Source organism: Carlito syrichta, unplaced genomic scaffold (assembly GCF_000164805.1).
Source record: "Carlito syrichta isolate Samal-C Ts95f unplaced genomic scaffold, Tarsius_syrichta-2.0.1 Scaffold309198, whole genome shotgun sequence".
NCBI classification, from domain to species: domain Eukaryota; kingdom Metazoa; phylum Chordata; class Mammalia; order Primates; family Tarsiidae; genus Carlito; species Carlito syrichta.
In genome coordinates, this window is record NW_007253294.1 from 80,479 (window position 1) to 141,926 (window position 61,448).

The window sequence follows — 61,448 nt, forward strand, 5'->3', positions numbered from 1 at the left end:
TACTTGAGGCCAGGAGTTCAAGGTTGCAGTGAGCTGTGATTGCACCACTGCACTCCAGCCTGGGTGACAGAGTGAGACCATGTCTCTAAAAAACAAAATAAAAATAAAATTATTAAAATGGACTAAGTCTAGTGTCTGTGTGAGCCAGGAGAGAGGTAAGTGCCTGGTGATTTCACACCTCTTCTTTCTCTAAATTCAATCACATCATTTCTCTGCTAAAATAAAGACATCCCCTCTCACTCAGAATCAAGCCCAACTCCTTCACACACCCTGCAGACCCTGCAAACTACTTCCCTGGCCTCTGCTCCTTTTCATCCCTCCCTCCCAGTTCTCCAGGACTTGGGTCTCCTTGCTATGCCTGGGATACGCCAGGGACACATCAGTCTTGGAGTCTTCACCCCTGCTCATCCCTGAGCCCAGAACACCGTCAATTTCACAGCCCTCTCCTCTTGTCACTGTGTTTCTGCTCCATTGTCTCCTCCTTAGAGAGGTTGTCCCTCTCACTGTCTCTTGTCCTGCCTTCCTCTTCTTCATAGTATGTGTCAATACTTGATGTCATATTCTTTATTTCCATTCAGTTCAACAAATATCTGTATAATCACACACTGTCTTTGTCCACACTAGATTAGAGACTCCAGGTGAGCAGACTTTCTGTGTCTTGTTCACTGCTGGATTTCCAGCCCTTAGAAAAGTGCCCGACATTTAAAAGTTGCTCAAGGTCTATTTGTTGAACGTTGAATGCGTGGATGAATGAATGAATGCATGAATGAAAGCTCAGGGCCATCCAGCAAATAAGTGGCTGACTCAGACCTAAAGTTCAGACCTTCCTGGTCCCTTTGACTGATGGTTGCATTGCGTTCTGGGATTTCCCATCTTTCAGATTCCTAGAAATTTTATATTCACAGGTGCCATGGCCTCTCAGCCAAGGTCTTCCATTTCCTTTCTTCATAGCATTCTGGCATCAATTTTCCCACTTCCCAGAAATACTTTGTTCCACAAATTCCTTGTAGAATCTTGCTCTTCATTCTAGAAAGCATGATGCCTACACATCAGAATGACTTTTGCTTCAAAGTGAATCACTTTATGAATGTCAAAGTATCCTGAAAGAGTCTAAACTTCACAATTTTTTATAGAAACTGCACTATATTTTCAATATATGTGGATATATTATCTATCTGAGAATAATGAGATTGTTTTTAAAATTAAATAAGTTAGTATTTCATTACTAGGTAAAAGAATTGCTAACATGGACAGTTGCTGGTGACGACATCAATATAAGTAGAAAATTCTAAATATTTTACCATCTTTAATAAGAAATTTTGAGAGTCCACTACATACAATACAATCACATTAAAAATCATATACATCATATTGTATTAGAAGATCCCTTGAAAAGAACAGACTGTAAGAAATACAATCATCTAAGTTAGGGGTGAGAAGAACATCAAAAGTCTTTGAAGCAACAGTTCTCAAAGTGTGTTCCTTGCACTAGTAGTATCAGCGTCATATGGAAACTCAGAACTGCAAACTCTCCAGCCCCATCCCAGACCTTCTGATTCAGCAACTCTGCGGGTGAGGTCTGTATTTTAAACTGTATTAAAATACAGATTAGGCAAGGCACTGTGGCTCACATCTGTAATCCCAGCACTCTGGAAGGCCAAGGCGGGAGGTTTGCTTGAACTCAGGAGTTCACGTCTAAACTGGACAACATAGTTAGACCTTGTCCCTACAAAAAATTTAAAAATTAGCTAGCTGTGGTGGTACGTGCCTGTAGTCCCAGTTACTCACGAAGCTGAGGGGAAAGGATGGCCTGAGCCCAGGAGGTGAAGGCTGTGGTGAGCCGTGATTGTGCCACTGCACTCCCGCCTGGGTGACAGAGTGAGACCCCAACTCAAATAGGATAAAATACAGATTAAATCTTAATCTATATAACAGTTCCTTAAGTCAGTCTGAGGCACACTAAAGTTGGAGAATCATGGCTTTTAAGGTGCATAAGTTGTTAACTAAATATAAAATTTGCAAGTTTCTGTCTTATTGTGACTTTTTATTTTTTCAGGAACGAAAAAGTACCTTTTTGCGGTAAAAATAAACAGATCTGAAACCCCAACATCAGCTGAGGAGTTTCTTTATGACAGCTGGAAACTGCCTTCCAATTACTCTTGCAGGTTTGTGGTCTAACAGTCTTAGAGGCAAATCGGCCACATTCTGGGTGTCTAAATTCTGCCCACATTCTGGACAGGATCAAAACACACATTACAGAAAGCACAGGAGTGAAAATGTGTCTCCCTCACCAGACTCTGTTAATGACCTTTTGAGAAAATAGAGTGGAGGTTTGGATGCGGGGAGGAGGTAAGGAGGCAGTGTCATTTTTAGCTCAAATTACCATCTATCTTAATTGGACTCCCCCAGAAGGAGATCCTGAGATGAAGACTGAGAGTATGTCATTTTTCTAGGAGGTGCAGGGACAGCACCAGAGTAGAGGGGAAAGGACACATGGAAGGGGCGCTGTCCAATAAAACAACTCTCAAAGTGGGCAAGTAAATCTTAATCCTATGGAAAAACTCAAGAAGATGGTGAAGAGTACGTGCCTCAGAATTATCCTGGCCAAGTGAGGACGGAGCTGGGGTATTTACACGCCTACTTCCTCAGACATTGCTCAAGGGCTACCCAGGGGAACATTAGTTCCCAAGAACTTCTGGCTTACATTCAACAAAAGTTCATTTGCTCCCATTAGCAGACACAGGCTGATGTACTTAGACATGTAAAGAAGACCCAGGGGGTCATGACAGATCACCAAGAGCATTGGTACGTGCAAGGTCAGATGACAATGTCTGGTCTAGGATTTGCAAAAGAGGACTCAGAACCTGCTTAGAATGGTGTTTTATGGCCTTTTCCTGAGGCAGCAAAGAAGCTTCCCAAATGATTAAAATGAGATAAGAAACAAGCGTGTACACTGCCTCCCTCTGACTCACAATTCTATGGTCTTAGCAGTTGCACTCAGAAGTTAGGAGAGCATACTATTCTGGGTTCATACCCTTTTATTACCGCCAACTCAGAAACAATGTGTACTATTACATTAGACAACAACTATGATGCTCAAGAATTATTTTAAGTGCTTTTTGAACTAAAGAAAAGTTTAAAAAAACTTTTGATCTGCACATAATGTAAATAGTTTATCTTTTTTAAATCACAAGCCACAGATTACCCCCTTGGCTTTACTCTTTCCTAAATACTGCTTTTTCTTTTTGCTTATGCATGCTTCTATGCTCTACAAAAAATATGTAAAATAACAGTTTAGTTGAATTCCTCCAGATGAGTTGCACCTCTAACACATGTTTCATTCTCTTGCATGTTTAATGGCTTGTTAATATCTATGTTTCCTACTGGACTTCATGAAGGCAGGTAATTCTACCAAATGAACTGTGTCCTCCCCAAATTCATATGTTGAAACCCTAATACCTATTTAGAGATAGGGACTATAAGAGTTAATTAAGGTTAAATGAGGTCATAAGGATGGAACCCAGATTAGACAGATTAGTATCCTTATAAGAAAAGATACCAGAGAGCTTGTTCTCTCCACCATGTGAAAACACAGCAAGAAGGTAGAAGAAAATATTAATATATTAAGGAAAGACATGAAATGTATATTTTAAGAAGACCAAATCAAACTTCTAGAGATGAAAAGTACAATGTCTGATATAACTGACATTAGATATACTGAATTAGAATTGATAGCTGATTAGACACCACATAGAAAAGAGCAGTGAACTTGAAGACATAGCAAGAGAAACTATTTAAAATAAAAGACAGGGTAAAAAGACTGAAGAAAAAAAACTGAAAAGAATAGCAGTGAGCACAACTTCAAGCAGTCTAATGTATGTGTATTTGGAAGGAGAGTAAAGAGAGGATAAGAAAAAAATATTGAAAGAAGAATAGCCAAGTTTGTTCAAGCTTGATAAAAACTACAGACCCATGAATCCAAGAAGCTCAGTGAACCCCAAGCACAAATATAATATTAAAAAATTATCTTCAGCTGAAGAGAGAGACACAAGTTTTCAAATAGAAAGAACCCACTGAATGGTATCAAGCAATCAAGTCTTCATTCACTTACTTTAAGCAAGAAGCAAAAAGAGGCACCAGCTCTCCAGTGTTCCCTTTTTCCCCACAGAATGGCTCGGTCGAAGGTCTAGGATCAGATGTGGTGCAGATAGGGAGAATTGTCCCACTGCCAAGGTGTGCAGAACAAAAAGCTCCTGCCTCTTTATGGACTGAGGGAAGGGGGGCGGGGAGTGAAAAGATACTGAACCAAAGTGCCTTAGCCAAGATCCCCAGTAAGGAGGCCTCTGAATGCCGATGCTGGTGCTAGGAATGCAGAAATGCTTATGAGGGGTATATGGTTTGGGAGTGATGGGGGCTGAGTAATTGACTACAAATCTCCCTGGGAAACTGGAATGCACTGCTGGGCACTAAGTCTGGAAGAAGGAGGGTGGTTTTTTCTATAAGGGCTGGCAGATAAAGCTTTGTAATTTCTGTAGTCAGGATTGAAAGGTCACACACAAGGTCATAGCCTGTGTCCTCCCCAAATTCATATGTTGAAACCCTAATCCCTATTTAGAGATAGGGACTATAAGAGTTAATTAAGGTTAAATGAGGTCATAAGGATGGAACCCAGATTAGACAGATAGCCTGGAGTCAGACTCCTCAAATGGAGAGAATAGTTGGGGAATAAAAGCCCCTCCTCGCCTTCCAACATGCTAGTGGACACAAAATCTAAATATCAGGCGAGAAATCTGGGCTGAAGACAAGTTTGGGAGCCATCAGCATAAATGACAATCAATGAACTCACAGTAAGGGAGAGACCACTAGAGGAGATGACTTTAAATGAGAAGAGAAGGGGAGCTAGGACAAAGTAGTGAGGGACACCAGTATTTAAGTCACAAGCAGCAGAGTGAGTTGCTGTGGAGAGGGAGAATGGTCAGATAGATAGACACAACAGAAAATGAGTAAGGAATCATGAGACCCAGGGAATGATGGATGCCAGATGCTATGGAGAAGCCAAGTACGGTAAAGGCTATAGGTTTGAATACTAGAAATAAGCTGATGATCATGAGAACACAGTGAGCACAATGATAGGGACAGAAAGCCAGATTTAGTGAGCTGAGGAATAAATGAGAAGTGAGAAAACAAAGACAGATGTGGAGAAATATAGTTAAGTCTGACTGTGAATAGTAGGAGAAAGGACAGCTTCCATTCAGTGAATGGAGAGTATGTCTTTTTTTTTTTTTTTGAGTTGGAGTCTCACTCTGTCGCCCAGACTGGAGTGCAGTGGCCGCTCCCGGCCACCGCAGCCTCGACCTACTGGGCTCCAGCGATCCTTCCTCCTCAGCCTTCCAAGAAGCTGGAACTACAGGCACGCGCTACTACATACCGCTAGTTTTTTGATTTATTGTAGAGATGAGGGCTCGCCAAGTTGCCCAGGCGGGTCTCGAACCCGCAGGCTCAGGCAATCCACTCACCTCAGCCTCTCAAACCGCGGGATTACAGTCTGAGCCACCGAGCCCTGCTGAGAGTATATCTTTTTAAACTGAGAAAAACTTGGGGAAAACCGCCCTCTTTATTCCAGACTTAGTGCCCAGCAGTGCATTGTTGAGAAGGAGTCAAAGGGAGAAGATGAAGTCATGGGAGAAGGTGAAAATAATCAGTGGAAAAACATCCTTACGAAGGGGTTGCTTACAGAACCGTACAGAAAGATAATCATTCAACTGAAAGAAAGATGTCTTCCCAATAACAGAAGTCAAGGAAGAATGGATGCAGGTGCAGGTGAGTTTGAGGTTTTGGTAGTGAGAAGCTGAGACCTGATCTGTTGATTGCTTGCATTTTCCAAGGAAGTAGGAATTGGGTTGGAAGACCATCTGTTGAAAATGAGAAGCGGTCGGGTAGAAGCTTGAAGTGAATGCAGAAGGGCTTTTAATTTAAGCTCACCTGAAGTGGGAGGCAATGAATTTTGATCACTGGGGCTATTTGATCCTTCAGGTTTTCTCTAGAAAAACTAGATCTTACCCCAAGCCCTTCTGAAGTAGGAAAAACAATAACCACAATGGTCAGGGGGAAATAGCTAGAATTTAGCACTATGTGCCAAATACTAGACTAAGCTCTTGTTTTTGTTTTGTTTTGTTTTGTTTTTGACCAAGCTCTTTACATGCATTAATTTAAGCCTAGTCATACCACTACGACATACATCCTGTTATGGTCCCCAAAAAGAAACAAAATTAAATAGCTTGCTCCACGTCCCAGAGTGATGGAGCTGGGAAACCAACCCAGGTCAACCCAGTTCAAGTCGTCTATTTAGAATAAGTAGCTAGGAGTTGGGAAGGAGTGTGGCTGTCCTCCATGTTATCGCTTGAAAACAGACATCTTTCTTTAGCTGTATGCAGTAAGTATACGGCCAGACTCAATCCTTTCTCAAGCTACTTTGAACACAGACCAGACCTTCAAATATGCTATTTCCTTTGCTTGGAACACTGTACCCTTCTTTTCCTATCTTTTACTTATACTCTGTTCGTCTTTAAACACCTCTTCCTCAAGGTCACCTGCACAATCTATTATCCCTCGCCACCAATCTAATGGAGCATTCCTATTGATTGCTTCATTTCTACTTAATTGATGCCTGCTGTGCTGAGGAAAGGTGTAGGATGAGCACCAAGGAGAAAAGCAGTTCTGGAGATTCCAGAGTCAAATTGCTCAGACTCCTCCTGAGCATCCTGGTGCCAGCGTTTGCAGACCCTACAAGTCCGTGCCACTGCACTGCTGCTCAACTAGTGACTCTGCACTTTGCTCTGCCAACATCTCTGCCCAGAAATAAGTGAATTTATTCTTCTGGAAGTTTCTAGAGCAGTGGTTTCTAACCTGCGGTGCACCCACCTTAAGGATTTGTGTGAGAATAAAGGATCCACTGAAATGCAATGAAATTCTTTTTGCCTTCTTTAGTAAGACATAAACTAAGCTTTACTAATATTTGCTATATAGCCTAGCACTAGCACCTTTACCCGGTCCAAATGTTAGAGTATCACATGTGATGTGACACACCTGAGAGCAGAGTGAAAACGGGAAGTGGAAACATGAAGTGATGCTTCCACTTGTATACTTTTGGAGTTGGTGACTATGCCTAAGCCATTTACTTGGCTTGATGTGTGTTTACAGATTATATTAGCTAGTTTTAGCTAAACTAATGCTAAAAAAAAATGTTGTAACAAGATTCTTGCAATTAAATTGGAAATTAAAGATAATACTATTAATACACAAGTAAATAAGTACAGCAGAACTGACCCATGCCCTATGGCTAGTATAAACACATGACAGAGGAAAACAAATCACTGTGTGAAAAAGTTATCTGCACACACATGTTTATTGCAGCATTGCTCACAATAGCAAAAACATGGAACCAACCAGCCTGTCCATCGAAAGAGGACTGGATTTTAAAATGTGGTACATATACACGATGGAATATTATGCAGCCATAAAGAAGGACAAAATTATGAACTTCACGGTAACTTGGATGGACTTAGAGTCTATAATATTGAATGATCTATCACAGAAACAAAGAACTGAGTATCACATGTTCTCACTCATAAGTGGACCTTAAACAATTATTGTAATACTATAAGAAAAGAATTATCAGCCAGGCTTGGTGGCTCAGCCTGTAATCCCAGCACTTTGGGAGGCCGAGGCGAGTGGATTGCCTGACCGCACGGGTTCGAGACCAGCTCAGACAACTTGGCAAGACCTTGTCTCTACAATAAATTTTAAAATATTAGCCGGGCATGGTAGTGGGTGCCTGTAGTTCCAGCTACTTGAAAGGCTAAGGCGGAAGAATCGCCAGAGCCCAGCAGATCAATGTTGGTGTTGAGTGTGCCACTGCATGAGTGTGCCATTGCACTCCAGCCTGGGTGACAGAGTGAGACACCAACTCAAAAAAAAAAAAGGATGGTCAGTAGTAGGAAATTGCTGGGGGCGGGGCAAGATTGGCAATAGTAGGATTCTTGGGGAGGGGCACACCTCATCAACAAGGGTACCTGCATAATGAACATTTGTGTACTTAACCCTGAAATGTACCCAACATCTTTAAAAATAAAAAATTTTAAAAATCAACAATCTGCTCAGACCCTTCAAGAAGTCTGCTTTTTTAATCACAAAGATTATTTGTGAAATGTATTCACATCCATTGTCATTAGTCATTCAGCCTTGAAGTACACACTTCACAGTAAGAAGTCATCACATTAAAAAGACATTTTCCAAAAGAGCAAGACTCTACAATTTCATTCTAAGAATGTTCAGAGTCATGTGATATTCATTCTGGTTCTTTACAAAATTTCACAATTGGTGACAATGCTTGGAAACTGCTTTTGAGGTACTGTACTTAATAGCAAAAGACCAAAAGTCACATGCCACTTGTTCTTCTTGCCACAATGAGATGACAAATGAAAACACATTCCTTAGCAATACTAGCATAAGATCTATTGGAAATATGGCTGAAGATTTGAAGAAGCAAGAGTTAAATTTCACAGTGTGGGAAGTTTGCCATAGTTATGGCAACATATCAAATGAGCTAAATCAGTTAATAAAATCAAATTGCTAGCAAAATAATATTAACCAGCTTACTCCATTTTGTTTAAAACGTTCATCTTAGTTACCTGCCTGACCTAAGAATCAATGCCTACATGTGATTACAGTAACATTCCCGTGACCACAGACCCCCAGCTTTGTCTCCTTTGGGCAGGTTATGCTGATCGTTGCCTGCTGACCGTTACAGAACTCCTTCGTCATAAGTTCCATGTGATTGTATGCTTTGTTAACTAAAATCAAATGTTATGCTTTGACATTTTCATAGTTTGTTCTTATATTCTGTTAATGACTTAACCAAGGTAAGTCCATTATATAATGATTCTTCTTCCCTGTCTCTATGTAACTACCTTAAACTATATCTTAATGGCAGAACTCCAGGGACTTTCTGAGCACTGGCTATACCTAGGACATGAAATTAATCAAAGCTCCCTAACAATCAAAGTTCCCATTTTGGTTGCCAAGTTGTTAGTTAATAGTTGCTATGGTCACTCAGTTGCTATGTAGCCAATACTGCAAATTTTACCTATAAAAGCTTGTCACAAACTGCATCAATTTGCCAAGAGTTTTTCTGGTATTTGCCTTACTCTTGACCCGCGCATTTAATAAATTCATAAATAATCGTAGCTTCTTCTTGCTTATTCGGATATAACACATGTCCCAAAGCACAAATGTTTCTAACACATCCTTTTCAAAAGTGAAATACACAAGGAACTGCTTTTTCAATGCCATCCACAAAGGGAAAGACAAAATACACACTCAATAGTAATTTACTTTCTTAAGTTAAAACAAAATGTTTTAGTGCCTAGATCTTGATTTCTAAATACCATTCCCCACTAAAGGAAACCAGAGCTCCTTGGAGAAATGGCTGATTTTAGGGTTGGACAAGAAAAGCATAAGATGAGCCAGGAACATCTTGTGCTAGAAAGTGAAGAGGTGCCCCAAAAGTGATGGGGAGTATATATTAAAAGGAACAGCAGCCAGGCTCGGTGGCTCAGCCTGTAATCCCGTGCTTTGGGAGACTGAGGTGAGTGGATTGCCTAAGTCCGCCGGTTCAAGACTCGCCTGGGCAACTTGGTGAGACCTCATCTCTAAAATAAATAAAAAATTAGCCAGGTGTAATAGCACGCGCCTGTAGTTCCAGCTACTTGAAAGGCTGAGGTGGAAGAATCTCCAGAGCCCAGCAGGCTGAGGCTGCGGTGGCCGGGAGCGGCCACTGCACTCCAGTCTGGGCGACAGAGTGAGACTCCAACTCAAAAAAAAAAAAAAAGGGACAGCAATTAGCTTGAAGTGGTTACCACTGGCTGAATTGGTAGAGCCAGGAGACATTTAGGGCAGTAAAACTCTCCTGTTTAATGCCATAAATGGTAGATACATGACCTTATATGTCTGTCAAAACCCAGAGAACATACAACACCAAGCGTGACCCCTAATGTAAACAATGGGTTTTAGTTAATAATAAAGGTTTATAGCCAGGTATGGTGGTGTGTGTCTGTAGTTCCAGCTACTTGGAAGGCTGAGGCGGAAGGATCGCCTAAGCCCAGCAGGTCGAGGCTGCAGTGGCCGTGAGCATGCCACTGCACTCCAGCCTGGGCAACAAGAGTGAGACTCCAACTCAAAAAAAAAAACAACAGGTTCAACAATTGTAAGAAATGTACTGCCAATTTAAAGACAAATTATGTATTTTTTGCAGAAGATATTCACTGACCTTTTCTTTAACATGTGATTCTGACATGTTTATGTAGCAGATATTAAAAAAACAAAAACCATTGAATCCCTTAAAACTGTTTTTATAGTGAAAAAGCAAAATCAATAAAAACTATTACATGTTTAAGTATATTTGGAAATATTTCCATTTGGATGCAATTTTTGTGGCCCAAAAAATGTTAGTGCATCTATAAAAACTCTTAACTGCTCACTAGTGAAAGTGGAGAAAGAATATCAATGTGTTTAAAAATCTTTCAAATGAAATGTTTAAGTCTTTTTAAGCTCATTGTCATATATATAAACATGCATCCCATTCCAAATAGTTTGCAAGTACAATAGGAAATGGGACAGAAGGAAATGGAAATTTTAATTAAAACATGCAAAGGGTAGTTGGAAAGCCTTTTAAAACGAGTATGATTTATTAAGTACAGCTAGAAATTTTCCTCTTTTATTTGGACCCACTTATCTTTGTGAGGTATTTTTCCATCTACCACATCGTTAAAACACAATACTGACACACTGAGAATCAAACACCCAAATCACAGAATCATAAAGCAATAACTCCAAGTTTTAAAATCGAGATCTAAAAACTGGACAGATTTACTAAAAATCATTGTTCACTCAAAACAGGTGAATTTCATGCTATGTAAATATACATACCCCATTGCGTTGTTCTTTACAAATATTCATTTTACCTACAATTGCTAAATAGTTTAGCTGTTATAATTAACAACTAAGTATTTGATTGCTTATTTCATCTCTCATCCTGTACATTTTCTTTTGCGTGTTTTCATAATGTGCATAATTTATTATTATAGCCATAAAAAAAAGAATGAAATCATGATCTTTGCAGCAACATGGATGGAGCTGGAGAACATCGTCCTAAATGAACTGACTCAGAAATAGAAAAGCAAACGCCGCATGTTCTCACTCATATGTGGGGACTAAAGGGTCACAAGGATGGAAATAACAGACACTGGGGACACCAATAAGGGGGGAGGGGAGTCAGGTTTCAAAAACTAGGTACAGGGCACAATGTTTACTCTGGGGAGTGTGTCACCTGAGATCCAACCCCCAGCACTACACAATATGTCCATATAAAGAACACGCATGTGGACCCCTTGAATCTAAAATTGATATATATATTTTTTTTTAATCGATTATTAAGGTGTTTAATTACATAACCATTTGAACGGTGGACTCAACGTGTTTACTGATAAAGATCGGTGATCAAACAAGCGTAGAGATCAATGTTCTGCCGCCCACGTCACGCCCAGAGACCTGTCACCGTTCCTTCCAAGGGGCCCGCGGGCCCTTCTGCCCCGAAAACCAGCGCGGGGCGCGTCCCTGCTCTGCACACCCCCGCCCTTCGCTCGCTGCGCTTTACACATGGGAAGCAGTTCCTGCTCGCTCAGGGTCTTCTCATTTCGGCGTCCTTTGGTCTACAAGATGCAAGATACCGGAGACTGCCAACACCACTCTCCAAGGCTGCAGGGTGGGCGAGAGACCAGGGCGGGGTAGGGAGAGGACGGCGAGCCCACCGCCGTGATCGCGGCTGCACCGGCGCCCTCCAGCGGCCCACGGCGAGAAAAGGCGGGGGCGAAAAGGTCTGCGCAGGCGCACTGGCAACACGCAGAGCGCCCGCGCGGGTCAAGGCCTCCGGGCGAGAGGCGGGCTTCCGGGAATGGGGGGCGGAGGCGCGCTCGAGCAGTCACTGGCCGGAAAGAGGGGGTGCGAGGCGGAGGAGGGGCGGCCTGTCGATTTCCTAGGCTCGTGCCTCGGAGGCGCGGCCTGTGCGCGGAGGTGGCCTGTGCTGCGGAGGTCACCGAGGATGTGACCGGCGGGACCCGCGGCGGCTCGCGGACGATGCCGGACCTCCTGGGCGCGACGATCCTGGTGCTGGTCGCTGGGGCGCCGTGGGTGTGGCCCTCAGCTGCAGGTGAGAGACAGGGAATGGGGCGGGGCGCGACGCTGGGCGGCGGCGGCGGAAATCCCCGCGACTGCGAGGGGCGGGAGGAGTTGGGGTGCCGGGAGGACAGACATTCCCCCCGGGAAGCCTCCGGACCCCAGTGCCGCTGTGGTTTGGAAGCCGTCGCCGCCGCCCTCAGATGAAAACCGCCTTAGGCTCGAAAACCGCAGGGGAGAGAGTGGGGTTCAGAGCTTTCCACGCCGCCTGTCTGGGACCCGGTGTACCAGTCCCCGGGCTGGGGGCGCGCCCCAGCCTCGAGATCTCGGGCCGCGCCCCGGCTCCCATCCCCTGGAAGCTGGCCGGACCGGAGCCTGGTGTCAGGTTTGCCTCTTTCCCGAAAAATCCCTCAGCTCCGCCGGCCTGTTTGATAATAAACAAAGCAGCGCCTGGAATTCATTTCCTTAATCGAGTACACAGATGCCCCGTCCCGCGTGGGGGTGAGATAATTGTTGCCAGAATTTCTCTGTTTGACTCAGGATTCGTGCAGTTTTATAAAAAGTGACAACCGAAATGAGTGACAGGCATGTGTCCAATCATCGAAGTTTATCAAGCCAGATTTACGGTTTTCGGGAAAAACACGAGCCGCAGACACGTCCGCGACTTTTTCTGAAGGGGTTTTCAGGAGGTTTAGTACTTAACACATTTCCTTAAAGTGCGGGGAAGACATGTAGGACGACGGGCAGGTAGACGGTAAGGTGAAGAGAGACTTTAGGTAGTGCCCAGTAAATCTACATAAGAGGAAAGGGAGTGAAAGAAGAGTCAGTCATGCAGATATTTCTGGGTAGGTATGGAGGAATGATTCTTGACTTTATTCTGCACTTGAAAAGATAGACATTGCCTGTGTTGGAATCCATTGTCAGTGTGGAATCTTAGGAGCTAGACTTAGGTTATAGACCCAAAGTTAAATTGACATGTCCTTGTATATGGGAGACCAGCAAGGAATTTGCTTATGAATGAACTGTGGGACAATTCTTCCCAAGCCTTTTCCCTTTCCATGGAGATCTGGCTGATGTATAATGTTAGTAACAACTTTTGGTTTGGAAGAGGGTATTGCAGTGACTCAGCCTCCAGGCTTAACCTTACCTTTCGCATGAGAAGTTTAAGGGATTCTGAGATTTTTTTTTTTTTCCTTTCCAAAAATAAGAGAAAAATACAAAGCCAAAATACGAAGGCAGGAGGACACCAAGCCAGTTTACTGTGATTCTTAATACTTAGCCAGAAATGAGTGGATTATTTGACCCACTACAGAAAAGCATTTCATAGGGGCTGGTATAGTTTCAAAACAGAATTTATTAGAGCATGAGACCGACAGACGTATATACACATGCCTGACTGGCACGGGCATTTTTGAAAGAAAGACCATGCTTTTGCTTTTTACAAGAGGCTTGATATAAGTACACAATCATTATGCTAAAAAGAGTGGGCTACAAGTATCTGATTTCAATTATGGTCTTCCCACCTTTGATAAGTGTTAGAGGACATACACCCATCAGGGCCTCCAGAATGTTAGGTCAGGCCTGTTGGGGGTGTGAGTGTCTGGTGTGTGATCCGATGCCGCATGAAAGATACAAAGAATTACGCAGAAGTTGGATTAGAAAATATAATTTATTTAGAAAATAAATTGGAGAGAGAGAGAGGAGATTCACCTCCCCAAGGTAGCGGAGGGGGCCAAAGCTTAAGAAAACATGGCCTGGCCATAGCTTAGCAAGGCAATGGCCGTGTCAGTGGTGACTGGTTGCTGATGGATGAGGCCTTTTAACCCTTTCCTTTGATGAGGGTGATCATTAAGGTGGTTTGCTCCTTGTCATTGTAAGCCCAGATACTGGCATCAGGTGATGGACAGCTGGCAGATAGGGGGGTTAATCAAATGATTGCTGCCATGGTGGTAGGGTCTGTCTGTGTAATGAAGGTCACTAAGGCTGATTCGGTTAACTTGCGTCTTATGGGTGGAGGCAAATACTTGAAATAGAAAAGCTAATTGGTACAAAACAAGCTGGGATAGGGAGTTGTAAACAATTGTCAATAGCTATCTCTGAGAAACCCATTCAGTTCTTGGCTAGTAATTAGAGGGCAAGTTAAGTAAACCACTAGAAAAACATGAGATTTAGGCAGTGTTAAAATGGCCGGGCGCAGTGGCTCAGCCCGTAATCTCAGCACTTTTGGAGGCCAAGGTGAGAGGATTACCTGCGCCGAGGGATTCGAGATCAGCCTGGACAACTTGGTGAGACCTCGTCTCTACAATAAATCAAAAAATAAGCCAGGTGGTAGCACATGCCTGTCGTTCCAGCTACTTGGAAGGCTGAGGCAGAAGGATTGCCTGAGCCCAACAGGTCAACGCTGGGGTGGCCATGAGCATACCACTGCACTCGAGCCTGGGTGATGGAGTGGGACTCCAACTCAAAAAAAAAAAAAAATGGCTGCTCACTGGGTATATTAAATCCATGTTATGTCCTTTCACTGACCAAAGACCAGTCTGACTTCTTCCTGCTGCCAGGGGACATAGTTAAAGTTGGAGCTAGGCCCAGGGTAAGAGGAAAGAAACTGCTTTGTAATTGTCTGCATATATTCGCCAATCCTGAGCTGGAGTCCCAAGGTTTGCATGACTAAGACATTAGTACCTGACTTAACAATGTCCTAGGATACCCATGAGAAGAGCTCAGAAAACCAGAGCTCTTCTCATGGGTATCCTAGGACATTGTTAAGCATAGCATCTGTGGTAGAGACTTGATGTAGCCTTACAACTTATTGGGAGATTTTTGTCTATTCAAGATTCAACTGCTGAAGTATCTGTATAGGTGCAGCAAATGACATTTAAGTTGCACAGACCCTCTTCCCTTGTTAGCATAAACTCCATAGTCAGGGACCAATATCCCTAGAAGATTCTGAACAGGTGTCCTGGCATCCTCCTGGTAGCTCTCTCCTTAATCTATGGGGAAAGGACCAAAGCATTTCATGATTTGAACGGGTAGAGAAAGGAGTCACAGAGTGTCCTAATAAACAAGGGCCTTCTGTGTTAGCTGCTCAGACAGTGATGGGCCCATCTTTGTAAAGGAGGGTTTGACCCCATGCCATAAACAAAGTAAACTCAGGGGGCACATAGGTAGTGCTCCCAAGGGTGCATTCATCAATAGGCTCATTTGTAGGAAGTGTGGACTATATGAACTTAAGCCAGGAAAGAATTTAGTATTCAGTCCAAATTATAGAAAATAACAAATACTCAAAAATGGTGAACAAGAAAATCTAATAACAAGGGTACTGTAGTTTCTTTTGAAGCATAATTTTCTCTCTCAACAAATCATAGTAAGACCAATTTATTCACAAAATTAGTTTTAGTGTTTTTTTGTTGTTTTTTTTTTTTAATTGGAGTCTCACTCTGTCACCCAGACTGGAGTGCAGTGGCCGGGAGCAGCCACTGCAGCCTCGAACTGCTGGGCTCTGGCAATCCTTCCGCCTCAAGTAGCTGGAACTACAGGGATGCGCTACCATGCCCGGCTAATTTTTTTATTTATTGTAGAGATGAGGTCTCGCCAAGTTGTCCAGGCAGGTCTCAAGCCCGCGGGATGAGGCAATCCACTCACCTCGGCCTCCCAAAGCGCTGGGATTACAGGCTAAGCCACCAAGCCTGGCCGTTTTAGTCTTATATATAGCTTGATTATTTGCATAAAGTATAGCAAGAATAATTACTTGCCATATAGGCACTTTTTAAACTGACTTTGTTGGAACTGTTTCTGTATGGAATCTCAGATTCGATTTTTTTTTTTTGAGTTGGAGTCTCACTCTGTCACCTAAGGTGGAGTGTAGTGGCACGCTCATGGCCACTGCATCCTCAACCTGCTAGGCTCAGGTGATCTTCCACCTCAGCCTTCCAAGTAGCTGGAACTACAGGCGCACACCACCATGCCCAGCTAATTTTTTTTTCTTATTGTAGAGATGAGGTCTCAGCAAGTTGCCCAGGCTGGGCTCAGGCAATCCTCTCACCTCAGCCTCCCAAAGTGCTGGGATTATCAGGCATGAGTCACCATACCTGGCCTCGATTAGATCTTCTAAGGCCTCTTGAACCCAGCCAACGATTTGAGCCTGCAGATGCTTGTATGAATTGGATGAATTTCTCTCTTTGAGGTCCCAAAATAACTTGGGGTCCTGGACCTGTCAGAGAGCAAACTTTTACCACAGGTTAGGAGCCCTGTAAAGAAACTGACAAGGTACAAGGCCAACCTTTCCAAGGGGCTTTTATTGGCTCTTTATACTTCTGACTCTCAGTTCTTCAAAGCAGTCTGCTCATACCTGAAGATGTCATTCCAGCCAAAGTCTTGGTAAAATAACCAATGTCTCCAATCATATCTTATTTACAAAAGAAAAGCAATTCTTATTGAAGTTATCCAAATAACAATATTGTCATAAATCAATACTCACAGTTTCAAAATTCTGGAAAATCAAGGGAGAGAAAAAGAAACATGCTTCAAATTTTGTTCACAAAAGCATGCTGTATTCAGTTGTTCAAAAACTGCAAATAGCTCAAAAGAAAAAGTTATCTTGACTCTGAAAAACAAAAGAATCATCAATACTTCAAATAAAAGTATATCCATCTTCTATTAGTTCAATCCATGCAATTAATCACTGTTCTGCTCTATATTGGGTCAATAATCCTTGTCAACACATCAGCTCTCTAGTAAGAGTCCTGGAAGCGCCTCTTTTTTTCTCTCTCTAGTCCAATCATACAGTCTCTAAAGTTAGCAGAGACCTGTTTTGAAGAGCACCTGTCAGAGCCCAATAGCTGAGTATAAATCACCTTTGAAAAGGATCAAAGTAAAACAATATTGGTGGATGACAAAAGTCTTAGGACAGCCTTGGTCAAAGACAATTAACAGGAAAATTTGGTTATTTCTGTGGATATAACAGTTTAACATAATAATCATTACTGGTAATGTACTAAGATATATCAGAATTATAGGAATGTTATACAATTTTGGAACACATACTAATGACACACACACACACATATATATATTACCCCATGAAAATTAAACATTCTTTCATATTTGACAGTGCTTCCTGTGTAATTTCAACATACCAAATGAGCCAAATATGTCTCTCTTGGACTTCAGGAAAACCTAATATTGAAAAAATTTTAAAAGCCAGAAAGACTGAATTTAGAACCTAGTATCTAAAAGTGAATGAGGTAAAAAAGACTGAGCTCAGAGCTGAAATTTTTTATTTTGGAAGTTTGTCAAATATCAAAGGTTGCAAAACATTTGATATTACAACACAGGATCACAGGATACTATAAAGTCATTCATTTCGCTAAAATGATAATTCAAAGATTTTAGAAGCAAAAGCTTTTACTTTTTGATAGAGGACACTTATTTTCTTAATAAAAACAAGAATTCCTGGGATGCAGGGCTGGTTCAACATTCTCAAGACCATAAATGTAATTCAGCACATTAACAGATATAAAACTAAGAACCACAAAATCCAACATACCTTCTTGACAAAAACCCTTGAGCACTTAGGCATAGAAGGAACATGTCTCAAAACAGTAAGAGTCATCTACGATAAACCTACAGCCAACATTTTGCTCAATGGGCAAAAGTTGGGAGCATTCCCCCTAAGAACAGGAACAAGACAAGGATGCCCACTCTCACCAATCCTGTTCAACATAGTGCTGGAAGTCCTAACCAGAGCCTAATAAGGAAGAAAATCGGAGGTATTCACATAGGAAGAGAGGCGGTTAAGCTTTTCCTCTTTGTGGACTATATGATTTATACCTTGAGAATCCTAGGGAGTCTGTCTAAAACCTTGTCACACTGATAAATGACTCTGGTAAAGACTTAGAATACAAAATCAATGTACAAAAGATAGTTGCATTTCTATATATCAGCAACAAGCTGGCAGAGAACTAAATAAAAAGCACAATCCTGCCTGAACGGTGCATATTTGTTTACCTAACCCTTAACTGTACCCCACATAATTTAAAAATAAAAAATATGAAGCCGGGCTCGGTGGCTCAGCCTGTAATCCTGCGCCTTTGGGAGGCTGAGGTGAGTGGATTGCCTGAGCCCGCAGGTTCGAGACCCGCCTGGGCAGCGAGACCTCATCTCTACAATAAATCAAAAAATCAGCCGGGCGTGGTAGCACATGCCTGTAATTCCGGCTACTCGGAAGGCTGAGGCGGAAGGATCGCCGGAGCCCAGCAGGCGAGGCTGCGGTGGTCGGGAGCGGCCACTGCACTCCAGTCTCGGCGACAGAGTGAGACTCCAACTCAAAAAAATATATATATATGTTTATTCGTGACCCGCCTGGGCAACTTGGCAAGACCTCATCTCTACAATAAATCAAAAAATTAGCCGGGCGTGGTACCGCACGCCTGTAGTTCCGGCTACTTGGAAGGCTGAGGCGGCAGGATCGCCGGAGCCCAGCAGGTCGAGACTCCAGTCTGGGCGACAGAGTGAGACTCCAACTCAAAAAAAAAAAAAAATGTTTGGGGGAAAAAAAAAAAAGCACAATCCAATTCACAATAGCCACAAAAAAAAAATGGTGGCTACTCAGCCAGAGAAGTGAAAGACTTTTACAACAAGAACTGTAAAACTCTGCTCAAACAAGTCAAGAATGACACAAACAAATGAAAAAACATTCCATGCTCATGGATTGGAAGAATCAAAATTGTCAAGATTTCCATCTTATCCTACTCAAGGCAATCTACAGATTCAATGCAGTACCCATCAATTTACCAACATCATTTTTCTCAGGCCTAGAAAGAACAATACAGAAGTTCATATGGCAACAAAAAAGAGCACAAATAGAACAATCCTCAGCAAAAGGAACAAAATGGGAGATATCACACTGCCAGACTTCAAACTTTATTACAAGACTACAGTAACCAAAACGACCTGGTATTGGTTCAAGAATAGGCACATAGACCAATGGAACAGGGCAGAGATTCTGGACATAAAAACATAGTCTCTCAACTAACTCACCTCTGACAAAGCCACCAATAACATTCACTGGAGAAAGGAGACCGTATTTAGCAAATGGTGCTGGGAAATCAGGCTGACCACATGCAGAGGAATGAAACTGTACCCCATCCTATCACCATATACAAAAATCAACTCAAAATGGACCAAAGACCTAAACATAAAACCTCCAACTATAAGAATCCTAGAAGAAAACATAGAAAGCACCTTTATGCACATCGGAGTAGGCAGCTAATTCTTGTCCAAGTCCCCAAAAGCGAATGCTATAAAAGCTAAGACAAGTGGAACCTCACCAAACTGAAAAGCTTTTGTATGGCAAAAAAGAGTAAAGAGACAACCTACACAATGGTAAAAAAAAAAAAAAATTGCACATTGTGTATCCAACAAAGGCCTAACATCCAGGATCTACAGGGAAATCAAACAAAATGAAAGGGAAAAAATAGCCCCATTTACAAGTGAGCAAAGAACATGAACAGACACTTCTCAAAAGTCTACATACAAACATCCAACAGATACATGAAAAAATGCTCAGCCTCACTAATCATCAGAGAAATGCAAATCAAAACTATGAGATACCATATAACTTTGATAAGGATGGCTAATCATTAATAAGTCAAAACAACAGATGCTAGAGCGAGTGTGGAAAAAAGGGAGTGCTTCTACACTGCTGGTGGGAGTATAGATGGTTCAACTTCTATGGAAAGCTGTATAGTGATTCCTGAAAGAGCTAAAAATTTATCTTTTATATGTTCCAGCAGTCCCTATCCTGGTAATACACCTGGAGGAACATAAATCATTCTACCAAAAAGACATTTGCACATGCTTGTTTATTGCCACGCTATTCACAATAGCAAAAACATGGAACCAACCCTACCACCCATCGAAAGTGAAATGGATAAAGAAAATGTGGTACATAAACAGGGTTATGTACCTGGTTACTCCTGCCTGGTTGGTTGCTCTTGACATGACAGCAAATTGGTTGGAGTTGGAAACCATCATACTAAGTGATGTATCACAGAAACAAATAACTGAACACCCCATGTTCTCACTCATAAGTAGGCCCTGAGTATTAGTCACATTGGCACAAGGGAGGGATTAGCAGTTGCTGGGCACTTCTAGGGGGAGGGAAGATGGCAGGGGCACACATGACAACACAAAGGGTACCTGGTCTAATACCAGGGGGAGTGAGGACCAGTTAGAAGCCCAAACTTCACCTGCATGTAGTCTACTTTGTAGTTAATCCTCACTTGTGTTCCACATCTCTACAATAAAATTTAATTTAATTCTAAAAAGAGTGAAGTTTTAGATTCAGTAGGTTAAACTACAAACTTTTTTTTTTTTTAGTTGAAGTCTCTCTCTGTTGCCCAGGCTGGAGTGCAGTGGCATGCTCACGGCCACCGCAGCCTCGACCTGCTGGGCTTAGATGATCCTTCTACCTCAGTCTTCCAAGTAGCTGTAATTACAGGCACATGCCACCATGCCTGGCTACTTTTTTTTTTTTTTTTTTAAATTTATTGTAAAGATGCGGTCTCTTCAAGTTGCCCAAGCTGGTCTCAAGCCTGTGGGCTCAGGCAATCCTCTCACCTCAGCCTCCCAAAGTGCTGGGATTATAGGCATGAGCTACTGCAGCCAACTTAGACTTTTAATTACCTGTTTCATTACTTTAGGCAACCTTAAGTTTGTATTTTTAAAGAGACAATTTTTAGGTGAAACAAGATGGAGAATTTTTATTTAAAACACAAAATTAAGATGTCAGGTCTGAATGCTATACCATAATTTGCTTAAACTGGAAAAATAGTATAAGTTAATGTCCAGTTAAAACAGCCAGGAAAAGCACTTTAGACAATGTATGACTTAAATATTTAAAGCCATGCAAGATAGAGCAGAAACTTTAGACCTGAGAGTAATCTATATGCTTCCCATTCTTTGGGTGCCATAGGAAAAACAGAGGTTCCTCCTGGAAAGGAGTCTGTTTTCCTTAAGGGATCTCAGAATGTCAGAAATTATCTTAGTTTCTCTCATTAAGGATAGCAAAGGAGAGACAAACAGAAGCAAAGCAAATGGAAAAATAGACAAAATTTAATCGACTGAATTCCCAGAAATTGGATTCAAAAGAAAAAAGACACAAAGGCCTTTTAAAATATACATTAGTTATTAGCTTCTGATTAAGCCAACTTTTAACCATAGAGCTAAAAAAACTTTCAAATGTCATTAACTGGGACAAACAACTGACATTTTCTGACTTGGAGAAATTTTCTTTTTTCCTTCTAGAAGTATCCTCCTACGTGCTTTAACCCAAAGTTATGACTTTACCATGATGTGCCTCCAAAGAAGTGGCAAGCAACTTTATAAGATCAGATTCACCCCTGAAAAATAGCTCAGAGAAAGGGAAATTGTGTTATCCATAAATGAAGTACAACCCACACTTTTATCTGACCATATTCCCTAGTCTCAGCTTCTCAACTGGTCACCTACAAACAATGACTGGAAGAACGTCTGTCCCCACAGATGGGACACAGGAAATCACAAGCTATCCAAGAAAGGGAAAATGGTTAATGACCAAGCTAATGTAAATACTATACCAGAAAGGATTCATTTCATGGCCAGGAACTGAACCCAGGCCCTTGCAGGGAAAGTATAGAACATTATCCACCATACAGAAAAATTGTCTCCAGGTCTTGTTCCAGAGCAATCTAGAACTGGCATTTCTGAGCTGGTAAAGAATTTGGTACATCTACTTACCAAAGTCCACCTCTCTGTGGAGAAACAGGGAGTTTGACTGGTAAGAAACTCTTACCCTTTTGCTGGCCTCCCAGATTCCTGTGTTTCCCTTCCTGTGGTCTTCAGAAGAGAAGCATGGCTTTGTTGACCCACTCACTTTGCGGCACCTGAAGGAGGCACAAAAAGCCTCCTAATTTTGCAAGATGTAGCCCAATATGGCTTCACAGGGAACCAAATTAGCATTTCCCATTCCAGTTGAAGAGACATAACACAACCATTAGCCACCCTACTCTAGGCCTGAACTTGCCTTCAGTTTGACTTCTACCATCTTTGATCCACTCAAGGTGAGGAGGGATGACCCCCCAGCTGGGAGTTCAGTGGATAGTTTCCAAGCAAGATGGAAGAGCAGATAATCACTCTGAGTTAGAACCACTGAGCTTCTATCACCAGCTCCTCAGAACTCACCAAATGTGACTGACCAGATAGACAATATAAATGTATACACCTTCAAACCAGAGGCAGATCAGAATCAGACCAGAAATGTTCTCAACAAGTTCCTATTCTCCATCCATATGGAGAGATCACCTCACCTGAGAGCCTCCCTTATACAATCTAGGAGACCCGACCAGAGCCCACTAAAGGGTCATAGTACCGCCAAAGCGGGCACCGGACACCTTCCTTGTTACCTAAGGAGAGCCTACCAGATAAGGAGAAGGAAGGGAGCTGTTAGTAGTGCTTTGAACACTTACCCAATAAGCTGTTTTCTGTTTCTGGAAACTGTTTCTCCACTGTAATAAAATGTGGCATTGTAGGTTGACAATGCCTTGCTGAGGAGGAGGCATCAGAGACAACCCTCAGTTCAAAAATCTGTACGGGGCCAGGTGAGGTAGTTCACACCTGTAATCCCAGCACTTTGGGAGGTGAGGCAAGTGGATTGCCTGAGCCCAGAGGTTCGAGAACAGCCTGAGCAACGTAACAAGACCTTGGCTCTATAATAAATCAAACAATCAGCTGGGCATGGTGGCACGCACCTGTGGTTCCAGCTACTTGGAAGGCTGAGGCAAAAGGATCCCCTGAGCCCAGCAGGTCAAGGCTGCAGTGGCGGGGATCATGCCACTGCACTCCAGCCTGTAGGAGAGTGAGACTTTGACTCAAAAACCCCCCCCCCCAAAATCTAGATGACCTAGGCATGTTCTGAATCTGCCCTACTGGCAAGGGGTCTGCAAACCACAGGCAAATGCCCTAATATATAGGGCCAATCCAAGATGAGCCCTAAGTTTGTTACAACCTGACCAGGTTCCTATTCCTGTTGCTCTGAAGAACTAAAACTGGCACAGCTATTACAATGTATAAAGAGTTTAACACAGTAAGTCCCCTACATGCAAAACTTCAAGTTATAAACTTTCAAAGATGCGAACATGCATTCACATGTTTAGTCACCTAAGTTAGCTCATGTGTCTGGCATACATTGTCATATGCAACGCATCCTCTACAAGTGATTGTGCTTTTGTGTACCTTACAGTATAATACTGTATAGAGTACAGTAGTGCAGTATCTTTACTTCAAGTCCAGGATGTCTGGAAGCAAGTGTAAAAGTAATGGTAATGGCCAGGCGCAGTGGCTCACGCCTGTAATCCCAGCACTTTGGGAGGCAGACGCGAGAGGATTGCCTGAACCCATGGGTTTGAGAGCAACCTGGGCAACATGGCGAGACCTCGTCTCTACAATAAATCAAAAAATTTGCCAGGCATGGTGGTGGCACATGCCTGTAGTTCCAGTCATTTGGAAGGCTGAGATGGAAGGATCACCCGAGCCCAGCAGGTTGAGTCTGCAGTGGCTATGAGCATGCCACTGCACTTCAGCAGGAGCGACAGAACTCAAAAAAAAGAAAAAGAAAAAAGAAAAAAATAGTGGCTATGTAGTTGTACTGTATAACCAACTAAATTAGTTGGGTACCTGGGCTAACTTTATCAGACTTACAAACAAATTGGACTTAAGAACGTACTCTTGAAACTTGTTAGTATATAGAGAACTTACTGTATTGCAGCTCAACTAAGCAAGGAGGATGAGAAAAATTACTCAAATCTGCCTTCTTGAAAACTCAGAGAATAGGGTTTTTAAAGGGAACTTGGCAAGCAGAGGGATAGGGGCTGTTGATTGGTTGATGATGTCATGGGAGGGAGTGTCACGACTGTCTTCCTGGTAACCACAGGATCGATAGAGGACTTCCTGGTGCTCTGTGCCTGGGTGGTGGTTTGAGACTGCCAGAGTACAAATTCTGAAAAATATCTCAAATAATGCCTGATACAGTGATTTATGCTTGTACTCCTAGCACTTTGCTTGTAATCCCAGCTGAGTCAGGAAGATCGCTTGAGGCCAGGAGATGGAGACCAGCCTGGGCAACAAAACAAGACTGTGTCTCTACAAAAAACAGAAAAATTATCTGGGCATGGTGGCACATGCCTGTAGTCCCTGCTACTCAAGAGGCTGAAGCAGGAGGATCACTTGAGCCAAGGAGTTCGAGGCTGTGGTTAGCCTCAGTCATGCCACTGCACTCCAGCCTGGTGACGGAGTGAGACCCTGTCTCCAAAGAAAAACAAATCCAAAATACCATTCTTGGGTTTTACAGTAGATGCTATCTATAAAGCAAGTCCCATGGTCGTCAGGTATTATCCCTGGACTTCAGCCATTATGGAGGTAGTCCAGGAGGAAGGTGTGGGGGTAGAGGTGTGTTCCCAAGAGATTGAGGCCACTTTGTCTTTTAACTACAGTTTTTGTCCTCAAGCTGGTTTAGATCCATTTTTTAAAGAGATAATATGTTAATCAGCCTTGTCCCTCTCCCAGGGGTGAGAACATGAAGAAAATTTCACATAGGTAATTTCATATTCTGAACAGGATACTGCAAGGAAATGCTATCAGATCTTTTTGTTAACCCCTGTAAACCTAACTGCTGCCCTCTGGCTGCACAGAATTTATAAATTCCAGCAAATGGGATGGGAATCTAGTTAAGAAGAGCAGAATAAGAGAATATATTCTATTCAGGGATGAAATTTCAAAGAATTTGAGTGTGCAAAAGAAAATTGAGGGTTGGGAGACCTGATGGGTTCCTCCTTAAATTTAAAAAAAAAATTGAGAAAATATTTTCTGAGATCTCTCCTTTTGATCCCATGCTATAATATCTATCTGCAAAGTAGGAGAAGCAGTCCCAATTATGAAAGTTCTATACAAAGACTCCTGCGATAGAAAAAGTCTGCAAGGAGATAACACAATTGCCCTAAGGCAGAAGTAAAAGCTAGAAATATTTTAGAAGCAAGAAATAGGTGTAAAAGCTGGTCTTTAGGAGTTCAAGGCTGCAGCAAGCTATGATAGTGCCACTGCTACTCCAGCCTGGGCAACAGAGTAGTCTTTAAATAAATAAAAGCTGATCTTTAAAAAAATTATAGCAGCCGGGCTCGGTTGCTCAGCCTGTAATCCTGCGCTTTGGGAGGCTAAGGTAAGTGGATTGCCTGAGCCTGCAGGTTCGAGACCCACCTGGGCAACTTGGCGAGACCTCATTTCTACAATAAATCAAAAATTAGCCGGATGTGGTAGTGCACACCTGTAGTTCCAGCTACTTGGGAGGCTGAGGTGAAAGGATTCCCAGAGCCCAGCAGGTCGAGGCTACAGTGGCCGAGAGCAGCCGCTACACTCCAGTCTGGGCGACAGAGTGAGACTCCAACTCAAAAATAAATAAATAAATAGATACATAAATAATTATAGCTTATCAAAGTGAAAGATCAGCCCTTTGTGATATTTCAGAAAAATGAAGCTTTATAGACTGCCCTTAAAAAACTTGCAGTCTGCCTGGAAATTGTGTTTAACACAAAGAAGCGGTTTCTAAAAATATGTCTTTTGAGGATTCTAGAAAGATGACAGAATAGAAAGTACCCAGAATCTGTCTCCTCACCTAAACAATGATTACAGTGGCAGAATCTGTCCAGTTAACTATTTTGGAACTCTGGAAGGTTTTCAGCTTCCAGAAGAAAAGCTTGGATGGTAAATTACAATTAATTTTAGTCTATCACAGCTGGTAGCACAGTAGCAACTGCCTATCTCCCACCTCCCAGCTGTTGGCAGGCCACTGCGCACATGTTACTAGAGCAACTGGCACACAACTTACAGGAGCCAGGTGGGCAAAAAGAAACCCACCTTTCGAATCTCAGGGATCTGTGTTCCGATTGCTAATTGCTTCTTGTCACAAAAGTGAAGACAAAGAGATAGGCAGTCACTTATATCTTCCCCCATTGCTGAAAGCCCTCGTACACTGAGGATTTAAAGGGCTGGCACATGCACACATCCCCTTTTTTTCCTCTTTTTTCACTTTTAGAAGCCAGACATTAAGGACTGTAACATTCAAAAACAACTACACATATAGGGAAAATTAGAAAGTGACCACACACACCTAGGGAAAGGCTCAGAAAAGACCATCAGTTTACACCTCAGACTGATTCTTGGCACAGAGACATCCTATAACAACTAAAAAAAAACACATCGAAGTAGTCTGCAAAAATGCTGTCAGCAAGGTGGCCAACTAGAAGCCACTAGCATTCATTCCCCTCAAAAAGACAGCCAGAACCACAAATAAACAACGAAATTTTAACAAAACTGAGAGAGGGTGCTGGAGTACATCAGTGAAGTAACAGAAACCCTGGTAAGCAGAGAAATGTAGAACAGCCACATAGAGAACAGAAGGAAATGCCAGGCCTCCAGTATTTCATCCCCCAACTGGTATCACCCTGGGAACCAGGAGGAACTTCTTTCCATCTGAGGAGGTAAACAAGAAGATCCTAGCAACCCCCATCAGCACCTTGGGCATAAGTCCCACCACTAGAGTCCCCTGCGGTCCTCATAGTAACTAAGTCTAGCTGAAGGAGCTGCCTACAGTCTATACAGCTGTGCTCCCTGACACACAAGGAGCCAACAATGTGCCCTGCTTGCTGTGGCTTGCATGGATGCTGTGCTACACCATCTTGGAACTGGAACTACTGTTAAAGTGTGTCTTGCTTGGGAGCGTCTAGCCATGGCTTCCCTTCATCCCCGAAGCTAGGCCTCTACTGAACCACCCCAGCCTGGTGGCCTGTTGTTCCCAAGCTGAGCTTTGAGCAGCTGAGCAGCCATTACACCCTTCCTGTGGGGTCAAGAAGAGGTGAAGCCACTCCACCTACCTCTCCTATCTCCTCAGGCTGGAGCTAAAGTGGTACCCTGCCTCCTGGGAAAACAGTACCTTTACCACCCAGAGTAGTCATGCACCCCAGTGCCAATACCAAAGTGGCACTCCACATTCCAGGGAAACAGTGCCTGAACCACCCAAATAGTCATGCCCCATCCCCAGGACTGAGCTGCACGAGCACTTCCCACCCCTGGACCAAGCTGAGCAGCTGTGCATCCCAGGACTGTGCTGACACAGTACCCCATATCCTAGAGAAGCAGAGCAATGGCCAAACTGAGACACCCTGCCCTACAGGCCAAACAATTCTATTGTTCTTCTCTGGAGCTGGACTAGCCTCCTAGAGTCTGAGCTGCTGAGACACTCCTCCCCCTGAGGAGTGGAGTCATCACTGTGTTGTTCCCTGTCCCACCCCAACAAACAACAGCTGTGCTTCACCATTCTGGGGTGCTTGCTGCTGCCATACCTGGCCTCAGTTTGGGATACTGCTGAGCCCCAATATCCCAGGGTCTAGAGTCAGTATTATGTGATATCTCATCCCCTAGGTTGTGAGTCACCATTGAGCCCTGGTGGCTCAAGTTCCCACATTGTAGTCATACCAGGCTCCCTGGTCCCAAACCTCCAGAAAACCACCTCATCCCTGTAGTTAGGCAAAGTCATATATAAGGCCCCAGGGTTAGAATCACAGTTGCAACCTGGCTTCCTGGGCCTGAACTGCCAGGTGGTGCCTCAGATTCATAGATCCTGATTTTATGGGCCACCTACTTCTAGGCTGCCACAGAGAGTGAACTTGCACCCTAATAATTAGGTGCTACAATAGGTTTGTAAGCCTCTGAGCCTAGAACCCCAGACCCACTGCCACTCCAAGCACCTGCACCTGGAATCTAGAGCTACCATAGCTGTTTGTAGCCCATCTCAGACACCAAGAGAGATCTTGGCTAAATCTCCCCATTGTGGGAAAAATAAGACTAGAAGGACCCCAAAAGCCCTAGACACTGAGGACATACCGACGTACACTGCCACTGCCACAAACTTCTATAGTCTAGGCCACCAAGGCACCCACTGACATTGAACACAAATGAAGAAGCTGTATAGGAACTATATCACTGCATCTATCTGGAAACAGAGTCATCACATCTGTCTTGAGACAGCACACCAAAACCAACTGCAGGGGAAAGTCTTTTCCACTCTATAAGGTTTTGAAGAAGTGATGATTCTACCAGATGCACAGACATCAGTGCAGAGACAAATGAAACATGAAAAGGCAAGGAAGTATGACACCACCAAAGGAACATAATCACTCTCTAGTAACAGACCACAATGAAAAGGATATCAATAAGTTGTTGAAAAAGGAATTTAAATTAATGAGCTGAGGGAAACTGAATAATATATAAGAAAATACAGACAGTTCAAAATCAGAAAAACAATTCACAGTATGAAAAATTCAACAAAGAAATAGAAGTGATTTTTTAAAAACCAAACAACTCCTGTAACTGAAGAACCCAATGAATGAAATGAAAAATGCAAGAGAGCTTCAACGGCAGACTTGATCAAGCAGAAGAAAAATTCTGAACTTGAATATAGACCATCTGAAATTAGTCATAGGAAAAAAAGAACGAAAAACAGTGAAGAAAGCTTCTATGATGTAGGAGATACCATTCAGTGAACAAATGTTCATATTAGGTAAGTTACAGAAAGAGAAGAAAAGGTAAAAGGCCTAGAAAACCTACTTAATGAAATAATAGCTGAAAACTTCCCAAGTCTGGGGAGAGAGATGGACATTCATATCCAGAAAGTGGTCCCCAAATAGATCTAACCCAAAAGGGTTTTCCCTGAGGTACGTTACAGAAAATTGTCAAAAGTCATAGTGAGAATTCTAAAAACAGCAATAGAAAGGCATCAAGTCACATATAAAGAGACTACCAATAGACTAACATCAGATTTCTCCACAGAAACCTTATAGTCCAAAAGAGAATAGAATAATATATTCAGTGTGCTGAAAGAAAAAAAAAAATGGCAACCAAGAATGCTGTCCCAGCAAAGCTATCCTTCAGAAATGAGGGGAGAAATAGTCTTTCCCAGACAAGCAAACTGAGGGAATTCATCTACTAGACTAGCTTTATAAGAAATCCTCAAGGACATGTATCTAAAAGTGAAAAGACAATGATGTCTATCATGAAAACACACAAAAAGCCAGGCATGGTGGCTCACCCCTGTAGTCCCAGCTCTTTGGGAGGCCAAGGTAGGAGGATTGCTTGAGCCCAGGAGTCTGAGACAATCCTAGGCAACATAGAGAGACCTCATCTGTACAAAAAAATTTAAAAATTAGCTGGGCACGATAGTGAGTACCTATACTCCCAGCTACTCAGGAGACTGAGGCAGAAGGATCACCTGAGTCCAAGAGGTCAAGGCTGTGGTGAGCTGTGATTGTGCCACTGAATTTCAGCTGGGGCAACAAAGTAAGACCCTAACTCAGGAAAAAAAAGAAGAAGAAGAAGAAGACACACAAAAGTACAGAGCTTACTGGTAGAGCAGATAAATGAAGGAGAAAGAGAAGACTCAAATCTTATTACTACAGAAAACCACTAGCTGGGTGCGGTGATTCACATCTATATTCCCAGCACTTTGGGAGGAGGAGGCGAGAGGATTGCCTGAGCCCAGGGTTCAAGACCAGCCTGGGTAACTTGGCAAGCCCTCATTTCTACAATAAATCAAAAAATTAGCCGAGCGTGGTGGCGCATGCCTATAGTTCCAGCTACTTGGAAGACTGAGGTGATAGGATCACCTGAGCCGAGCAGGTGAAGGCTGCAGTGGCTGTGAGCATGCTACTGCACTCCAGCCTAGATGACAGTGAGACTCCAATTAAAAAAAAAAAATTAACCGGGCATGTTAGCGTGCATCTGTTGTTCCAGCTACTTGGAAGGCTGAGATGGAAGGATCACCTGAACTCAGCATGTTGAAGCTGCGGTGGCCATGAGCGTGCCACTGTACTCCAGCCTGTGTGACAGAGTGAGACTCCAACTCAAAACAAAAAGAAAAGAAAGAAAACCACCAAATCACGATAATAAACAATAAGAGAGGAAGAAAGTTACAAAGGATATACAAAACAACCGGAAAACAAATGAAGTGATGTGTAACTCCTCATCTGTCAATAAAAACCTTAAAAGTAAATTGATTAAATTCCCCACTTATAGAAACTGGCTGAATGGATTTTTTTAATGACTCAATTATATGCGACCTACAAGAAATGCACTTCATCTCTAAAGACATATTTAGACTGAAAGTGAAGGGATGGAAAAGTTATTCTACAGAAGTCAAAAGCCCGCAAGAGTAGCTATACTTATGTCAGGTAAAACAGACTTTTTAAGTCAAAAACTACAAAAAGAGACAAATAAGACAAATATAATGATAAATATATCGATTCAACAAGAAGATATAACAGTTTAGACATATATGCATCCAACCGTGTAGCACCCAGATATGTAAAGAAAGTATTATTATAGCTAAAGGAGGAGGTAGACTCTAATGCAGTTATATTAAGGAACTTCAACACCACACTCTCAGCATTGAACAGATCAATGAACCCCAAGTAAAATGAACTCTCTTTCAGAGACCCACACCAAGACGCATTATAATAAAACTTCTGAAAGCCAAGACAGAGAACCCACTCATCACATAGAAGGGATCCTAAATAAGATGATGAGCAGATTTCTTATCTAAAACTTTGGAGGCCAGAAGAAATAGGCCAGTCTATTCAAAGTGCTGAAAGAAAACAAACTGTCAAGCCAAAATCCTACATCCAGCAAAACTGTCCTTCAGAAGTGAGGGGCAATTAAAACAAAAAGCTAAGGGAGTTCATTACTGTTAGACCTGCCCTGCAAGAAATGCTTAAGGGAGTCCTGATAGGTGAAATAGAAGGACGCTAGATAGTAACTCAATGCTGTATGGAGAAATAAAGATCTTGGGAAAGGTAAATACATGGGCAATTATAAAAACTGGCAGAATTTTGTTTTACCAATATTCTGAGACTTCTACTACATGATTTAAGAAAATAAAACATTTTAAATAAATTTTAGTTTAAAACTATTTATCTTAAAATGTTTAAAACTTTTTTTTTTTTTTTGAGTCATAGTCTCAGTCACTGCCCGAGGTGGAGTGCAGTAGCTATTTCAGGTAGGTGATATTACACCATGATTGTATACTGTTGAGTGGAGTCACAGCCACCACAGCCTCAACCTGTTGGGCTCAGGTGATCCTTTCGCCTCAGCCTTCTAAGTAGCTGTAACTACAGGCACGCGCCACCACGCCTGGCTAATTTTTTGGTTTATTATAGAGATGAAGTTTCATCAAGTTGCCCAGGCTAGTCTCAAACCCATGGGCTCAGGCAGTCCTCTCACCTCAACCTCCCAAGGTGCTGGGATTATAGGCGTGAACCACTGCGCCCAGCCTTTTCCTATTTTCTAATCGTAGAGATGAGGTCTCACCAAGTTGCCCAGGCTGGTCTCTAACTCATGGTCTCAGACAATCCTCTCACCTCGGCCCCTCAAAGTGCTGGAATTATAGGCATGAGCCACCATGCCTAGCCTAAAAACATTTTAAAGTAAAAATTTTTACTTTGTTATTCCACATTTTGTTTTCTACATAATATAAGAGATCAATGCATTTAATTATATGTTGGGTTCATATGTTTGTAAAAGATGTAATTTTGTGGCAACAACTGAAAGGGGTGGATATGGCTATGAAACAGCAGGGTGCGGGGTGTTATTAAAATTAAGCTGGTATAAGTGTAAATTAGAGTATTATATAACCTTAAAATGTCAAACGTAATTCCCATGGTAACTACAAAGAAAACACCTACAGAATATACACAGAGGAAATGAGAAAGAAATTATAACTTTTACTACAGAAAGTCAACTAAACACAAAAGAAGACAGTAATGCAGGAGATGAGGGACCAAAAAACTATAGATACCTAGAAAATAGCAAAATAGCAGAAGGAAGTTCATTATTAGTGATGACTTTAAATGGAGTAAACTCCATTCAAAAGGCACATTGACACATGGATAAAAACACATGGTTCAACTATATTCTGTCTACAAGAGATTCATTTTAGATCTAAAGACATAGATTGAAAAGTGAAAGGATAGAAGAAGATATATGGTATGGAAATAGTATGAAAAGATAGCAGGGGTGGCTATACTAATATCAGACAAAATAGACTTTAAATCAAAAAAAGTAACAAGAGACAAATATTTCATATATTAATAAAAGGTTTGATACAGCAAGTAGATGTAACAGTTACAAACATATATGCTCCTAATGACAAACCATCAAAACATGTGAAGCAAAAAACTGGCAGAATTCAAGGAAGAAGGAGACAATTCTACAATAATCATTGGAGACTTCAGTATCCCCTTCTCAAAAATGAATAGAAAAATTAAATAGAAGATAAGTGTGGAAATAGAGGACGCTCTCAACAAAATAAAAGGGCATCTCACAGAATGGGAAAAATATTTGCAGTCTGTATGTCAGATAAGGGACTAATGTCCAGAATACATAGAGAACTCCTAAAACTCAACAATAAATTTTAAAAACCTTATTCAAAATGGGCAAAGAACTTGGATAGACATTTTTCCAAAGAAAACATACAAATCAGTAAGCACATGAAAAGATGCTCAGCATCACTAATCATTACAGAAATGCACATTGAAACTACAGTGAGATACACTTTACTCTCATGAGAATGACTACTTTCAAAAAAGTAAAATAAGTGCTTGTAAGAAATCAGAACCCTTGTGCACTGTTGGTGGAAATATAAAATGTACAGCTGCTGTGGAAAATGGTATGACATTTTCTCAAAAATGTAAACATAAAATTATCGTATGATCCAACAATTCCAATTCTGGGTAGATACCCAAAAGAATTAAACAGAGTCTCAAAGAGGTATTTGTATATCTATGTTTATAGCAGCATTATTCATGGTAGCTAAATGTAGGAGCTAAATGGGGGAGCTTAATGGATAAGCAAAATATGATATATAAATATAAGGGAATATTCTGCCTTAAAGAAAAGAAAACTCTGACATTTGTTGCAGTATATACAAGCCTCGAGAACATTATACTAAATAAAATAAGTCAGTCCCAAAAAGATTTTATGATTCCACTTATATGAGTTAGTTAACATGGTCCAAATCATAGAGACAAAGTATAATGGTGGGTGCCTGGGGATAGGGGAGGGAGCAATGAGAAGTTATTGTTTAATGGGTATAGAATTTCAGTTTGACAAGATAAAAAAAAGTTATGGAAATAGATGGTGGTGATGGTTGCACATCATGAGTGTATTTAATACCATTGACCGTATGCTTAAAAATTATTAAGATGGTAAATTTTATGTCATGTCTATTTTACACAGTACACATAAAATTTAAAAAGCTACATCTTGCATTCAACAAGTATTTGAGAGCTGAGTACATCTACTGTGTGAAATTGAGTGGTACAGATTAAATGATACCAACTGTAAGAGAACAGCAAGATCACCATGAGATTTTCCAAGAACTGCCAAACTTGAGTCAGATCTTGGAGGATTTGGGTGGTCAGAGAAGAGCAGAAGTGCATTGCAGGTTGTGGGAAAAATGAGGAAAACTGAGGAGGGAGGTAATTCAACTGGGAGAAGATGTGTGTTATGAGTAGAAAGAAGTAAGGTAGCGCCATAGATGGACATCCTTAAAAATAAACAGAAGCTTTCAGACTTGACGTGGTCAGCAGTCAGATCTTTGTAGGTTCCTGGAGGACTTGCTAACAACAATTATTCATACTTCTCTCTTTCAATTTTGTTATGAATATTCTGTTCCTGTAAACAGCTGAAATCACATCTGTTCAGTTCTCTGTCAGTATATGAAGTACACATGGTCCCTAACTTATGTTTCAGCTGATCATTTTTTGACTTTACAATGAATTTATCAGAGTATTAAACACATTTTTGGCTTACAATATTTTTTACATGCAGTGGTTTTTATAAGGACTTAATGCCATTGTAAGTCAAGAAGTCTCACCAGGCATAGAGGTTCATGCCTATAATTCCAGGATTTGGGGAGGCCGAGAGGGGAGGATTGCTTGAACCCAGGAACTTGAGACCAGCCTAGACAACCTAACAAGACTTTATCCTTACAAAAAATAGCAAAATTAGCCAAGTGTGGCAGCACGCACCTGTAGTCCCAGATACTTGTGAGACTGAGGCAGAAGGATCGCCTGAGCCCAGGAGGTCAAGGCTATGGTGAGTAGTGATCATGCCACTGTACTCCAGCCTTGGCAGCGGAATGACTGTTGCCCGACTCAAAAAAAAAAAGAAGCAGCATCTGTATTCTCTGAACTCAGAATGTGAAACCAAATTGAGGCTGTTCAACAGATGAACAGCCATATCCTCTTTACAGCAGTATAATTTTTTTTTTTTGAGTCGGAGTCTTACTCTGTCACCCAGGCTGGAGTGGAGTGGCACACTCATAGCCACCGCAGCCTCAACCTGCTGGGCTCAGGTGATCCTTCTGCATTGCCCTTCCAAGTAGCTGCAACTACAGGCATACGCCACCACACTCAGCTAATTTTTTAATTTATTTATTGTAGACACCAAGTCTCGCCAAGTTGCCCAGGCTAGTCTCAAACCCATGGGCTCAGGCAAACCTCTCGCCTACGCCTCCCAAAGTGCTGAGATTACAGGCGTGAGCCACTGTGCCCGGCTCATCAGTATCACGTCTAAGACCAAAAATAAATTCTATTTTTATACAGAAACAGTTTTTATGTTTTAAAAAACTCTTCTTTATAGATGAAAAACCTCAACCTTTTTTCCAGGTCTCTCAGTGGCAAAAATATAATTAGCAGCCTTCCTGTGCTGAGAGCAATCATTACTATTTTTTATTTTTAGAATATATTTTAGCATATTTCACTGTATGCATTCTTTAATCAGAGACATGAGGGGAAGAGTAGCATTTAGAATATCTGTACAATGTATGTATAATTATCTTCTTTCTTGTTGCCTTTATAGGTGGAAAACATCTAACATCTCCTCAAGATGTAGAAGTTGACATCGTAGATGACACCTATGTCCTGAAGTGGAACTGGAGCAGTGAGTCTGTCAGGAATGTGACTTTTTCAGCAGAGTATCAAATGTATGGAATTCTACTTATTGATTTGCCAGAGTTACCTGAATAATTTTAATATTTCTAGCACCATAATTTCTTTTTTTTTTGAGTCGGAGTCTCACTCTGTCACCCAGGCTGGAGTGCAATGGCACACTCCCGGCCACCGCAGCCTCGACCTGCTGGGCTCCAGCGATCCTTCTGCCTCAGCCTTCAAAGTAGCTGGAACTACAGGCACGCACTACTACGCCCAGTTAGTTTTTTATTTATTGTAGAGATGAGGGCTCGCCAAGCTGCCCGGGCAGGTCTGGAACCCACGGGCTCAGGCAATCCACTTACCTCGGCCTCCCAAAGTGCTGGGATTACAGGCTGAGACACCGAGCGTGGCCACTATAATTTCTTTTCAGATTTGGGAAGCATTTGATTTTTCCATTTTTTAGAAATTTTATGTAACCTCATTTTTCTAGAGAATTAGTCAAATTCATCTTTGGGTGTTAAAAGCAAAAAGAGATTTGGGGATCAGGACAGTAGGGAGCTTTCCACACCTACAGCCATACCTTCTGCTCTAGATGTTTCAGCTTCATTCAAAAGAAATTGGGGTCTGAACTAGAGCATGTCTTGAGGATATGTCTCCCATATCCTCGAGTACCCCAAAGGCCTTGGGAAAGGCTTGGGAAAGGCCACCAGGCTTCCAGTAGTCGGACTTTTCCATTATTTTCATAATATACCCTATTTTAATTTTAGGTGCAATTTATAAACATCAGTGCATTTCCAAAGATGTGATGTTCCTGGAGTTTCATTGCCTTCCCCTTCGTACTAACTTTCTACTTAGTAATTCAAGAGAATAGACAGGCAAGGATTTATAGAAGAAAGGAATAAGGAAGGAAGCATTTTGCCTTCTAGTTGAGCGTTGGGACCCCATCTGCTAACCAACAAGCAGGCAATGAAGAAATAAGGTCTTAGGACCTCTCAAACTAGCATCCCACCAATTCAACCACAGTCATGACACTATTATTCTCCAATTGTGTCTTAAACTAGAGTATTAATCTCATAGCTTCTGTAGTCATATGTGTATGCATATGAGGGGAGATCCCCCCCAAAAAAACCCTGAAATTTATTTATTAAAAATGGTGTATTTATTCTTACGTGTTTAAACTTTAGTCACCTTCAAAGTACTTTCTGTTTGATGGAATATACCTATTGAGACACTTTTTCCACTGCTCAAAACAGTTTTTTGAACTCGCCAATTTTGATGCCTTTTAGTGCTTCTGCCGTTTTTTGTTTTACCTCTTCCACATTGGTAAAATGTTTCCCTGTGATAACTTTTTTCATAGAGAAACAACAAAAAAAAAGTCACTTGGAACAAGGTCAGGTGAATAGGGAGGGTGGGGCATAGGGGTTATGCCATTTCTGGTCAAAAATGGCTGAACACTCAGCACAGCGTGGGCAGAGGTGTTTGTATATCACTCATCATGAAATGGGCAAAATGTGTTGAAAGAATCTCCCCAAAAAAATTCACTGAAGCCAAACACCTCTCACAACAATGCTAGCTAGTACACTGATGCTGATGGGTTCCTAGAACACTTACCTAGGTGGAGAAGCCTGTACTGCAAGGGGCCCACCTTCCAATATATCCCTCCAAAATAGCTTTTCTCAGAATTTGTTTAAAATTTTTTATCTCTAGAGATTTTCTTTACATTGAACTTTGAATTTTGTTACCAATTTTATTTGCCCTAGTTTGAAATTTTTTATGAACAACTATTTTAGGTAGAGCAAGAATTATTTCAGATACCCTTATTTAAAGTTACCCTTATAGAAAGGTATAATATTTAGAATATACAGGAACTGAAACAATCAACAAAAAAACACAGTCCCATCAAAAACTGGACAAAGGATATAAATAGACATTTTTCAAAAGAAGACATACAAATGGCCAACACGTATATGAAAAAGTGCTCAGACTGAGCACAGTGGCTCATGCCTATAATCCCAGCACTTTGAGAGGCTGAGGTGAGAGAACTGCCTGAGCCTACAGGTTCAAGACCAGCCTGGGCAACTTGGCGAGACCTCATCTCTACAATAAATCAAAAAATTAGATGTGTGTGGTAGCGCACGCCTGTAGTTCTGACTACTTGGAAGACTGAGGCAGAAGGATTGTCGGAGTCCAGCAGGTCAACGCTGGGGTGGCCGTGAGTGTGCCACTGCACTCCAACCTGGGCAACAAAGTGAGATTCCAACTCAAAAAAAAAAAAGAAAAAAGAAAAAAAAAACGGTATGGAGATTTCTCAAGGAACTAAAAAAAGAACTATCATTCGATCCAGCAATCCCACTGCTAGGTATCTACCCAAATGCAAAGAAATCATTATTATCAAAAAGATACCTGCACTCATATGTTTATCTCAGCACTATTCACAATAGCAGAGATAGGGAGTCAATCTAAGTGTCTATCAATGGATAATTGGATAAAGAAAATGTGGTATAGGCCGGATGCAGTAGCTCACTCCTGTAATCCCAGCACTTTGAGAGGTGGAGACAAGAAGGTTACCTGAGCCCAGGGGTTCGAGAGCAGTCTGGGTAACTTGGTGAGACCTCATCTCTACAATAAATAAATTAAAAATTAGCCAGGCTTAGTGACACACACCTGTAGTTCCAGCCACCTGGAAGGCTGAGGTGGAAGGATTGTTTGAGCCCAGCAGTCCAGGCTGCAGTAGCCATGAGCGTGCCACTGCACTCCAGCCTGGGCAACAGAGTGAGATTCCTACTTAAAAAAATAATAATAATTAAGAAAATGTGGGCCAGGCGTGGTGGCTCAAGCCTGTAATCTCAGTACTTTGGGAGGCCAAAGCGAGAAGTTTGCCTGAGCCCAGGGGTTTGAGACCAGCCTGGGAAACATAGTGAAACCTCATCTCTACAATAAATCAAAAAATTAACTGGGCATGGTGGTGCATGCCTATAGTTCCAGCTACTTGGAAGGCTGAGGTAGAAGGATCGCCTGAGCCCAATAGGTCGATGCTGCAGTGGCCATGAGCGTACATGCCATTACACTCCAGCATGGGTGACAAAGTGAGTCTCCAACTCAAAAAAAAAAAAAGTAAAGAAAATGTAGTGTATATATACACAATGGAATACTGTTCACCCATAAAAGAATGAAATCATGTCTTCAATAGCAACATGGATGGAACTGGAGGCTATTACCTTAAGTGAAACAGTCCAGATACAGAAAGACAAACATCGCATATTCTGACCTATTAGTGGGAACTAAGAAATCTACACACGTGGACATAGAGTCAGGAAATAGACTGTGGAGACTCAGAAGTTCGAGGAGGTGGACGGGGGTGGATGATGAGAAATGACTTATGGGATACAATTATGTTATTCAGGTGATAGATACCCTAAAAGCCCTGAGTTCACCACTACACCATCTATGCATGTAAATTGCACTTGTACCCCATAACTTTATACATGTAAAAAATAATAATTTAAAAAATAATAAATAATTTTTAAAAATAAAATAAGATCACCCTTATAATAAAGAACAAAAACCCACAGACAATACTCTCACACTCATGTTCCCTCACACATTATTGTTTATACTAAATTCTCCAAACCTGAGAGTAATCTTTTTTATCCTTCCATTATGACTTTAGCATTAACTGCATCATTTCACTGTGTCCTTCTTTCCTTCCTTCCTTCCTTCCTTCCTTCCTTCCTTCCTTCCGTGCAGTGGCACACTGCTCATGGCCAGCCACTACAGCCTCAACCATCTGGGCTCAGGTGATCCTTCTACCTCAGCCTTCCAAGTAACTGGAACTACAGGCATGCCACCACACCAGGCTAATTTTTTGATTTATTGTAGAGACGAGGTCTTGCCATGTTGCCCAGGCTGGTCTCAAACCTGCAGACTCAATCCTCTCGCTTCTGCCTTCCAAAGAGCTGGGATTACAGGCATGAACCACCACGCCTGACCCATTGTGTTCTTACTTTATTTTGTTCTGCTAGCTTTATGAACAATTGCCTTGCAAAAGTAAGGCATGGCAGACTGCAAGTTTGTAGTGTTAGTGTAGTGTATGGACTTAAGGCCGACTGCTTGTATTTAAGTCCATTCTCTGTGTCTCAATTTATCTATTAAATTAAAATGATAACTAATATGGACACATAATTTATCATTCAAACCAGGATACTTTTGAGGTTTTGGGGGGTTTTTGTTTTTTAATTTTTCTTCAAATCCCTCTCCCCCTGTTTTGTTTTTTAACATGTGGGATACAGTTCAGGGTTAGGTATACAAATGTTCATTATGCAGGTACCTTTGTTGATGAGGTATGCCCCTTCGCCTCCTGGCAGTTTCCCACTACTGCCAGTTCTGCCCCCACCCTCCCCTGGCATTTTCCCACTGCTGCCAATCCAAACCAGGATACTTTTGAAAGTGAGAGAGACACTTAAATTTTAGTTAAGCTGGAGCAACAAGCTTAAACCAGGACTACCCCAGGCAAACTGGGATGAGACAACCAGTAATAAAATATCTAACTCAGGTTGTTCTGAGTATGCATTAATTGTATATGAAGTGCTCAGAAGAATGACACAGAATAAGTGATCAATTGAAGTGTAATTAATAGCAGCAGCAGTATATTTTAGCATAATGTTTTCAGAACATAGGACATATATCACTGGTAATGAGTGAAACAGATGAAGAAATAAACTATTAGGATTCCAGTGCCTTTAGAATATATATGACTTCAAATACCAGTGATTATAACTTACAACTAAAATTTATTATGATGTTTGTAATGTGTAACATCCATTCTTTCATTCAACAAATATTGAATTTATTTCACACCACTCTTCTGGTGTTTTGAATACCTCAGTGAACAGGAGAGATAAAGATGGCATGGAGTTAATATTATGAAACTGGTTTATGAAATGAATATGATACTTGTTACATATTCATAATTCTAATTATTCTGTTCTGAGCTAATCATTGCATGCAATAAAGTACTGTGGGTTTTTCTCAGAAAATATAAGAATAGCTTCCACTGCAATAGCTTAATAGTATTCAAAATCAGTTTTAATGGTGCTCGCATCTGCAACTCCCAGAACAGGAGGGCAGATGTCAAGGGTGAGGTTGGGTGGAGATCCTACTAAGTTTTAAATTTTGGGTAAGGTTTTCTGTTCATACTGAGGGTTTCTGAATTTTTAGAAACAGATTCCTATGGGGGATTTTTTCAGTCTTAAGGTATTTTTAATACCAACTGTAATCTCAGACCTCAGATAGGTAAAATGGAAGTAGAAACTGACCAAGAATTAAGTGTTTCATATGCTGGTGTATATTTTTGGTAATTTCTTTAAAATGTTTCCTTTTTGAAAAATAAGACAGACCTGTGTTTGAGTCAACACAAAAATTATTTTGATACCATCTCTGGTTTCTAATATCTAAATAATCTTTAAAATGACACCTATGCCGGGCTCGGTGGCTCAGCCTGTAATCCCGCGCCTGAGCCTGCGGGTTCGAGACCCGCCTGGGCAACTTGGTGAGACCTCATCTCTACAATAAATCAAAAAATCAGCCGGGCATGGTAGTGCGCGCCTGTAGTTCCAGCTACTGTAGTTCCAGCTACTCGGAAGGCTGAGGCGGAAGGATGGCCAGAGCCCAGCAGGTCGAGGCTGCGGTGGCCGGGAGCGGCCACTGCACTCCAGTCTGGGCGGCAGAGTGAGACTCCAACTCAAAATAAAATAAAGTAAAATAAAATGACACCTATACTATTATTAAAAATAAATCATTTATGCTTAACAACAATGACACCTATACAATTATTAGTATACTATTATTAAAAATAAATCATTTATGCTTAACAAAAATGCCTTCTCAGAGGAGAGCTTCTCTGCCTGGTTTAAGTCATTGAGCAAACATTTTGAAGTCTTCCACGTTTATTTTCTTCCACTGTCCTCTTCCCCCTTGTAGCAATGGACTCCTTCTGCTTTGGGTACTCCATGCAGAAGTTTGCTCTCTTTTCATCTGTTTGCTCTCCTTTCTAATATCAATCACTTCAGCTTTTTGATTGACCAGTTCCACTTTGAAGAATGTATTTGCTTATGTAAACATTTTCTTTTTTTTGTTTTTGGTGATATAATAGAAGAAATTAGAGATTATGGAGACTAGCAAGAAGAAGGAATGACTTGGTTTTGGAAAAAGCAGGGGAAACCCTGAAACTATTCTGATTCTAGATCTCTTAGGGAAGTAATTGTATTCACGGGAGGAGGTCAGAAAGGAACCATCCAATCCAGTTCCCAAATTTTCAATAAGGAAATAAGATCCAGAAACGCAAAACAGCTTGTCAGAGGTTACACAACTTTTTTTAAGAAAACCAGGCTGGGTGCCGTGGCTCTTGCCTGTAATCCCAGCACTTTAGGAGGCCAAGGCAAGAGGATTGCCTGAGCCCACGGTTTCGAGACCAGCCTGGGCAACTTGGCGAGACCTCATCTCTATAATAAATCAGAAAATTAGCCGGGCGTGGTAGCGCACGCCTGTAGTTCCAGCTACTTGGAAGGCTGAGGCGGAAGGATCGCCTGAGCCCAGCAGCAAGTTGAGGTTATGGTAACTGTGAGCATGCCACTGCACTCCAGCCTGGGTGACAGAGTGAGACTCCAACTAAAAAGAAAGCCAACACACTAAATCCACTTTTACCTCATGAGTTATTTCTTTCTCTGCTGTCTTGATATCATCATGCAACTACCCACAAAATTATTTTTAAAGGACTGTATATTTAAATTCTACTTTTTTATGGACTTCACAGCAACTTGGATGGATTTAGAGTCCATCATACGCAGTGACCTATCACAGAAACAAAGAACTGAGTACCACATGTTCTCACTCATAAGTGGTCCGTGAACATTTATCATAATACTATAAGAAAGGGATTGGCAGTGGTGAGAAACTGCCAGGAGAGGGGAGGGGGAGCACATAACACTAATAAGGATATCTGATCTCAAACCAGGCAAAAAGAGGACTAATGGGAGGCCCAAACTTCACCTGTACAATGCCCACTTACGTTGCTAACCCTGAATTGTACCCCACATCTTTAAAATTAAAAATATAGCCGGGCATGGTAGCGTGCACCTGTAGTTCCAGCTACTTGGAAGGCTGAGGCGGAAGGATCTCCGGAGCCCAGCAGGTCGAGGCTGCGGTGGCTGGGAGCGTGCTACTGCACTCCAGTCTGGACGACAGAATGAGACTCCAACTCAAAAAAATAAAAATTAAATTAAAAACAAAAAAGCTTATACTAAAAAAAATTCTACTTTATATATAATAACTTGGTTTATATTCGTTGAAAAATAGTGAAAGGTTGTATACTAAAATGTTAACAGGACAGTAACTCAAATAGAAGAAATAACGACTTAGCCTAGCTTTATAATATTAGTAAATTGAAAATGTATTGAATGTTCTTTTGTGCTTTTGCATATGCTCATTTATTCATTTGCTTTTTTACTTTAAAGATCTAGGACGGATAATTGGATAGAATTGCCTGGGTGTCAATATATTACTAGTACTGAATGCAACTTTTCTTCACTAAAGCTGAAAGATATTTATGAAGAAATTAAATTGCGTATAAGAGCAGAAAAAGGAAACAACACTTCTTCATGGTATGAGGTTGACTCATTTATACCATTTCAAAAAGGTAAGAAAAAGTTGCTAGCTGAAATACTTTCCTTAGTAAATAGTGTCAGACCAGTTCCCTTTCCAAGCCGTTCATTTGCATGATGTAACATCTTCCATTAAAAAAAAGATTCCAGCCGGGCTCGGTGGCTCAGCCTGTAATCCCAGTGCTTTGGGAGGCTGAGGTGAGTGGATTGCCTGAGCCTGCGGGTTCGAGACCCGCCTGGGCAATTGGCGAGACTTCATCTCTGCAGTAAATCAAAAAAAAAAATAGCTGGGCATGGTAGCGCGCGCCTCTAGTCCCAGCTACTTGGAAGGCTGAGGCAGAAGGATCTCTGGAGCCCAGCAGGTCGAGCCTGCAGTATCCGGGAGTGGCCACAGCACCCCAGTCTGGGTGACACAGTGAGACTCCAACTCAAAAAAAAAGATTCCTGTAAACCTCTGTCTTTCTCCTACTACGGCCCCATTTTCCAGCTTTTCTCAGAGCAGTGGTTTCAAAAAAGTGATCCTTACATCCCTTTCAGAGGGTCCATAAAGACACAACTATTTTTATGATCATTCTTAGACTGATTTGCCTTTTTTGTTTTCATTGTCTTCTGTATACACCGTGGAGTTTTTCAAAGGAGGCTGTTTGATGTGTGGCGCGGTGAGTGGTTTCACGCCATCTGAATTCCCAGCCCTCTTCTTCATCACTTAGCGTTTCTTGAAACGCTTACTTTGCTGGATCTCTGCGACACTGCTCCTCCTGGTTCTCCTTCTGTTCCTCGGTAGCTCCAGTACCAGTTTCTTCTCATCTCCCAGACTTTCCGTGTTGGCTGGCACAGGGCTCAGTCGCTGAGCCTCTTCTCCTTCTGGACTCACCCCGCTGGTTGTCTTCTGGCTTTCGAGACCATCTAGATGCTCTCAACTCCCAGAAGTGACAGGCACATGTGAAGCACTCAGAATCATTTGTTGAATGAATGTTCAGGCGTTGTAGTAAATAAAGTTACATGATAATTGTTATGACTTTTACAGCTCAAATTGGTCCTCCAGACGTACGTTTAGAAGCTGAAGATAAGGCCATAATAGTAAACATCTCTCCTCCTGGAACAGTTGATAGTACCATGTGGGGTTTGGATATTTCAAGCTTTGTCTATAGCTTAGTTTTCTGGAACAACTCAAGTGGAGAAGTAAGCATATTTTTACCTTCATTTAATTGATGAGAAAGAAAAATGAGGTGCATTAATTCTAAAATCTGACTTTATGCTTTTTTAAAGAACCAACTTCTATTTTTTTATTATAGAGCAGGACTGAAGATATTTATCCCGGAAGTAAAATTCATAAACTCTCACCAGAGACTACTTATTGTTTAAAAGTTAGAGCAAGCCTACTTTTGCTGCCAGTTAAAGTTGGTGTCTATAGTCAAGTATATTGTATAAATACCACAGGTAAGAAGGACACTTTGCTTTAGAGTTAATAACTGTATATACAGATTGATAGTATATTAATTTTGGCATTTATCCCATATTTGCTGAAGCTTATCTGACAGTTTAATAGGTATTAAAACAAAAGCATTATTAACAACATTTATGAGGTGTGACAATTAAGTTCACAAACTCGTTCTAGAAAAAGTGTTACATACCTCATTGTTGAATATCACTGTGGTCCCCTTTGAAGTACTCCTCTTGGGAAACTATGCACCAACACCAGCTCGTAGTCCACCCATCACAGTAATTTTGGAACTCTTTTTCTGGAATGGCCGTCAGAGCTGTCATCATATCACCCTTGATGTCCTGAATGTCATCAAAATGTCTTCCTTTCAATATTTCCTTTATCTCCGGGTAAAGAAAAAGTCAATGGGGGCCAGATCAGGTGATTAGGGAATAACTATGTTCCAATAAAGTTAGTTGTTTACTGGCTGAAAACTCCCTCACAGACATTGCTGTGTGAGCTGGTGCATTGTTGTGATGCAAGAGCTCCTTCAGGACCATTTTTGCACACGCCTTCCTCATGCCAAGATTTTCCTAACTGTTTCTCAATGTTTGTTTGGTTTGCTATGCTTCTCACAGCCGATGATTTTGACACATAATTTGGTGGAATTTGCAATGTTTTTATTAGTTTTGCTCATTACCAGCCATCCTGACCTCTTTATCAGTGACGCTTTCTCTCAGAAAACATTTAATCCATCTGTACACTGCCATTTTTTTCGTGGCATTATGCCCATAAACTTGAACCAACATGTCCCTGATTTCACTTCCACTCTTGCCAAGTTTAACAAGAAATTTCATGTTTGTTTCTTGCTCTAATTCAAGCTCTAACAATCTCATGATGGCACACAAAAATGTGCAACAACAGTCATGACCACCACTCAGCAAGACACCATCACATGTCAACACAAACACAACTGTGAAGCAGTGATATACCAAGGTTATGGAACTATACCTGAGTTGTTTTACAATGCTGCCAGTGGAAGCACACAGTGGCAAGTTCACAAACTGAATTGTCAGACCTCGTATATAAGCAAAAAAATGGTTACAAGTAAATAATAATGAAAATTAATTCTATCTAAAAGTCCAAATATTTTTTAATGACAAAAACTTTTCATTTTTTCAGAATCCACAAAAACGGGAGTTAGCTGAACTGTTGATTTCTGCAAGGGGGGGAATGGTAGTTAGTTGCTAGTAGATGGTTAGTCTTCCAAAAAGTATTCCTTTATCAATGAAATGTTAAAACATGAAAGCATCATGACACATTTAGGCAGTGACACCTTGCCAATAAGTAAGGTCAAGGGTGGGAGCTGGGACTTGTTTGCTTTTTTTTTTTTTTTTTTTTTTTTTGAGTTGGAGTTTCACTCTGTCATCCAGGCTGGAGTGCAGTGGCACAATCACTGCTACCGCAGCCTCGATCTGCTGGGCTCAGGCGATCCTTTTGCCTCCACCTCCCAAGTAGCTGGAACTCCAGGTACATGCCACTACACCTGGCTAATTTTTTAATTTTATTGTAGAGACAATGTCTCGTCAAGTTGCCCAGGCTGGTCTCAAACCTGGGGGCTCAGGCAGTCCTCTTGCCTCTGCCTCCCAAAGTTCTGGGATTACAGGTATGAGCCACCACACTTGGCCTGTTAGTTTAATTATAAATTTAGTGTGCTTTATTTTTTAAATCAAACTGTACAGAAAGGTTTAAAGTGAAGTCCTTTCCTTTCCTGCCTTCTTACCCCCAGTTCTGCTTGCCAGAGATGAGCATTGCTTAGCAATTTGTGTAGATTCTTTCATACATTTTTTCAGAGCTTATATAAGCAATAGACCCACAGTTGTTTGGGTTTTGTTTTTTAAGCTAAAAAATAAAATCCTGCTAGATGTATTTTTGCAACTTCCTCATTTAACCCAATATATTGAGGATATCATTCCATATCAGTTCATAGAGATGTGTTGCATTCTTTTATTTTATTTATGTATTTAGAGCAAGACCCTGTCCCCCAAAAAACTGCACTTGTAAATGACTGCATAGTATTACATTGTGTGAATATAAACCATAACTTATGCAACCATTACTTTATGATGATAAATGTAAGCCTTCATCTTTTTGCCCGTGCTGTTAAGAATTCTTGCCATATATTATCACACCAAATTACAAATGTACGCTGTTTTATGTATTCTTTGGATTCTAGCTGAAGATAAACTGCCTCGACCAGAAAATCTTAAAGTCGACGTTCAAAATGAGAGCTATGTTCTTAAGTGGGATTATCCATATGCAAACATGACCTTTCAAGTTCAATGGCTCCAGTAAGTTCTGTTCTGTAGATTTTCTTGTACACAGTTTGTTTTGATCATGATTTTTGTCCTTCTGCTTCAGCCACCTGCAGCTCCTTAGAGACAGAATGACTGGCTGAAAGGTGGGTGTGATATATTGGAAACTCAGGAAACTGAATTCTAGCCTCGGTTCTGCTAGTAACTAACTGGATGACATTGAGCCCATCGCTTAGCCTCCGTGTGTCTCTGAGATGTATCTTGAGATCTAGGGTTCTTACTGGCTTTTTTTAAGACATGTGACTAATTGCATGTCTTATTTCCTCAGTCTGGAGTACTTGACACTTAATACTTGGGCCTGATCTTTTCTTGGAACTCACTTCTATGAGTCCTTGAAATAATCTCAGTCCATTCAGTCTGACAGCCTTCCCTTTCCTTTATTACTTTAGTGGTTTTGGCACATTTTGTTAGTGATTACTATAGTGGGAAATTAAAGAAAGTTGGAGAGTACTATGTTCTGTGTGGTTGGCTAGCCAAATATGCGTGAAATCTAGGTACTGCTTAAATAAATGAGAACTGGCGGGGCATGGTGGCACACGCCTGAAGTTCCAGCTATTCAGGAGGCTGAGGTGGGAGGATTGATTGGGCCCAGGAGGTCAAGGCTGCCGTGCGCTGTGATCACATCTGTGAACGTCACTGCAATTCAAACTGAGAACCTAGTGAGAGGCCCCCAACACCTCATATCTAAAAAAATATTAAAAATCAATGAAAGAGATCTGCCTATAGTTTATATGGTTTGGAAAATTATAAGGGATGATTAGAGAGGGAGAAGAGAAAAGGAAAATAAAGTGGAAAGAAAAGTGGGTTACGGGGGGGAAAGGGATGGAAACAAATATATATACTACTATGATCCATTTTTCTCCATTGTTTAGTGTTAATTTTGCACCAAGGGTGGCTGGTAAGATAGAACTCATTCACATGCTTGTGTGCCCCACAGTACAGATGTAACCCACAGACTGATCAGGAAGCTGTTGGTGTTGTGATCTTTTGTTATATTGCACTTTCAGAAGTGTATCGATAGTAGGGCCAGAGAATAGGTAATAATGGGTATTTCTGTTTTGTTTTGGTTTGGTTTTTTTGAGTTGGAGTCTCACTCTGTCGCCCAGACTGGAGTGTAGTGGTCGCTCCGGCCACCACAGCCTCGACCTGCTGGGCTCTGGCGATCCTTCCGCCTCAGCCTTCCAAGTAGCTGGAACTACAGGCGCGCACTACCATGCCCAGCTAATTTTTTGATTTATTGTAGAGATGAGGTCTCGCCAAGTTGCCCAGGCAAGTCTCGAACCCACGGGCTCAGGCAGTCTACTCGTCTCAGCCTCCCAAAGCACGGGATTACAGGCTGAGCCACCGAACCCAGCTAATGGGTATTTCTGATGGCTGGTCTCTCAACTTCATTTGGTACTTAGCGCACTGCAGAAAGCACCAAAGAGAAGTAAGGGTGCAACAGAATAAAGCATGTGGTTCTGGAAATCCCAGGCCGTCAGCTACATTGCACAGTGTTGTGTGACGTAGGACTAAGGTATGGTATACAAATTATAAGAATTACAAGCTGGGCACGGTGGCTCACGCCTATAATCCCAGCACTTTGGAAGGCTGAGATGAGAGGATTGCCTGAGCCCACGGGTTCGAGACCAGCCTGGGCAACTTGGGCAAAATTAGCTGGGCATGTTGGCACGTGCCAGTAGTTCCAGCTACATGAAAGGCTGAAGCGGAAGGATCGCCTGAGTCCAGTAGGTCGAGGCTGCGGTGGCCGTCAGCGTGCCACTGCACTCCAGCCTGGGCGGCAGAATGAGACTGCAACTCAAGAAATAAAAGAAACAGAAAATGTAAAGGTGCATAAGGGTTAGAGAGATCAAAAAGCCCTTTGGAAGGAGATGAGATATGAACAAGGCCTTGATTTTTAATTCAGTGTTTTTTTAAGTAGACAAGTATGAGATGTTAGCTTTCTATTTCTGTAGCAAATTACTGTAAGACTTTGCAGCTTTAAAAAACAGCTGTTTGTTGCCTCTAAGTTTCTGTGAATCAGGAGTTCAATCATGGCTTAGCTGGGTCTCCTGTTAAGCAATCTAAGTGTCAGTTCATAAAAGACTCAGGGTCCTCTCCTAAGTCATGTGTTGGCAGAATCCCTTTCTTGCAGCTGTAGAACTCCTGGTAGTGTGCTTCAAGACCCTCTTTTAAGGGGCTTATCTGATTAGGTAAAGCCCTCCCAGGATAGTTACTCGTTTAACCCGGCATCTACTAATTTGGGACTTTAATTACATCTGTAAAATTCCTTCCCATCTGCCTTTAGTGCAGCCTTATCATAGGAGGGTGCCTATCATGTTTACAGGTTTTGCCCAAACTCAAGGGGAGAAGATTATACAGGATGTGTATACAGGGGGCAGGAATCTTGAAGGCAATGTAAGAATTATGCCTACTCCAGTGGGAGAGGATATCCTTTTACGGTAGCAGAACATTTGGGCATGAGGGAACGATGAGAGAGAAAGTTGATTAAGTAGGATGGGACTAGGCTCAGCCTCAGGCTGCCCTACAGGCTTTGGGGGATTTGTGTTGGTTTGATAGGTAACCTGAGACACGTTTGAGCAGGGTATATATGGCGACATTGTACATAGGGCAATAGACTAAGGAGGAACTAGACAAGGCAGCCAGTTAGGAGGCTTTCGTAGTTCTGGGCTTGAACTGCCATGCTTTCAGCAGTTGGTCTGAGCAAGTTATTTAACCTCTCTAGTCTCGGTAAGGTGCCCATGCTTCATTTAGATGCTCTCAAACTGCTGCGGTGTGAAGCTCTATTTTAGCACTTACTCGGTGTGCTGGTACATGTTTAGCAACTGGCTTTCTGGAAAGGAAATGTCTTATTTGTAGTATTTGCTGTTTTTTGTGCTGTATATATTCCCCCCATGGCCACCGTCAAGCTACCAGCCTGGTGTCCCTGAGCATGAAGTTGGGAAGATCGGCACGGTGACACACCACTGAATGGTATTCCCCCCCACAGCTACAGTAGATATAAATAGCCTCAAGAGCATCGATAATAGAATACATGCAGACAGTTAGGACAAGGTACATTTTGAGCGTTTATTACCTTTGTATTTAATACGGTTTTTTATTTGAAAGTTTTGTTTTGTTTTGGTTTGGTTTGGTTTGGTTGGTTTGGTTCTAAAGCAGGATTTATTGAGAGGACAGAAAAGCTCCCATGGTGGGAGGGGACCCGAGGAGGTTGCCCTCTAGTTTAATTTTTAATAATTGTTTTGTTTGCAAATCAACTTGCAACATGCCTGAAAATTTAACAGTTATTTTTCCACACTGAACAGAGCCACCTCTACTACTACTTGTTACCACAGTCTGGGCAATCTTTGGTTCTCTTTTGTGTTAGATACATATCTCTTCCATTGTGTTGTTAGTTTCCTGAGGGTGGGGTACTGTTTATTTCTGTAAACTTAGCCTCTAACAGGGTATCTGGCATATTGTAGGTATGCAAGAAATATTTATTGAATTGATATGTTTGAATTAAAACTTTTTTTTTCTGTCTTAAAAGTGCCTTTACAAAAAAGAATCCCAGGAACCATTTACGTAAATGGAAACAAATACCTGACTGTGAAAATGTCAAAACAACCCACTGTGTCTTTCTTCAAAGTACTTTCCCAAAAGGAACTTACTTTCTCCGTGTACAAGCATCTAATGGAAATAATACAACTCTTTGGTCTGAAGAGAAAAGACTTGATGCTGAAGAACAAAGTAAGGCAATAAGTTTTGCTAGAGATTTTAGTTCTCCAATTTGGTTCACATTCTTAAAATTGTTTTTCTCATTGAAATGATATGTCTACAAATCTTTTCTAGCTATCGTACTTCCTCCAGTCATTAACATGAAGCCTATTAGTGATTCACTGCGTGTCTATATCGGTTCTCCAAAACAACCAAAAAACAAGCATGTGAACCAGTATTACCCACTAATTTATGAAATTCGTTTTTGGGAAAACACTTCAAATACTGAGGTAAACAGATTTTACAGTATAATTTTATAACTTGGAGTTATAACTAAGATTTGGATAAATTTACCTTGAATTTAAGACTTGGGGGACATTTTTAAACTTTAAGACCACTCATGTATTTGCAGTATGAAGAATATTCTTGTTAGTCCATGTTTTGCATGGTAGAATCATGGATGACTTGCATCCGGGCCCCAGTTTCCTTTTAAAAAGTATATAGATTCCTGAGCCCATTGCTACTGAATCAGGACTGCTAGGGGTAAAACTCAGGAATTTGTATTTTTAACATGATTCCCAGGTATTCATCTGAACTGGGTTTCTCAACACTATTGGCATTTGGGCTGGATAATTCCTTGTTGTAGGGGCTGTCCTGCGCATTGCAGGATGCTTAGCACCATCTCCGGCCTCTGCCCCCGACCAGGTGCCCCAGCAGTACTCCTTCCCAGTTAGGACAGCCCAAAACATCTCCAGACATTGTGAAATGGCCCCTGGTGGCACCTCCAAGGAAACACAACCCGATTCTTCTGGGGCAGAAGAATCTTAGATATTATAATAGTTTGTGGCCCTCTAGGAGGAAAGCATGCTCCCAGAGTTCAACTTTGCCCAACAAAATCTTATTCCTGGCCAGGCATGGAAGTGAGAGAATTGCCTGAGCCCAGGGGTTAGAGACCAGCCTGGGCAAGTTGGCGAGACCTCGTCTCTACAATAAACCAAAAACTTAGCTGGGCATAGTGGGACACGCCTGTGGTTCCAGCTACTTGGGAGGCTGGGGCAGAAGAATCACCTGAGCCCAGCAGGTAGAGGCTGTGGTGGCCATGAGCATGTCACTGTACTCCAGCCTGGGCAACAGAGGGAGACTCCAACTCAAAAAAAAATCTTATTTCCTTAGTTAGCTAGTTTCTAACTTCATGGTAGGGGAGCAATTAGGAAAAAAATGTTAGCCGGGCTCAGTGGCTCAGCCTGTAATCCTGCGCTTTGGGAGGCCGAGGTGAGTGAATTGCCTGAGCCCATGGGTTTGGGACCTGCCTGGGCAACTTGGCAAGACCTCATCTCTACAATAAATCAGAAAAAATTAGCCGTACGTGGTAGCGCCCGCCTGTATTTCCAGCTACTTGGAAGGCTGAGGCGGAAGGATCGCCGGAGCCCAACAGGTCGAGGCTGCAGTGGCCAGGAATGGCCACTGCACTCGTCTGGGTGACAGGGTGAGACTCCAACTCAAAAAAGAAAGAAAAGAAAAAAAAAGTCTAAAATGTCTTGGGACAGTCATGAAGAAAGGGTTGAGAAACACTGGTCTAAACATTAAAATTCAGAAACCACTAACAAAGATAATATACAACATCAGCTAATTCACATGTTTCCTAGACCACTTTTCCCTTGTGCAATTACAATCAAGGACAGACCTTTAAAAATCTTGGGCAGTTGGCCATACATGGTAGCTCACACTTGTAATCCTACCACTTTGGGAGGCTGATGCAAGAAATTTGTTTGAGTCCAAGAGTTAGAAACCAGCCTGGATAACATAGCGAGACCCTGTCTCTAACAGCAACAACAAAAATTGCCAGTCAAGTTAGTAAATTAGCTAACTTCATTTTCTGTTTGAAATCTAAGCAAATTCAGTGACTTGGCTGCTTCCATTTTTAACTGTCTGGCAACATTGTAACCATAACATAATCTAGCCCGTTGAGAATTATGATCCGTTTTCAGTTGTCCCTGGATCAGACAAACCTAAATTTGCATCTCATTCTATCAAACTGTGTGAACTTAGGCAAAGTGCTTTACCTCTTTGAGATTTTGTTTCCTCTTTTCAAAAGTGGTTATAATCATATCATCTAACTTTTTCAAAAGGATGCCTATTAGGTTTAAAATGAGGTAACAAATAATGAAAATCCCTAGTCACTGCCTGACAAATAGCAGAGATTCAATAAATTGTAGCTGCTATCCTGTCCTATGCTGGATACCACAGGAACAATTCTAGCAACTCTTTTACTGAATGTTTATTGTGTCTCAGGTACTGTGCTAAGTATTTTACATGAATCGTCTCAGTTTTTCTTCAGAATAATCCTGCCAAGTGATGTGATGAGTTAAGTTGCTATTTGGCAAGTAGTTGGGGTAGAGTTTTCATCCCCCACGTCCCTGGGCGTCAGGCGGTATGAGTAGAGGCCAGCAATGTGCTCTTGGGGTTTGGCCCCTGTGCTGTTTCTGTTTGCCAGTAAAGCATATTCCAGAGTCTCTGGTCCAAGGAGCATGAGCTGGTGGAGCAGACCTCAGCCTGCTCTATAGCCCGATTACGAACTCCCAGCCAGTCAGTAGACTTGAGAGTGAGAACAGTCAATCATTCTGTTTCGAGCTACTGAATATTGAGGTGGTTTTTCACACATGACTGTGGCAATGGCTGACTAATACAGATAGAAGCAACAATTGTCCTCAGTTTACAGATCAGGAAATAAGATGCAGAGAAATGAAATACCTGTGCAAGGCCACACAGCTGTAAATGATACCTCTCAATACAGGCAATTGAAGGCCCAAACCCCTACTCTTGGCCATTCTGTCATTGATCAGAGACAGTACAATGGTGATTGAACGAAAGCAGCATGTACGTATAAATAAATTAGGATTATCGTAGGAAAATGTCATATGCTTTTTTGGCATCAGCATTTTTAACTTTCTGATTTGGTTATAATGGGATGTCTAAAACAAATTTCTGTTTCTTGGCCTGGCGCAGTGGCTCACACCTATAATCCTGGTACTTTGGGAGGCTAAGGTGGGAGGATTGCTTGAGGCCAGGAGTTTGAGACCAGCCTAGGCAACATAAAGAGACCCCCATCTCTACAAAAAAAAGAAATAGAGCAATTAGCCAGATGTGGTGATGCACACCAGTAGTCCCAGCTACTCAGGAGGCTAAGGCAGGAGGATCACTTGATCCCAGGAGTTAGAGGCTGCAGTGAGCTACGATCGCACCACTCTACTGAAGCCTGGGCAACAGAGCAAGACCCTGTCTCTAAAAAATAAATACATAGGCCAGGCGTGGTGGCTCACTCCTATAATCCCAGCACATTGGGAGGCTGAGGTGAGAGGATTGCCTGAGCTAACGGATTCAAGACCAGCCTGGGCAACTTGGCAAGAACTCATCTCGATAATAAATACAAAAATTATCCAGGTGTGATGGTACGTGCCTGTAGTTCCAGCCACTTGGAAGGCTGAGGTTGGAAGGATCATCTGAGCCCAGCAGATCGAGGCTGCGGTGGTCATGAGCGTGCCACTGCACTCTATCCTGGGCCACAGAGTGAGACTCTGACTCAAAAAATAAATAAATAGAAATAAATATGTAAATAAATAAAGCAAATGTATATTTCTTAAATGCAAACCTACTAAATGGGAGATGCCATTCCTAGGTTGAATATAAAAGAATTGAGAAAACAGATACAGTATCCCTATCTGATTTCACAAAGTAACTAAATTTTATCAATGATTTAACTATTTTTATAGAGAAAATTTGAAGAAGAAACTGATTTTATTATTCCTAACCTGAAACCTCTGACTGTGTATTGCATCAGAGCCAGAGCACAGCTTATAGATGTCAAGTGGAACAGCAGCAGTGTTTTTAGTGAGACGGTGTGCACGAAAACAAAAGCAGGTCAGAGCCTTTTATTCTACATGTGTTGTAAATGGAACTAGGTGTAATAAACATAATCCAGTGCTGTACATTGAAAATTGTAAAATATTTTCTGTTTACTGCAAAAAATATATAGAACTTCATGAATCAAAAGTAGACCTTTAAGCTAAGTCTTTTGATGCTAGAAATTTTTTCCCCCTTTTTTTTTCCTGTTCTATTTCAAGAACATAGAAAATATGTTCAATACTTAACTCTGAATTTAGTTTTTGATGCTTTTTATTTCATCCAGTGCCCTCATAATTAATTTCATTATTTTATTGCTGTTTGGCATTTAATAAGACTATTGGTTATTTTTGATACTATCCTTAACATAATTATCATTCGAGAATCAATTAACTCAATTGTGAATTTTTTTTAATGTTGGGTTGGGTTAGTCTCATTTTGTATTTTACAGTTTCTAGTGTTGGCTGGTAGAGGCTTAGTGACAGAATATTTTTTAAATTTTACTACTTGTATGTTGAAGAAGTGTTGGAGAATGTGGCATGTTCAGGCTGTCAATATTGTATTTTCCTCTGAGGATCTCATTTCAGTTCCCAGGCCAGTCATTATAAATGTCATTGCCCACTTGCCCACAGTGCTTGTGGACTCGATGCTACCAGAAATATATATATATATTATATATATATATATATTTTTTTTTTTTTTTTCTTTTTTCTTTTGAGTTGGTGTCTTACTCTGTTGCCCAGGCTGGAGTGCAGTGACACGCTCACAGCTACCGCAACCTTGACCTGCCAGGTTCACATGTGCCTTCTGCTTCATCCTTCCAAGTAGCTGGAACTGTAGGTGCTCGCCTTCACACCCAGCAAATGTTTTGATTTATTGTAGAGATGAGGTCTCTCCATGTTGCCCAGGCTGGTCTCGAATACCAGGGCTCAGGCAAGCCTCTAGCTTCAGCCTTCCAAAATGCTGGGATTACAGGCATGAGCTACCATGTCCGACCCAGGAAATATTTTTTATGGATATTATTTAATAGATTTTCTATTATATATGCCTAGTCTTTTACACAAGTTGTCAGCACTACTAAGACATTTGTATGTCAAGACATATATTGACACTGACCATCATCTGTGTGTTTTTAGGAAATGTTTCTAAAATCTGGCTGATAACTGTAGTTTGTTCTACATTATTTTCTATCCTGGTTGTCATTTACGTTGTGAAAGGCCTCCTGAGATGCATCAATTATGTGTTCTTTCCGTCTCTTAAATCTTCTTCCAATATTGATAAGGTATGTTACTTTTTGTTTTTGGTCAGCTGCTAGGAAATGAACAGAAAATATGCTTGAATTTCACAGAATACATAAGTTTTCTCAATATCCAGAAAATAGTAGAGACTGATTTGGTTAGTTATTTTTTTCTTCAAAGTATTTGTAAATTAACTCTAGAAACAGTTAATCTCATAGCTTGGGATAGTAAGGTTTGTCCTTAATCTCATCTTTTTCTGGCAATTCATAGATTTACTGTGGTATTTGTTTCACCATTTAAAGTTGTGATTCTTCGCAATACAGACAGTCCTGACTTAGGATGGTTCAACTTATCATTTTTAAACTCTGTGATGGATTTATGGGGACATTAAATTCATTTCCAACTTAAAATATTTTTTACATACAATGGATTTTTCAGGACATAACACCATCATAAGTTGAAGAGCATCTATGTGTTTTTCCAAAAGACTGAAATGTTATGAGTTTAGAAAGTATAGTCTCTGGATGAGATCACATAAGATGAAATAACTGAAAACATACGCGGTCTGTTTTTATGACACATCACAGTATTTTGTTAGGCAAGCCTACGAAATTAACATGCTTAATGACAGTACTAACTGGTGACGGCCTAAGCGTAGAATCTGTGCCCAGGGAATGATGTGTTCACCAAGGGTGGCTTTTATGAACTTGAGCAAATCCCTTAGGCTATAAAATGGAGCCTATAATGCCACCTTATAGAGTTGTGAGACACAAATGAAATAAACCATAAAAACCTTAGTGCTCTGAACATGCTCAGTAAACAGTAACTATTTATAGTAAATAGTAACGTATACCCCTGAATTTTAAAATATCATTCCTATGTATTAAAATATTCATAGCTACTATTTAAAATAGATTTCAAACTAGCTAGTTGTTAGCCAGGCACAGTAGCTCACATCTGTAATCCCAGCACTTTGGGAGGCAGAGGTGAGAGGATTGCCTGAGCCCAGGGGTTCAAGACCAACCTGGGCAACTTGGTGAGACCTCGTCTCTACAGTACATCAAGAAATGAGCTGGGCATGTTGGCACGCACCTGTAGTTCCAGCTACTTGGAAGGCTGAGGCATAAGGATCACCTGAGCCCAGCAGATCGAGGCTGCAATGGCCTGAGTGTGCCACTGCACTCCAGCCTTGACGACAGTGAGACTCTGACTCAAAAACAAACAAACTAGCTAGTTGGAACAGCTAATTATTCTTAGATGAACAGGAAAAAAGTAATATCTCACTTGTGCTTCTTCTGAATATCTATGGATTGGATACAAAAATTTTTATTATTTCAAAATAAGATTCACACCTGTATTCCCAGCACTTTGGGAGGTAGAGGCAAGATGATTGCCTGACTCCAAGAGTTTGAGACCAGCCTGGGCAACTTGCTCCTCTAAGCAACTATTATAATTTATCATCACTATAATATGAGGTAGAAGGATCGCCAGAGCCCAGCAGGCCATGACTGGGGACCGTGAGCAGCGTGCCACTACACTCCAGCCTAGGTGACAGAGTGAGACTCTGTCTCAAAAAAAAAAACATTAATCAGTCAATCAATAAAATTATCATGATCCCAGTGCTCCCCTCTTTGTCCTCTCCCGTGTTTTTCCACACCCTACCCCTGAGAGCACAGGGCACCTTTCTTAGGTATTCCTCATAGAATCAGCAGAAAAGATACTAAGATCTAAGTAACCTCACTATTGATGATTTTGTTATAAATATTATCATGCAGTTGGTATGCTTTTAGCCAGTGTTTTAATATGCGTGCCAAAAGGTAGGTTTTCTAAATAATGGACATAAGAAACTAAAGATATTATAACTGGAAAACAAATTTTTATTGTTTTAAGTAATCCATTTCCATTCTTTCCCTTTTAAAATTAGTATTTCACTGAACAGCCATTAAAGAATCTTCTGCTTTCAACATCTGAGGAACAAACTGAAAGATGTTTTATAATTGAAAATATAAATACAATTACTACAGTAGAAGAAACTTACCAAATTGATGAAGATCACAAAAAATACGATTCCCAAACTAGTCAAGATTCGGGAAATTATTCAAATGAAGATGAAAATAGTGAAAGTAAAACAAGTGAAGAACTTCTACAACAGGAATCTGTGTGACCAGAAACAAACTCTATAAAATGTTAGGTTGTCTTGTGGGAATGTTTTGTATAGTTTCCTCTCAATAACTATAAAGAGGAAAACATCTACAGATCATAAGCCCTAAAAATACAAGCAAGCACTTGGCTCACACCTATAATCCCAGCAATTTGGGGAGCCGAGATGAAAGGCTCACTTGAGCCCAAAAGTTTGAGAACAACCTAGGCAACATAGCACGACTGTTACTACAGAAAATTGAAAAATCAGCCAGGCGTGGTGTTGCATGCCTGTAGTCCCAGCTTGAGCCCAAAAGTTCAAAGCTGCAGTGTTATGATCATGCCATCGCACTCTACCCTGGGCGACAGTATAAGACCCTGTATCAAATAATGAAAATGAAATCATAAGAACTGGGAGAAAATTTTACTACTTTCTTCTCTACAAGTAAAATCTTGAAAAGACCTGCCATTGGACTTGTTCTTGAGGTGGGTCAAATCAAGAAAATGGCCACCTGTCTTTCTAATGCTAACTTAGGTACCACAGTGCTAGCTGTGCTTTGTGGCTAAGGGCAGCATTTGGATTCCTGTCAGTTACATCACGGATGCTGCTGGCTACAGCATGTGTCATCTATTTGTTCTCCATTCCCAGTATTATATTTCACGCATCTTCAGGAGATATTTAGAACATTTGGTCTTTTAACGCTGAGGTAGGTCCTCAGGAAATTTATTTAGGAAAGCCTGAATACCATTATCACTTGGTTCTCTGGAAAGTAGCTTACCCTAGAGAACATCCACAGATGCCAGAAAGATGTTCCCTAAAAATATTCAGGAAATGGCTGGGCTTGGTGGCTCAGCCTGTAATCCCAGCACTTTGGGAGGCCAAGGTGAGTGGATTACCTGAGCCTGCGGGTTTGAGACCCACCCGGGCAACTTAGACCTCATCGCTACAATACATTTTTAAAAATTAGCCAGGCATGGAAGCGCGCACCTGTACTTCTGGCTACTTGGAAGGCTAAGGATTGCCGGAGCCCAGCAGGTCTAGGCTGCGGTGGCTAGGAGCATGCCACTGCACTCCAGTCTGGGTGACAGAGTGAGACTCCAACTTAAAAAAATATATATATTCAGGGAATTCTGTCCAATTATCCTAATAACATTGGTCTCTACATCACAGTTACCTGTTCTTTGTGTGGCTTAGGATTAAAGCCAGGTAATCTTTTACAGTACACTAAGCCTTCCTGATTCATAACTTACTTGAACAATACCTTCCGATTAGAACTTACAATTTTCCAAAGTCAGAAAACATTAGAGAAATCATTGTTTTGTTTCAGGATCTGAGCGTGTGTGCAGGTTAGTCACAGCATGTGCAAGACATCTCAGGACCAGGAAATGCCAGTGATAGAAGAATCACAGAGTAAGAAGTAGAGTAATTCAGAAGGAAATATGCAGGTGGCTTTGGTGAAACAATAAGAATGGTGTGTGTAACCAACTTGTAATTATTAACCCATCAGGTTTGTCTTTGTGGCTCATCTGTGTCACTTTTATACCAGGCCAGCTTCCCTGCTAGCAGTGTTCAAGTACCTCTCTGCTCAGCCTGCCTGTACTCAAGAAAATGCAGATTATTGAATGCCAAGGTGAAGGCAAAAATGTAACTAGGAAGAAAAACCCAAGTTTTTGAAATTGCACAATGCTTTCTAAAGGCACCTGTAACTTTATTTTTAAGTTGCTTGCAATTTGGGACTATTCCATGGATATCCTTTATAGGCAGGAAGTCTGGGGATTCTGGTGGCCTCTGGGGCAGAGTTGTTGTGCTAGGGACCAGTGAAAGAAAGGAGATGAAGTTACAGAGAGCATGCTGGAAGTATCCATCATGAGGCCATCTCACTATGTAGTCATCTCTGCTGAGGTGGCAGGATCATCCTGGTGGAAGAAAAGGTGGAAAGCAGCTGCCCTGGAGGCTGGGATGCTCGACACACCCTGGGTGCACACACGAGTCTGCAGGCCCACTATGGTGTTTCTAGACCTGCTTCCTCAGGTCCCTGTGTCGGTCCAGCAGAGCATGATGGGCCCTCGAGGAGGCCCAGGAATCTGGGGGACAAGTCTCTGCTGGAGAACCCTATGGTGACACCTCTTCATCTTTCTGGTTTGATTTGAAGCACATCTGGTGGGTTCATCTTACATCCCTCAAGGCGCTGTCCCTTTGGAAGCTTGCCTCTTTGAGAAGGAGCATGTCATGACTCCCTGCCACCCTTTCCTTTCTGACTGTCTCAGTTCTACGACCTTGTCCTGCGCTTCCAGCCCTGTGTTCACCATGTAAGAAAAGCTGCCTCAGCCTGGCTGGCCTAAAAGGAAACAAGGCCTTTTAGGATGTGGAGAAGGGAAAACCCAGAGACCAACATGCAAAGAGGCCACTGAAATTGCTAGGGCTCTAAGATGTGGGAGCACACGTATCCAAGTTTGGAGGCCATCTGGTGAATGCTCCTAGCCACCGCAGCCTGGACCCGCTGGGCTCCGGCAATCCTTCCACCTTAGCCTTCCAAGTAGCCAGAAGTACAGGTGAGTGCTACCATGCCTGGCTAATTTTTTTTTAATTTATTGTAGAGATGAGGTCTTGCTAAGTTGCCCGGGTGAATCAGTACCTGAGCAGCAGCAGCAGCAAAAGTAGAACAACTTCATTTTTTCCTCACCCTCTAGACACGAAAAGGCAGTTCCATTCCATCCTTCACTTCTCCACGTTGCTTAATCAGGATATGCTTAGGTATAAGGTGATAAGTAGTTTTTGAACAATAGTTTACTTAGAAATACCATGTAGGCCAGCACAGTGGCTCACATCTATATACCAGCACTTTGAGAGACCAAGGTGAGAGGATTGCCTGAGCCCACAGGTTCGAGACCAGCCTGGGCAACTTGGCAAGACCTCATCTCTACAAAAAGCAAAAATTAGCCAGGTGTGCTGGCACATGCCTGTAGTTCCAGCTACTTGGAAGGCTGAGGCAGAAGGATTGCCTGAGCCCAGCAGGTCAAGGCTATGGTGACAGTGAGCGTGCCACTGTGCTCCAACCTGGGCAACAGAATGAGACTCCAACTCAAAAAAAAGAAAAAAAATACCATGTACTCAGAAGTACCTGTAAACTGCCTCAAAATTATAATATTGATAGCTCTTCGAGAAACTGGATATAATCTAAGAATATATGTGAAACACTTGTATCATTAGAACCAGAACTGTTAATACATGATGCTTATTGGCATTACATGTACAATATGTATATATGTAAATAGTGGGCCTGTAAGCGTATAGACTTACATATATACCTACACACATATACACTTGTGGGCCGTGTTCCATTAGTGTGGTCATTAAGTACTTAGTGTAGAGTCTAACTGGGAAATCAAAAATGCTGCTCAGAACTATGAACTTTAAGAGTCCAGTCAGAAATTTGCAACCTAAAAAAGGTTACTTAAAAATACAATTTAGCTTTGGGAGGCTGAGGTGAGTGGATTGCCTGGGCCCATGGGTTCAAGACCCACCTGGGCAACTTGGCAAGACCTCATCTCTACAATAAATCATAAATTAGCCGGGCATGGTAGTGCGCACCTGTAGTTCCAGCTACCTGGAAGGCTGAGGCAGAAGGATCGCCGGAGCCCTGCAGGTTGAGGCTGCGGTGGCTGGGAGTGTGTCACTGCAGTCCAGTCTGAGTGACAGAGTGAGACTCCAACTCAAA

General features: G+C 41.6%; 1 protein-coding gene across 1 annotated transcript; it reads left to right on the forward strand.

The window, feature by feature from the left end:
* The first annotated feature begins 12,025 nt into the window (after positions 1 to 12,025).
* Positions 12,026 to 57,944, forward strand: IFNAR1 (interferon alpha and beta receptor subunit 1). Its single transcript, XM_008066934.1, has 11 exons — positions 12,026 to 12,265; positions 35,230 to 35,353; positions 42,812 to 42,993; positions 43,986 to 44,140; positions 44,254 to 44,398; positions 46,618 to 46,732; positions 50,286 to 50,485; positions 50,588 to 50,742; positions 54,223 to 54,370; positions 55,489 to 55,634; positions 57,515 to 57,944. Exons 1-11 carry the CDS (start codon positions 12,193 to 12,195, stop codon positions 57,752 to 57,754), a joined length of 1,683 nt encoding a protein of 560 aa, XP_008065125.1. The 5' UTR covers positions 12,026 to 12,192; the 3' UTR covers positions 57,755 to 57,944.
* Positions 57,945 to 61,448: the final 3,504 nt, after the last annotated feature.

What these genes read in the sequence shown, in the direction of transcription:
- IFNAR1 (XM_008066934.1), top strand. Translation starts at nt 12,193, where the DNA reads ATGCCGGACCTCCTGGGCGCGACGATCCTGGTGCTGGTCGCTGGGGCG. An exon ending in TTTTCAGCAGAGTATCAAAT is followed by an intron (nt 35,354 to 42,811) that starts GTATGGAATTCT and finishes TTTACTTTAAAG; the next exon opens with ATCTAGGACGGATAATTGGA. An exon ending in AAAACACTTCAAATACTGAG is followed by an intron (nt 50,743 to 54,222) that starts GTAAACAGATTT and finishes CTATTTTTATAG; the next exon opens with AGAAAATTTGAAGAAGAAAC.